We start from the raw sequence: 60,948 nt of genomic DNA on the forward strand, positions 1-60,948 counted from the left end.
CTTACAGGTACAAACAATTACAGGTACGTACTCACCTTACAGGTACAAACAATTACAGGTACACGCCCTGCTTAGGTTCACGTTTACTTATAGGCTTTTTGTTTTGTTTCCATAATTATAATAAATAGATTTTGTCAACAGTTGCATATTGTGAAGAACAGTATTCTGTTTTGATTTACGATAGGATATGGTTTTTAGTTCTTGTGTACAGCATTAGTGAGGTAAGTTTATAAACGGTCATGTGTTTTTGTGTATCCTATGTGAATTCGAGCAAATATAACCGGTATCTCTTTTATTAACGGTCCAGCGTACTTATTTCCATGGACTGACTGACTGACTGAGTTTAGTTTAACGCCGCTTTTAGCAATATTCCAGCAATATCACGGCGGGGGACACCAGAAATGGGCTTAACACATTGTGCCCATGTGGGGAATCGAACCCGAGTCTTCGGCGTGACGAGCCAACGCTTTAACCACTAGGCTACCCCACCGCCCCCTATTTCCATGGAAACAATTGTAGTTTTCAAACATTACGGAAACAGGAGGTGATCTGTAGTGAAGCGGCTGTAAGTTGAGTTGAGAAGGGACAATAACTAACGTTTCTCTTCTTTAAACTTAAATGCTGTTCTAAGTCGGGATTAACCAAATTCACTCACTCTGACAATCACGTAAACCAACTTTTTCCCATTAATTTTAATCACACGGTGTTACTTTGTGTCATGATATCATTCATTGATTCACTCACTCACTCACTCAGTTTGGACTTGACGCACCTATTTCATATTGCCCTTCGTAAAATGTATGATTTTTATAAGAACATTGTTTAATAAATGAAAATATGTTTTGTGACCACCTATGACACGACTGTTTTTAATATTCGTTTTATAGACACACAGTCTATTCGTACACAGTTCAAACAAGCGATCCAAACCCCTACAGTTAACACAACTGCAAAGCGAATTCCAGTTTACCCGGACAGTACCATAACAGTGAGATTGTACAGATAACGCGAGACTGCGGATTAACGTGTCCGCTCTCGTAAGTCTGTGTAAGTCTCGTAAGTCTGGGACTTAAAACAGTCGTTGCGATGGCCTTTTGAAACCGGCAAAGGATTTCTAGTAATGTCTTTTAACTGTATATAACGGTTCTTAACAATAATCTTCCGTTTTTCGATGTCCGCATTAACAAGGTTTGGGGCGGTGGGGTAGCCTAGTGGTTAAAGCATTGGCTCGTCACGCCGAAGACCCGGGTTCGAATCCCCACATGAGTACATTGTGTGAAGCCCATTACTGGTGTCCCCCGTCGTGATGTTGCTGGAATATTGCTAAAAGCGGCGTAACACCAAACTCAGTCAGTCAGTCATTAACAAGGTTTAAGTTTACTTTGTAAATCGATTTTATACATGAACGTCAAGTATATATACTATTTGCGGAGAACTATCTAGGTGAAGACTTGCCAATAGTCCAGTTAATTATATCTGTCCCCTAGACGTAAACCCGCTCCATGTCGCACACTCTTCTCTCCACAAATATACCACGACGTCATGTAACTATGCATGATATAGGTCATATCGGCTTACGCCCTCAGAGCTGTGGAACAATTAGCCGCGCATAGGAAAACTACACCTACGGCGTCCATTCAACCGTTTCTTACTGAATGGAAAATCTTCGAACTTGTATCCGGAATGAAAGCTATCTGTGTGTTCATGTATCGGTATTTTTCCCTCCGCGGAAGTAACTGTGTTGAAAGACCTCGTCCTTTAGGACTTGTTCACTACGTAAATGACGATAACATGCATATTTAATCTATCATCACCATGCCTCGACGGGCATAGCTACAATACTCTTAGAATGATATATATTTGTACCTAATCATCCGAAGTACTTAGTGTTAACTAGGTCAGGTGAGGTGAAATTGGGTTTAACGTCGTGCTTGAGAATATTTCGCTCATATGACGACGTGCATGCGTGTGTATGTGTGGCTGCTTGTACTAGCCCAGACTGAAGCTGGTTTTATAGTGCTAGCCCACTGAGATACCATGCCGCAGTGAAGCATGATTACCCCACTCAGACACATTATACTGACTCCAAGCCGACCAGTCCTTGTTGTACCCATTAATGCCAAGCGCCAGACAGGGACCAACAAGTACCATATTTTAATGTCTTTTGGTATAACGAGGTCGTGGATCGAACCGACGACCTTCCGCACTCCGGGCGGACGCTCTAACCACTACACCACGGAGGCGGTCAGTGTTAACGAGGTGACGTAAGGGAAACATATTACTGGACTGATCCAATGGGAGTCGGTTAAAATAGTGAGTGAGTTTAGTTTTACGCCGGTTTTAGCAATATTCCAGCAATATCACGGCGGGGGACACTAGAAATGAGCTTCGGTTAAAATCGGTTCCCATTAGCTGTGTTTTTCGTAGACTACTCGGCTCCCGAATTGTGTGTCATGGTGACCCGACCGTCTAGGCCGTTTCTCATAACATCAACCATTGTTATATATATCCCAGACTCCATTATTTACAGGTCGTCGTTATAACATATACAGGGAATATTGCGGACTGCGGCATAAAGCAACAAACGAACTTTCTTTTGCTTACTCACGAAAATAATCATCAGCTTTAGAAATGAATTAATTTTTTTTGAAAAATATATCTAGGTTTCCTATCAAGAGAAACTCCATTACTCTAGACCTCGTTACCCCGGAAAACCCTCTATTGCAGTCAATTACTGTCATCAATGTTTATACACATGCATAACTTAAAGAATATTGATGCGTAATCCGGAAACCTGTCAAAAAGGACGATTTCTTAGCTGCAGTCCATATTTACTGGGTTTTAATATACATATTATCGAATGTACGCGAAGTAGGTGTATGTTTGTCGAACCGTTCGCTCATCGATATATCGATCTACTTTCCCAGGTGGCGGTGATACCATATGACATTGAGGTCAGGGTGAGAAGTAGGTCTCCTGGGCAACGGTTAACTGCTGTGTCCAGTCGACACGACAATGTCCACTACAAGTCCTTGTACTACTGGCGACCAGGTAGCCAACAGCTGATTCAGAGATAACGACCCATTAAATCACAGTCCGGCAAAGGAAAACAACTTGTAAATACCTGTCTTAAATTATTAACTCATTTCAAGTTCATCAGCACCGGGTTGTTGTGGTACCGTCAGGTACTGGTCCTGGGTGAATTATTTAAAATAACACGACGTAATTTTTTTAAAAAACGACCTTCCGTGACTTTGCAAATCAGCATCGATTTATCTTGGTGATATATCAGTGATCAGTGGTGAGAAAAGCCTGATCGCATGAATGCGGACACGCCAGCTTGGATTCAGTAGTGCCTAGGGCGTTTCCTTATTTGGCCATCTATCCCGTATGTCAGTTCAACCTCAGAGAAAGGGAAATCCCCAAGTTGCGAAGTATTGCGCGTTGGAAATGTCGGCGAGGTTGCAACTGACAGCATCGCTAACATAAACACCCTCTGTGCAATGCAAATGAGAAGACAGGCATGCGTGATGGGAAAGTTATTATAGAAAAACAAAACATTTTCTGACACATCCAGATTAAAGACCGGTCATTTATTACATGGGTAGATCAGAGTTTTAGGATGGGATAAGTCCTATGATTGTTAGCCTTCTAGCGCCTCACAGGCAGGTTGGGCTAACCGGGATAATGCGCACAATGCTTAGATACAAGCGCTTTTTAACTGTCCATTATGATTATCATTATTATTAATAATGTACTGAAAAATATTATCCTAATGCTTGTCATATTTTTCCACGATTCTCTTCATTTTATTGTCCATTTTGTCATGTCTCCTCCCCCTCCCCGTTATAAATGACCCTTAAAGCAAACACAGTGTTGTTGTATTTCGGGGCGGCGGGGTAGCCTATTGGTTAAAGTGTTCGCCATGCCGAAGACCCGGGTTCGAATCCCCACATGGGTACACTGTGTGAAGCCCATTTCAGGTGTCCCCCGCAGTGATATTGCTGGAATATTGCTAAAAGCGGCGTAAAACCCAACTCACTCACCCCATAAAACGTGTCACGTATTTATCTTCGTCCAATCTTTGGATATTACTGAAATATTGCGTAAAACTAAACTCAATCACCCACTCACTGCTATTATTCATCACTGACATGACGTAATTAAGGAGTACCACTACTTTTATGTTTTCTGCTTCCTGGCAGTTCGCAATGATGTTGCTCAGTTTGGTGGCACCTTACGTTCACTTGTGGGTTGCATCGCAGTAGTAGGTGTCTAAAACACCATTTTGTGCCCCCCCTCCCCCCAACATCAAACTATATAACACTGTAGAGAAACGGAAACACTTCGCCATGTTATACCCAACACCCCACACAGGTATAACACAGTCATATTACCTGCATATGTTATTACGGATTGAACAGCGTCAGTCTCAACCGATATTCATGCATTAAAGTTTATTCAAAGTATCGGTGATGTAATTCTTCATTATTGACAAATTCAATCAAATAGTTAATTTTGGTAACTTCTTAGCGTCATATGTGACTGACGACAACACATTTTTTAACAGTAAAGCGTTACTGGACATAACCTGTACCAACTGGATACGTTAAGTAAGCGGCTCTGAATGTCGGCCCATCGTTGTGGTCTCTATTGATTTCTGTGGCTGCACGTGTATTCAAGCTTTGCACGGCATTGTTTACAGTGTAATCTTAGCTATTTGATATGCGGCACTTTGTCATGTGTCGCCTAGTTACCATGCCTCTACCCATTTCAAGGATTATTCCCCTCAATATGTTCTGACGTTTGTGAATACTGACGACTGAACAAACGTAGGAATGGTTTTAATGAAACTGAAAACCTAAGTTTTATCAATTTATGATAATTGTAACAAAATTATTTTCTCTCCGTGGTGTCCGCTGATATCTGCTTCATAGGATTCGAGTGGATACTGCGCGGGAGACAACCCCAAGGACAGACACAGACACAGATGCAGACGCAGACGCTGACATAAACACAGACAGACAAACACAGACAGACAGAGGCACAGACGCAGACATAGACAGACAGACAGACAGATATAGTTTATTAAGGTGTCACGTGAACGATTACATGAAATAAAATACACAATATTCATAGTAAAATATCGTTCACCCAGCCAATAAGGCTTATGAGACACCATGCACAATTTAATAACTATGTACATTTCGTTTTAGAGTAAAATATAAGAGGTAGTTTAAATGAATAACATATTTACAGGAATAGGAGTCGTCTTCTAAACATGTTACTCACAGTGGTTGATAAAATTAGCGGGTCTGACGACATTAAAATACTTAATAAATGCACATTGTTATCATACTTAAAATCTCCATATATAAGATGATATCTAAGATCCTGATACAAATAACAGTGCAAAAGAAAATGTATCTCGTCTTCCACACAATTACAGAAAGGACAAATTCTCTCACACAGAGGGATGGGGGGTTTGCTGTAACGACCTGTTTCTATACGTAATTGTAGATTACCGCAGCGTAGTTTAGTCAGGTTACTTCTCTTAGCTCTGTTGATGATTTGTAGGTATAGCTGAGGATGTCGATCTTTCTTGAATAATCTGTACGTCCGAAGCTTATTTCCATTTACTTTGTTCTTGTCGTTCCACATTTCCGCAAACGATATTTCCTCATCTAGTTTCATTAAAAAACTTTTCATTGTTAAAATAGTCATAAACACAGACAGACAAACACAGGCAGACGGACAGACAGAAAGACAGGCACAGACACAGACGCAGACGCAGACGCAGACACAGATATGAACACAGAGACAAACACACAGACACAGATAGACAGAATTGCATTCTTACATATAAGCACGATAGATTTATTAATAACGGAGATTTAAATAAACAAAGTCATATACAATCATGTCATTTCTGTTCGCGGTTATTGAAAAACTGTATAACACATGTAACCAGTACCCCATTATTTCACCAAATTACATCCTAAGTGCATGTACAGAGCCACCAAAGCGGGACAAATTAATGTATGTTTCAACTATCACGACTCCCGCAACTCCAGGACGTTTATAGGCCATGACGATTCCCGCCCGGCTATCCCTCAGATTGTTAATTGTCTAATTGTGTACTGATATAATGTCCTAGCTTCATGACAAACAAACCGCAGCTGAAATATCACGTGACTACAAATTAGGAGACATGTCGTTTCTATGTAGAGCTTGATTCACCCGCTATATTTTGTATTTGGAAGTGAACGCAAAGCCAGACACATAATGAAGTGGCGCATTAGTGCTTCATCCCATATGGAGTCAACAATAGTGGAATTCATCACAAATATGAAAAAAAGATTACTAATACGAATATTGACTGGTGTGATTGCTAATAATGGCGTTTGTTGATTGTTTTATTAAATACTTGTATGATATAGATATGAACGCACAGCTACACAACGAATGGTAGCACCTTCATCCACCGGCACCCTATGTATCCTATATACCTGCCCAAGCATGACCTCAAGTCAATATCTAACACCGAAGAACACGACCTACTATGAGGTACATGTATTGTTCATACCTACCCAAGCATGACGTGTAAGTTCATTAGATAAGATAATGTTTTATTTAAGTGTCCCACGATGTACATTTCTAAAATGTGTCACACAGATAAAAACAGTTTAAAGTATACCATCCGGCCGTGTGACCTATGAGACACAATTAGTATAACAGATAAAATCATAAATAACTGTAAAACACATTTATGCAGCACTGAAGTATCATATATAATGTATATATATATCCAAATACATACATACATTGAGCTGACGTTTGAATTGTCACATATGATTTAGGTACGGCCCCGCCCGCAGTTAGTATTTGTGACAAGGAACATGCACAACGTATGACGTATAGTTCATATCTGTGACAAGGAACATGTACACGCATGACGTATAGTTCACATCTGTGACAAGGCACATGTACACGCATGACGTATAGTTCACATCTGTGACAAGGAACATGTACACGCATGACGTATAGTTCACATCTGTGACAAGGAACATGCTACACGCATGACATATAGTTGGAATCTGTGACAAGGATGACATAGTACACGTGAAAAGAAATGACGTATAGTTCATATCTGTGACAAGGAACATGTACACGCATGACGTATAGTTCATATCTGTGACAAGGAACATGTACACGCATGACGTATAGTTCACATCTGTGACAAGGAACATGTACACGCATGTCGTATAGTTCACATCTGTGACAAGGAACATGTACATGCATGACGTATAGTTCACATCTGTGACAAGGAACATGTACACGACGTATAGTTCATGACGTATAGTTCATATCTGTGACAAGGAACATGTACACGCATGACGTATAGTTCATATCTGTGACAAGGAACATGAACATGATACATGCATGGACGCATGACGTATAGTTCATATCTGTGACAAGGAACATGTGTGACGTAAGGAACATGTACAAGGAACATGTACACGTATAGTTCACATCTGTGACAAGGAACATGTACACGCATGACGTATAGTTCATATCTGTGACAAGGAACATGTTCAACATGCATGACGTATAGTTCACATCTGTGACAAGGAACACAACATCTGCATGACGTATAGTTCGCATGACGTATACACGTGACGTATAGTTCACATCTGTGACATCTGTGACAAGGAACATGTACACGCATGACGAACATGTGACAAGGAACATGGAACATGCATGACGTATAGTTCATCTGTGATCTGTGTTCACAAGGGAACATGTACACGCATGACGTATAGTTCATCTGTGACAAGGAACATGCATGACGTATAGTTCACATCTGTGACAAACATGAACATGTACACTGCATGACGTATAGTTCACATCTGTGACAAGGAACATGTACACATGCATGACGTATAGTTCACATCTGTGACAAGGAACATGTACACGCATGACGTATAGTTCACATCTGTGACAAGGAACATGTACATGCATGACGTATAGTTCACATCTGTGACAAGGAACATGCATGACGTATAGTTCACATCTGCAAGAACATGTATAGTTCACATCTGTGACAAGGAACATGTACATGCATGACGTATAGTTCACATCTGTGACAAGGAACATGAACATGCATGACGTATAGTTCACATCTGTGACAAGGAACATGTACACGCATGACGTATAGTTCACATCTGTGACAAGGAACATGTACACGCATGACGTATAGTTCACATCTGTGACAAGGAACATGTACATGCATGACGTATAGTTCACATCTGTGACAAGGAACATGTACATGCATGACGTATAGTTCATCTGTGAACATGGCATGACGTATAGTTTACATCTGTGACATGCATGACGTATAGTTCACATCTGTGACAAGGAACATGTACACATGCATGACAAGGAACATGCATAGTTCAGTTCATCTGTGACAAGGAACATGTACATGCATGACGTATAGTTCACATCTGTGACAAGGAACATGTACACGCATGACGTATAGTTCACATCTGTGACAAGGAACATGTACACGCATGACGTATAGTTCACATCTGTGACAAGGAACATGTACATGCATGACGTATAGTTCACATCTGTGACAAGGAACATGCACATCGCATGACGTATAGTTCACATCTGTGACAAGGAACATGTACATGCATGCATGACGTATAGTTCAGTGACAAGGAACATGTACACGCATGACGTATAGTTCACATCTGTGACAAGGAAACATGTACATGCATGACGTATAGTTCACATCTGTGATCTGTGAAAGGAACATGTACACGCATGACGTATAGTTCACATCTGTGACAAGGAACATGTACACAAGGAACATGCATGACGTATAGTTCACATCTGTGACAAGGAACATGAACATGCATGACGTATAGTTCACATCTGTGACAAGGAACATGTACACGCATGACGTACACATCTGCATGACGTATAGTTCACATCATCTGTGACAAGGAACATGTAAGTATAGGCTCACATCTGAACATGTACATGCATGCATGACGTATAGTTCACATCTGTGACAAGGAACATGAATGACATGCGCATGACGTATAGTTCACATCTGTGACAATCTGTGAAAGGAGGAACATGTACACGCATGACGTATAGTTCATATCTGTGACAAGGAACATGTACATGCATGACGTATAGTTCACATCTGTGACAAGGAACATGTACATGCATGACGTATAGTTCACATCTGTGACAAGGAACATGAACACGCATGACGTATAGTTCACATCTGTGACAAGGAACATGTACACGCATGACGTATAGTTCACATCTGTGACAAGGAACATGTACATGCATGACGTATAGTTCACATCTGTGACAAGGAACATGTACACGCATGACGTATAGTTCACATCTGTGACAAGGAACATGAACATGCATGACGTATAGTTCACATCTGTGACAAGGAACATGAACATGCATGACGTATAGTTCACATCTGTGACAAGGAACATGAACATGCATGACGTATAGTTCACATCTGTGACAAGGAACATGCAGATGCATGCCTACAGAAATAGACTCACAATATTTTATTGAATTCTGAAATTATTCTGATTTATATTCCAATTTTATAGAATTATTTGACAACAGCTTCAGACAACATCAGTATTTGTTGTTTTTGACAACTTGAACAATATATTACAATGCCGCAGAACTTACAGCGGCACACACTGTAGATATAGAATACTCATCGCCTGAACTTTAACCACCTCTGTTTTCCTTTCTTCATATCTGAAATATAACACATGACACATGACTTATATTCTTTTACACGATAATAACAATTCACACGAATATTTGTTATATCAATTCTGAACAGAACCACAGATTATTATTTCACTATTCATATCGAATCATTCTTCTGTTAGTTGTTTAACGCTGCAATTAGCAATATTCCAGCTATATGGCGGCAGTCTGTAAATGATGGAGTGTGGACCAGGCGATCCAGTGATCAGCAGCACGAGCATCGATGTACACAACTGGGATATGATGACATGTGTCAGCCAAGTCTGCGAGCCTGACAACCCGATCCCGTTCGTCGCCTCTTACGACAAGCATCATGGTTGCTGAAGATCAATTCTAACCCGGATCTTCACGGGCATATAATCATGATATATACAGTGCACCCTGGCTATAATGCCCCTGGTTATAATGCCCCTGGTTATAATGCCTCTGGTTATGATGCCACCCTGTACTATAATGTACATGATCATGATATAATCGGAATCGTATGATGTAATCTATCTTTAGCAGATATTTCTCATGAGGATGGAAAAGATTTCGTTGCGTTTGTTCATAAACTGTATAAATTCAACGGCAGAAAACAGTCACGATCAGCCGCCGAAACAGGTTGAATGGCGTAAAAGTAAAAAATAGAAGTGAAAAGTGTTTGAATGAAAATCAACGATCACTAATATTCACTGGTTACACCAGGTGTGAGTGAAAAGGTCTTCCATTACCGTTAGCACCAAAATGGATAATTAGGGGAACTTGGAATTTGTGTCCTTACATTGTGAACATATAGTATGACCAGAAATTATTGAGAATTTTAGGAATATGTTTAATTGGATTTCTATTATAAACAACCTTGACCAGCTATCAAGGGCTTGGTTTCATTCAAGAGAGACAACTCCGTTAATCCTTTTTCATTAGTTTGTGAAGAGTTATCCCCTTTGTTTACTTGCTAGCAGACGATATTTTCAGTGATCCTCAGTATGGATGATTTAGAGAAGAGGAAGTTGATTTTAGAGTATTATAACAAGGACATCAGATCAGCTAAAGTGATTTCAAGTAGAACAGGCATCCCTTTGTCCACTGTTTATCGTCTTTGAAAAAAATTGCAAATGGATATGGCATTGAGCACCAGGGAGGCGCAGGTAGGCCCAGAAAATTGACTGTCGGTGAAAGGAGGCGGCTCGGTATTCTTGTTTCTAAAAACAAACGAAGGAGTTTAGAAAACTTAAGGCTGGATATGATTGATAGAGGAACTGTGGCCGTCTGTAAGGAGACAATTAGAACTGAGCTGCATGCAATGGGTTGGCAGAAAAGTCGAGGAATTCCATCACCGATCATGAAACCTGAACAAAAGGAGCGAAGGTTGAACTGGTGCTTACAGCATAAACATTTTAACTGGGACAATGTGATTTTCTCAGATGAAAGTTCTGTGTGGCTGTTTCCTAATACACTGACATTCTGGACCAAACAACTGAAAAACCTTTGTATCAGCGCCCAAAGTACAGTCCGAAATTTAACGTGTGGGGTAGCATGTCTGTGTTAGAGGCAACGCCCCTCTGTGTATTTGAAGGGAATATGAACAGTGAGCGGTACACAGATATTCTCGAGGGACATTTACTTCCATCTGCTCACATGTTCTATGGACATTTTTGGATTTTCCAGCAGGACAACGACCCAAAACATCGTTCAAAGCAGGCCTGGTTTCGGACCCAAAATATGACATTATTAGACTGGCCAAGCTATAGCCCTGACCTAAATCCAATAGAAAATATTTGGGGACTTATGAAGGAAAGTGTCAATATGAAAAATCTGACAAATATTGCTGAAATGAAAGAGTAGGTGGTCCGATATTGGGACAGCATGGACCACGACTTTCTAACTTCTTTGATCAGTAGTATGCCCCGCCGCATTGAAGCCTGCATTGCTGCCCATGGTGACTTGACAAAATACTAACTGTTCACCTGTCTTTGAATCTGGAGTTATGTTCTGCTAATATTCACATTTAATACGTGAGTAATGAGTGAAAAATTATTTTTTTTACAGTCTTTAAATTCTCAATGATTTCTGGTTGTACTGTACATACGCTCAGCGCGGTCTACACTTGGTCTTTCACGGGGATCGAATACATCCAAGCTGTATTACGTTATGTAATCTATGTAAACAAAATTCAGTATATTTGTGCATTTCCGATGATTACTGCACTATCACCGTTTGTGATTGACTGAATAGGTTCCACAGTCTAACAGTTGGTGGAATTGGATTTAAGGGAGGAGTGAGAGGAACACCTAAAATACTAGGGATAGCAAGCCATAGTGCAGTTAATCATTAATGTTTTGAACCAAAATAATAGAAACAAATAATACGATGCATAATTTTCGTAATGACGTTCTACAATTCCACGGGATATCAATAACATATGTAAAGAAATATATTGTATATATATTCGTCAGACAGAAATAACATTTTCACAGTGGGCCTCCAAGTCTAATGCGTTTCGCCTGACGAACTGGAAAACCCGGATATTGCATCTTTTGCGTGAAAGCACGACTAAAATACTTTTAATGTGATGTATTTTAGCTGTTGCGAGTCGTAACTGACATTATAGACTATTTTTTTCTCACTTGACGTCACGTGTGTGACTCGTTTATTTGTTCTGACGATAAGTACATTGAATTAGGTACATGTTGATTCCCGCAAGTGTTTGGGAGGGTCGGGAGGAGGTTTGGATGGGGTCAGTCGGGTATTGGGAGAAAGGGGGAGGGGTAAGAATATTTTTGTTACCATTGCGATTTAACAGACATACAAATGACAGAAGCATTAAAAACATCAAATGTTTTGGTCATGTTTATTTAGTTTTTTAGTCATCTTTTAGTCATGTTTATTTAGTATTTTAGTCATCTTTTAGTCATGTTTATTTAGTATTTTAGCGGTTAATTACGACAATGGCACTTAATGGTCTAAACCCTATGTCAAAGTTGACCTGTTTAACTTTGGTGTAAATCTAGGTTCTGGTTGTTGATGAAAAAAAAAATGAATTTCTGGTGAATACATTAATCGAGATGGAAGTCTCGTAGATATCGGCTTACATTTTGACTGGCATGTCGACGTTGTACACAAGTCCACCTACGTTTGTAGGCTATATAGATAAGATAGTGTAGTCTGACTATAATAAGAACTAAAGGTGAATCGGTGTTTACACAGATCATATTTCCACCTTTATCTGATACCAAATGCTAATTTACGTATAATGATCAGCTGCTGGCGTACCTGCGTTGTCGATAGATGTAGCCTACGATGACGAAAGTGATATGTTTTCAAGATAAAGATAGGTCGGTATATGTACTCGAGGTGTCTCGGGTCTACGCCAGCAGGGGCAGAATCTATACTTGCCGATGCGATGTTGAAACCCGTAACAGTTAGCGCGGTTCCAGTAAAACTACGTCAGTTATTTTCGAACCTCGTTAGACGGGACAACCTCAATCCGGAATGTCCCACGTACTTTGGACAGTTTTTATAATGAACTCTGACCCGATTAATGATACGCTAATCAATCATATTGAACGTAGCTTTTATTTCCTTAGGTATGAAATTTATGTATAATTTATATTAATTTTTATTCTTTTTATATTTTTCTATGAGAATTCCCAATTATATTAATGCTGACATCGATATCAATACGTAGTCGATAGTAAAAGTTCAATTGTAGCCTTCATTGTAAAAGTTTAATTCGTAGACTTTTGATAAAGACTTTTGGAATGCAGTTTCGCCATTTATGAAAATTATGGTTGTATGCACAAATGTACATTTCTGATAGAATTTGTCCCTTCAGATGCTAGCGATACAACAAAGGCACCGTTGTATATAGTAGCATGCGTGTGGTATTTACACCTGGACCAACGCGCATTCTTTGAATATATAAACGTTTGACATTAAAAAACGGTTCCATTTAAATTGAAAAGGAGCTCCAGTGAGATGGGGCATTCAGAACCTGAGAAATTCTAGACTTGCTTCATTTAGTTCCTTAACATGGCAAAAAGTGAATATAATTTGGTTCAGGTACTTTGAGACAGACTAATTTGGTTCCCAAAATAGTCAGAGTTTGTTTATCAGCACCCCGTGTTAACCTATGTATTATATGTCCATTTTTTATGATATCCACCCTAGACCCATTTTCTATCCAAGTTTCATCTCTTTAAGCAGCCTGAATGGCACGACGCTGAAAAATAGTTAATGGGCCAAGGGCATATATTATGACTGACTGACTGACTGAGTTTAGTTTTACGCCGCTTTTAGCAATATTCCAGCAATATCACGGCGGGGGACACCAGAAATGGGCTTAACACATTGTGCCCATGTGGGGAATCGAACCCCGGTCTTCGGCGTGACGAGCGAACGCTTTAACCACTAGGCTACCCCACCGCCCCCCATATATTATGAAGATATAATACACTGGATATTTAAATATAGTCTAACAGTAAACATTCTTCTCGGATACTGCCGCGCGGTCGTTGAAATTTTGTCCCTCGAGGCCTTGGAGAAACAGGTGGATGAAATAATGATGCAAAATGATGAAATAGTGCTGAAACAGTGCCGATTTATTTCTCGGCAATGAAACCCTTCAGCCTGTATCTCATGAGCACTCATATTTCTAATGTCCTTTAATATACCACTAGGTTCTTTCTATGTGTTATATTCTATGTAACAGCGGAACAAAGTCTTATCGCCATTACAAAAAGTTTGATGACTTGACGTCATGATGAAACATCTGCGTTTCGACATCATGCAGATGATTCATACATTGTTTCCTTTCATTGAGTAGATGTTAAGTTGCATTATAAAGGTGTGAAATGATAATGATAAAAACAACGATAGTAATACTGGGTGGGTTGGCTGCTGGGAGAAACCCATCGCTGCCTGGGCTGCGTCTGATGGGGGCAAGGGCCCTGGGCTGATGGTGAGCTTAACCAGCCTGACAGTGCCAGGATCACCCGAACCCTCTTTGCCGCATTCATACATTTTTCTCTATAAATAACTATAATCATGTTCAGATTAAAATTCATTATAATTCATTATCATTTTTATAATTCATTTTTATTGTTAATTGCAACGCAACCCAAGATTTAAGAACCATGCCAAATACGAATACTTACATGACACTCTAGATTTTTTAAATCTGTTTTTTTCATATCTACTGATGGTATGATTTTGTGGTATGTTCGCCATAACAATGACCCTCATGGTATATGATAGGTTGTATTATGTATATTGATAACTGACTTTGGTTTTACTTGTATGATTTAACAGTATACTGTCTATATATAGGCCCTCGTTTTTCCGGACAGTATTTGTTTTGTGTATGGATAAATGAGTTTGCATTGACTTATTATGTAATGTACGAATACATATTATACAGAACTTCGTCTTTTTGGCTGTTATTATATGTTAAGTCATGCGAGCATTTCTTCACTTTTATTTTACAGCAAACCCGCAAATATTTATAATCACCAAACATGAATATTTTGTTTCCATGTATTTGAACTTTACCTTTATATTCACCAGGTGTTCTTACCCTTCAGATGTGTGTTGGCCGCGTCTTCCGGCTATGAATAATTCCGCTCTGCTGGCAATCAACCCCTTTTCAGTAACATATTACCCCTGGGGCTTATATCAGATCATAGCTGGGTTTCCCCAAATGAATTGAATAAATTTCCATGTAAATTATTTCTGAAATATTTAAACATATTCTTAGAAGCGCGGTGTCGTGACCTTATACGAAGTGGTTTTGGCAGGTTTCTGATGCAAGTTTCTCCTTTTTCTGCGAACATCTGCATTAACACGAATATTTGTAACGCGGAGCAGGTTCATGCGTCGTTCCACGTGGATTGACGAGAGGTGCATTGGCCAACAAAAGTCATTTTTGCATATTTTACTTGACACTCGAACTTTAATTATCACATCCAAGGTGCAAGGTATCCTCAACACAATGTGATTATCTTTCATCTCTTTCAGGGGTAATCATTCATCCTTTTAGGTTTCGTACACTCATATGACATGTGCGTGTGTGTACCTTTTTCAGGTATCCTGGCAGGCTGAATACATGAAGGAATGGGACAAAGAGGATTAGGATTTTTCTGAAATTCCATACTAACCAAACAACAGACCAAAGTCAACATAAACAACATAAAAATAAATTCATTTCTACTGTTAATAAATTCTGCTGAAGTGAGTGAGTGAGTTTTGTTTTGTTTTACGCCGCTTTTAGCAATATTCCAGCAATATCACGGCGAGGGACACCAGAAATATGCTTCACACATTGTACCCATGTGAGGAATCGAACCCGGGTCTTCAGCGTGACGAGCGAACGCTTTAACCACTAGGCTACCCCACCACCCCTGCTGATGGAGAAGAGTGTGAACATAGTTTACAGGGTAAAGTGTTCGCCCATGGAACTACCCCGTAAGTTCGATTCCCTACTTCAGGGTAAATATACCAACTTTTACTTATAGAAAACTGGTGTTTAAGTGTACATGTTCATGGTGACTGCGTATGTATGTTATTGCTATACATAAAAGCATAAATACGAACGAAACGAACTTTCATAGGCAGTTAAGCCATTTCTTAGAAATTTACAGGTGTAAAAAGCTTATTAATTTATTGCCTGATAATATATTTATTATATACAGGGAGAGTGACAGACAGACAGACGCACACGTCACATAAACAGATAATAATAGAATCCTTGTCAACATCAACATCATCATCATCATCATCATCATCATCATCGACTTAAATGCGACAGGTCAGGTTGACCTCCGATGGCATGCCACAGAAAAACGACATATTTCATCAGCTTGGCTGGCTAAAGTTTGATGAAAAAACAACCTGATGTCTATTTCTTATATATAAATATATGTTGTTATGGAAACAAAATCAAATAGTTTACTACTATTGACAGGTCACAAACGTTCAACCCTGACCAACGGAGCCTTGACATACAAAAATCTGACAACTCACTGTCGTGAGGATTCCCTTCAATAACAACGGCACTACTTTCCGCTGACCTAGATGTAGCCTTCATTTATTTCACCGGTGTCAGATTTCAACTGATACCGACGAAATTAACACACCTTTCTCACATATATTCAGGTAAATTGAAAACAAATGTATTTTGTCTTTTATTAATTACAATAACTACTATTGACACCAACACGTTTGTTCTAAATCTTCGTTTCGGGTCATGTCGACGTTGCAATATGACTCGCCCGCCATTAAACAATCTCTTGTGAACTTTGGAACTGCGCGGCTTGTTTGGGACGGCCCGGCCCGTCTGTTCTCGACAAGGCAGTACGAGTTATCCCCCTTTAATTAGCGTCTCCTCCACAGGGGCTTGTATTGCTGAAAATAATACGTCCCGGGTCCTACTTTCGTTCACTGATATCCATATACATATCCTTCTGTATATGTATATACACAAGTCACAAGTCCCTGTGATATATCAGCTAGCACTAACTCCATATATCCTTTTTATGAAACATATTCATGTAGTATAATGTCTTTGAGAATATATGTGTCCTTACGCATTGTATGAATTACCAATCACCGATTAACAGACACGTGTTTCAGATTGACATCTGTCAAATGATAATCCTGGTAACTTGGTTCATTTTCCGTTGCTATTTCAGGACATATTATTTCATTATAAACTTTAAAATTGCACAGAAAAAGATCCATGCCTTATGTGCAATAAACAAACGAAGTAATAACATTCACTAAACCACCAACAGAGACCCATACAAGTACACTCAAACGCACACACACACATACACATTTATATTCTCTCGCACACATACACACGTACACATAAATTCACACATACACAAACACGCGCGCGCGAGTACACACACGCCCCCCCAAAAAAAACAAAACAAACAAACAAACAAAAACACCCCCAAAAACACACACGCACGCACGCACACACATACAAGGAGGCAGTAGAAGTTGCTCCCTGATTACATCTATATATTCCCCTAAAATGACTTCCTACTTGGAGACTGCCCAAGTACATGTACATCATACAGTCAGAATCTTACAATCCACTCGCATAAACGTATGATCACTTTCCATATCTCACACCCATAGAAAGCACAGTAAATCATCATTTAAACAGCACCAACGACTAAACAAAACCACTAACATATTGTTATTGTAAGTGACACACATGTAGTTTATGTTGATTCGGTTAATTTCCTATAACATTTCAAATCTACAAAAATTTCCCCTCTTCCATCCACGTGGAAAACAATTCCAGCGAAGCGTGGCCAGGATGGGTTTCTAAGAAATACTTGTTGACATCGCCACATCACCGATTCCATATTTGTCCCGTGTCCTGTCAACATATCCTGTGTAAGACGGCGCCTCGTCAGCTCGCTACACGTTGTTGAATCGCTATTGTTGCTGGGTGTAATAGCCACGGAGATGGGACGAGTTGTCAACAAGGTCAGCAGGCGTTGTGAACATCTCTAGGGCGCAATGACATGACAGTGAGGTTGAACACTTTCACATGTAAGTTGGATTTAACTCCCGCTTGTTTATAGAAGGTGCATGACGTAATATATTACCTATCGGAAGGCGCTGCAGTGTACAGAGTTACATCCCTTGGCTTTGCGAGGATATGCTGATGGAGGGTTTGAATGTCAGTCTCCTTCACACTAGACATTAATAACAGATGCAGGTGAAGTATATAATGGCTTGCATATCTTAGATTCTCTCTCCTCCAGGCTTAAATTAGGCAGTATCATGGGTTCTATGTGCACGCACGCACGTACACACGTACGTGTACCCCATTGTGTTGACACTGAAGGGACCTAACTAAATACAGGTTTACTTCGAATTATAGGGGTTCAACACAAGCGCTAAGTCTTCGAATACTTCGATACATCTGTGAGTGAGTTTAGTTTTACGCCGCACTCAGCAATATTCCAGCTATATGGCGGCGGTCTGCAAATAATCGAGTCTGGACCAGACAATCCAGTGATCAATAGCATGAGCATCGATCTGCGCAATTGGGAACCAATGACATGCCTGACCACACGATCCCGTTGAAGTATTCGAAGACATAGCGCTTGTGTTGAACCCCTATAATTCGAAGTAAACGTGTATTTAGTTAGGTCCCTTCAGTGTCAACATAATGGGTTACACGTACGTGTGTACGTGCGTGCGTGCACATAGAACCCATGATAATGCCTAATCTAAGATTGGCAAGCCATTATATACTTCACCTGCATCTGTTATTAATGTCTAGTGTGAAGGTGACTGACATTCAAACCCTCTAACGATAAGCATGGGTTACTGAAGATTCATGCTTCCCCGGATCTTCCTGGGTGCCACAAAGTAGAGCTTACGACCCGAAGAGAGAAAGCCCCCTACAACCAACGCATAACTGCACATTCCCTTTGTAGAAAAGTCACTGAAAACCATGTCTTCAGACCTATTAATGTGATCTTAAGTGGTCAAAATCAGCATGCTAAAATCATATCTACACATTCCTTGAAATGGTATCATTTTATTGAATAAATCTTTCACAACATCAGCATTTTCTCAGGTTTATTTTTCTTTTTCATATGAACTCAGTGTGGCGTGAGATTTTTGTGTTTTGTGGTCAGAACGTCACATGAGTAGTAAGAACGTGAGTCTCAAGCCAAAGGCCTGACAGTTGACAGGTATGTAGAGGCTCAACTTTGATCTCCTTGTCCGTTCAATCTTTTAATTCCAGATATTGATTATGTCACAGAAAATTAAGTTTTTTGTTTTTGGTCACCAGACTGTCATAGATCAATATCCCGTGAACTATTTCATCGTCACATTCTTCTTCACGTATGAGAAACTGACGTGGTGTTTTGGCAACACGTACCCAACATTAGTGCCTTGTAAGCCAAAAACAAAACACCTTTCCAAATATATCTATCGTTTTTCGGAAAATAATCCGAAAACATCAGGCGTGTACTTTCTTTTGTTTTGATTTAAACATATTTTATTCTGTGAAGAAAGGGATGAGGAACAAGTTATCCAACTTAGGTAACCATCTCCCGAGTATTTACATGATAAATATACAACAACATACATGTAATATAGGAAAGAAATATAGTACAGAAATTGTAGAGACCTACGTACAGAGATAGTTATTAAGACATATGAAAATATTTTCAGCATTCAAGAAAAACACTTGCTATTTAATATGTAATGCTGAACTGCTTTAAATATTGCATGATTTTGAGTATATGATAAGTTCTTGCTGCCATATGAAAATGAATCTAAATTTAAAGCATCATCATGTACTTGTAATTTTAAAAGGTTAAACATTTTCGTTCTGTGTTCGTTATATGGGGAACAAACAGACATGGAGTGGTAAACATTTTCACATAAATTCCCACATTGACATTTTGAATCTGACCTAATGCCAACATTATATAGATCGTAATTCAATTCACTTACATGATATCTTAAATGAGTATGAATATTTTTTGTTTGCGGATACCTGTAGAAATATATGCTGGTACCATGACAATAGGTTTCTTCAAATATGATTTAAACGTCTCTGTTGATGGTAACATTCGCTTTTCTAATGGGATATTATTCCATGATATTGTCGTTGATGAGATAAAAGATTGACATGAGTGTTTAAGTCTATATGATGGTCTTACACAATTTTGTAAGGAAGTTCTGAGGAAGTATATCTATCAGATTAGAAGGTACATTACCACATTTCATTTTATGATATAATGTTAACTTTCTTCTTTCCCTACGTACTGATAATGTTTCACACCCAGTTTCACAATAGAGATATTTAAGTGATGTATAGTTTGGTAAACCAGTGACAATACGGGCTGCTTCCAGTTGTAGTTGTTCTAGTCTCAATGACTGTTCAGAATTACACCCATCCCAAACCTCGCAGGCATATTCAAAATGTGGTCTGATAAACATAATATAAATCTTATTCAAAATTTGGCTACATAGTAAGAATTTTAATTTACGCGTGGAGTTTATCATCTTAGAGCTTGATATTACTATTTGGTCAATATGCTTATTCCATTTTCCATCTGCCGAAAACGTTAGACCTAAGGTTTATGCTCATTTACATTACTGACTGACTTACTGACTGACTGAGTTTGGTTTTACGCCGCTTTTAGTAATATTCCAGCAACTTCACGGCGGGGGACACCAGAAATGGGCTTCACACATTGTACCCATGTGGGGATTCGAACCCGGGTCTTCGGCGTGTCATTTACATTACTAATTTCACATCCATCAAAGTATAAAGTTATGCTATCACTTTGTTTCTAAGGGTAAAAATGATAGCTTCTGTATAATTTGGATTATATTTAACCAGCCAAAGTTTTCCCCCAAAAGCTCAGCTTCTGTAGGTTGGAGTAAAAAGTAAACTCAAACAGTCTATGATCAATTGATGCAAATCCAAGTGATGTATCATCAGCAAACATCCTTGTCAAACAATCTAATTCATCAGCAATGTCATTTATGAAAATAATAAAAAGAAATGGACCCAATACTGATCCTTGGGGAACACCAGCTATCAAATATACCGGCTTGGATAATGCTCCATTCACAAAGACAGATTGCCTACGATTGCTTACATAACTTGACAACCACTGGAGCATGCTTCCTTTTAAACCATACATTTCCAATTTACACATAAGCCCCTTGTGCCAGACACGATCGAAGGCTTTGGAAACATCACAAAACACCATACAAAATATTTCCTTATTATCCAAAGATAGACATATTTGATTATACAATTCAAGTAATTGATATACGGTTGAGTGGCCTTTTTGTAAAACCAGCTTGGTACTTATAAGGTAAATTATTACAATGAAAATAATTACACAAATGTTTATAGACTACTCTTTCAAATACTTTTCCCAGACAATTTATGAGAGATATTGGTCTGTAATTTGAAACAGTGGAATGGTCACCTTTTTTAAATAATGGCAATAGATGTGCTACTTTCCATTTATTGGGATTCGTAGAGAATTGCAGTAAGTAATTGAATAAGAGACATAAACTTTACTTATTGAATCAACTGTTTTCTTGAGTAACTTATGGCTTATTCTATCTGGACCACAAGCCTTTTTCTCAGGTAAACATTCAATAATATCAGAAATTTCCTTTTGAGTTATAACGATGTCACATAACTCCTTATCAGTGCGTTTCCCAAAGTATGGTAAAATTTTATTGCCATCTTCTAACGTAGATACAGATTTAAAATATACATTCAACTTGGTAGCTTTTTCAAAATCAGTGAATAAGGATGGCCCATCTTCATTGTCATTGTTTTTTAGAGGTGATATATCTGACGTGACCTCTGATTTTCTAACTACATGACGTAGAATTTCCCAGTATGATGATTTGTTAACTGTGTATAACTCAGTGAGTAATTCATCTACATTTCCATAAAACATTTTCTTTGGCATAATACTTCATATTGTTTACTCTGTTTCTTGTAAGCTAGGGTGTCATTTTCCTTTCCAGTTCTTTTTGCTTGCTTTCTTAACCTATCTCGACGTCTACATTCACGTCTAAGTTCTAAATCAAACCATGGTTTGTGGTTTGGTCTTGTAGAAACTACTTTTGTTGGAATACACTTTCTAATCACCTCATCTAGTCTCTCATAGAAAACAGTACTCATGTCATCTACATTATCATATCTGTTAAATAAGTCATCCCAATCTAAACCATTTATAAGACTGTTCAAAATGACGAAATCTGCCTGGTTGTAACACCATACCTCTTTTTTGTAAGACTTTTTTGTCTATAAATTTTCATTGATTGATATGAAGGTTCCCTTGTGGTCAGATATGTTTCTATCAAAGTCAATCACACCACAATCACTGACATTTACATCATCACCTACTATAAAGGGGTCCAACAGAGTACTAGTTGTTGCGGTTACTCTAGAAGGGTCTTTAATTACGTTTCTTAATTGATTTCGTTCAAAGGTATTCTTCAGCTGACAACTCTTACCTGCTTACAGATTTTCATTCAAATCGACACTTTTATTTCTTTTGTTTGTCAGTTTACTATAGCAGATATAACCTGATATACGTTTTCAGGTCACATATGACTTGTATGGAGCTAGTCTTTCATGCATTCCATGAAAAACGTTTCTAATCTTGTGAAGTCGACATTTTGTCTATCCATTCATATCTTTCAAGTCAATGTACTGTGAATTTATAAGTTGCATTATACCATTCAAAAAAGGTAGGGGATACTGTATTAACAAGACTGATAAAATGCAAATGATGAAGTCAAGGAGGAAACAGATGATGAAGAGAAATTAAGGAAAATGTGACAATTTATTCCATTCCTTTGGAAATGTTTCATCTGTATGGATAAATATTACTTTTTCTCATATGCATTGGCATTGGCATTGGCTAGTGGTATGCTCGGAAAATGGAATATCCTCTACTTTCTTTAATGGTATATTTTTCGCGGAGCCCTTATTGGGAAATATCCTTCTGTGAGAGAGATATGTTTTTTGTGAACTGAGATAATTTGTACCCCTCAGCAATGCCGAGTAGACCATGGACCACGTACTTGTCTGAGACGCTGATCCTGTCAATCACTGCGGCCTGTCAGTAGTTTGATTGACAGGTTGTTCTGATGGTATGTTTCATGGGTCTAAGAGAACAACACGACACCATGTCTGAATAGTTGTCACTGGATTTAATGCAAAACATCTCGAGGAAACACACATGGTATATCCTGTGTATATCTACATTGTATCTGTATACATGGTGCGCATGCACACACACACACGCGCGCGCGCACACACACACACACACACGCACACACACACACACACACACACACACACACACACACACACACACACACACACACACACACACACACACATACACCCACACGTGAACATATCCAAGATTCACTACTTTCACACATACAATGTACCCCCGCAGATCTGCCAAGATGTATACTATGACATTTCATTTCTTGGACTTTAAAAGGGGCACGCACCTTTAAAAGCGCTCGTAAAATCTCCTTCGTTTCTTTTATGTGAGGGGTCAACACATACGTGTTGAGGGAGAATGCGACTGAAATTCGTTACAGGTAAATAGTGTAAAGATTCCAAACACTAGCTCGTAATTATTATGAATACACACATAATATATCTTAAATCATTATATATTACACAATTTCATATACACGAAAGCAGGAAACCTAAAGGAGAGAACCGAGAAAGGAGAGGACTCCACTCCACTTTTCAATAAAAGATTACAATTAATGATCACCAAATTAACACGCTTTTTGGGAGTCAGATGTTTCATTAAAAAGTGGTTAATTGAATAGAAAATATGTTGCTTCATTAAAATGTACAAACATTGGGTAGCCGCATTAGCGCTTAGTTAATACTTTAAGCATAAACATGTTTTTATTGTACTCCACAAATCTAAGCGTTTTAAAAATTAAAAAAACCCAGAAATACATGCATGACAATCAAATGTGCCTTTTCAGCTCAAATTCATATTGTCGGCATCAAGTTGTAATAACATTCATAAACGAGTCTTAATTGAAACAGGGGCGGTGGGGTAGCCTAGTGGTTAAAGAGTTGGCTCGTCACGCCGAAGACCCGGGTTCGAATCCCCACATGGGTACAATGTGCCCATTTCTGGTGTCCCCCGCCGTGATGTTGCTGGAATATTGCTAAACGCGGCGTAAAACCACACTCAGTCAGTCAGTCAGTCTTAATTGAAACAAAATAGTTTTACACAAACGTACCCAGTCAGATTACCTGAACAAACTCTCGCAGGAATGAATTACGGTTGTTTTACACGCATAGCCAAATTTATCACAAGTTCTTTTGATTTTCAGTTACATGGAAACAACTTTCCTTTGTTTCTAAGTTTAATCAAATGTGTATTTCTAGAGAAAATGGGCTTATAGGTGAATCTCTGTGTCACGGTATCGGAGACAAGCACTCCAAAGCTGGAGGATCTTTCTGGTAGCCATGGTTACATTAACTTCAGTTAGTGACTGATGTAGTGAGTGAGTTGAGGTAAACGAAAAGAGTATTTCACACATCACTCTACTCTAAACCATGGAATAGTTTAAACGATATCATAGGCATATAATCAGATTTATATATGTACATATTTACACCTGGCTTTGACCTCTAAAGCGTACTCAAGCTTAGTCAAACGTGAACTAACAACTATCAAGTTAATCGAGAACTTCCACATCCAAAATGGACAATGTCCCTGATACGGAGCCTCCGACAAACAGGATAGCTTTTCCTGTTGGACTCTTGGACGCATGGACAAACCTGGAAACAGAATAAACAAAAGTGAGTGAGTGAGTGGGTGAGTGAGTCACGCTCACAAACAAATGCACGCACACGTACATGCACGCACGCACGCACGCATCGGGTATGCGAATGGTGATGTAAATCTTTCGAGAGGATTGCCAACATAGTGAGTGAGTGAGTATTATTTACGCCTCTTTTAGCAATATTCCAGCAATACCACGACGGGGGACACCAGAAATGGGCATCACACATTGTACGCATGTGGGGAATCGAACCCAGGTTTTCGGCGTGACGAGCGGACGCTTTAACCGCTAGGCTAACCCACCGCCCCATTACCAGCAAATGTTCAAGTGTCACTCAACGTCTTCATTACATAGACCATTTCTGGTGTCCCCCGCCGTGATATTGCTGGAATATTGCTAAAAGCGGCGTAAAACCAAACTCAGTCACTCACTCATTCATTACATAGTATAATAGCTAAACCTACGAAACATCCATCAATCGTTATCATCCATCACTTGTACTAAACCGCATGAACTTTAATACATGCTGTTTTATGCCGCATTAACCAACACAACAACGTCAAGTAAGAGTTCGAGACGGGCTCAGACAAACCAACTGTTGATACTGTAGGTATAGATCCTTGCCCTCCTGGCATGGCATACAATAAGATATGTCACATGACATGACGACCAGATTCTTTTTTCAGTTGACATGGGGTGGCAGAGCCTATTCCGTCCCACGATCCAAGCAGGTTTGGAACTTACTTCATGTCCTCGCAGTCGATCTCCGTGAGATCCCGGTCATCATACATCTGCTGCCAGGTTCTTCCTCGAGTCTCGGGGATGCCGGAATAGATGTGCTGGAACTTCGGATGACTCAGGTCATCCTTGACGGAGTATGTGAAGATGGTGCCGGGTCTCTCGTTGGCGGCGAAGAAGAGCGTGTAGCCATCTACCTCCCCTACTGCAACTGACTCAGTCTCCGGGCCCTGGGGGGATAAGGTATTGGAAAGTTATGAAGTGGAATGGGTGAGTATGGTTTTACGCCGCATTTAGCAACAATGCAGCAATATCACGCGGGGGACACCAGAAATAGCCTTCACACATTCTACCCATATCAGGAATCGTACCAGGTCTTAAGCTTGACGATCGGACGCTTTAACCATAATACTACACCACCACCCCGATATGAGCGGATTAATTCAGAAAAATAAACTGGTCTGACTGTCAAAGTCTGGTTTTGCAGGCGTTAGACTTTTATCGCTTTGACAAACCATGGATCGTAATTAGACTCATAGCGGATCCTGCAGTAAACCCGTGGAAGGTAATTACGGCCACTTCGCCGGATCAACCGTCTAACCAGGATGGAACGTCAAAGGCTTAAAAGGGCGGTGAGGTATAGCTACCGTCCGTTTGATTTCATTAGAGACCGATGAATTGCTCACTTACACAAAATCTAATAATTGCAACAGAACCAAATGTTGTACAGTCATATAAAATGGACAGACCAACTCTGATGATTTGTCTCATAATTTTGGACACCCGAATAAAAAAGTTCTTTAACAAACGATAACTATTTTGGTGTCACTTTTCGCTAATTTTTAAGGGGGAGGACCACTTGGTAGTAGAACAGCTTATACAAGCAATACAAGTAGGCGATTATCATTATTATTAAAGCGTTCACCCGTTACGCCTAAAATCCGGGTTCGATTCCGCACATTAGTCCAATGTGTAAAGCCCCTTTCTGGTGTTCCCTGGCGTAAAGATAGCTTACGGTACAGTTTGAAAGACCACATAGAAATATACAGATTTCATTGGCCACATCATAGCATACTAGTAATTCTGAACACATTCTAAAAAGTCACAAACGTGAACAGCCTACCTTGTCATCAGATCTAGTGTCAAAATCATCGACAGGTCGATTATGTACATTATCGATTTCACAATTAAAGAGGTCATGTTCTGTTCTCAGTGTTCTTTCTGCGATGTCGTTGCCGCTGTCGTAGATGAGAGACATGTCTTCCGCTCTTCTGATAGACCAGCCTCTTCCGCCAAACACATACATGTCCTTCAAGAATCCCTGACTGTCTTTTTCCGCTGGACTAACAGCAAATTTGAGGCGTCCTGTGCAATACAACACACACATCTGTAGACATGAAACTCACTTATTCCGTGGACAGTTGGGGTTTAGTTCCAACTATATGGCGGCGGGCTGTAACTTTTCGCGTGTGGACCAAACAATCAAGTGATCAACATCATGAGCATCAACCTACGTTACTGGGATACGATCACGTGTTAACCAAGTCAGCGAGCCTGACCACCCGATCCCGTTTGTCGCCTCTTACGACAAGCATGGGTTACTGAAGACCTATTCTAACTCGGATCTTCACAGGTGTAGGGTTTAGCCAAGGGATTAAATGGTTCGCTTGCCATATCGAAGGACCAGGTGTAGATGGATATTTGTTATCAGTTGAAATGTACAGCGAGTTTGTTTTGTAACTGAAATTTGAAAATTGGTGGTTAAAAGGGGTTTAACGTCGTACTTAAGAATATTTCGCCCATATGACGACTTGCATGCATGTGTATGTGTATACTAGCCCAGACTTAAGCTGGTTTTATAGTGCTAGCAGTTGAGCATGAATACCCCACTCAGACACATTATACTGACTCCGAGCCGACCAGTCCTTTTCGTACCCATTAATGCCGAGCGCCAGGCAGGGACCAACAAGTACCATATTTTAACATCTTTTGGTATGACGCGGCCGGGGATTGAACCCGCCTTCTTTCGGTCTTCGGGCGGACGCTCTAACCATTACACCACGGAGGCGGTCGAAAGAACTGTTAGATTATGTAGTGTGAGCATCACTCGTTCCGGCAACAGTTTCCAAAAGGTAAACTGTGACTGGGTAATTATGGGTGAAAATGTAATGGTTCCATGACGACTGGGGTAAGGAATGTACAGATTTTAGACAAATTATATTTTCCCTAAAACCAATGAGTCATATTCTTTATAAATAAATAAAGTTATAAATCACATATATGATAAACCTTACATAAAAATATAGTTTATTTCGTTTCTCAGACTGGTATGATATTTATTGTAGTATATTTGTAGTTTGGCTTGGTTTGGTTTGGTTTGGTGTGGTGGCGTGGCGGTATGGTAAGGGTGTGGCGTGGCGTGGCGTGGCGTGGCGTTGTGTGTGTTCTGGTTTGTTGTGATGTGGTGTGTGGTGTGGTATGGTAAGGGCGTGTGGGCGTGGTGGCGTGGCGTGGCGTGGCGTGGTTTGGTGTGTTCTGGTGTGGTGTGTGGTGTGGTATGGTACGGCGTGGCGTGGCGTGGCGTGGCGTGGCGTGGCGTGGTTTGGTGTGTTCTGGTGTGATGTGATGTGGTTTGTGGTGTGGTATGGTACGGCTTGGCGTGGCGTGGTTTGGTGTGTTCTGTCGTGATGTGGTGTGTAATACAGTACAACCTATGTTACATTTGGGTTTACATTTGCATATTACAGTACAGAATAAAGTACATATTTGGGTTTAGGTCTCATATTTCGGACCCTAATCACCAGCATATGAATCAGCCGCTCAGCCACGCAGCTTCCACAAAATGGAAGTCTGACAACGGGTCGTCTAGATATATCACGCACTTTAAGTACTACCTTGACAAGTGGAAATTGGCCCAGCTGCCATGACAGAGCCTGTGAATCACAATGCATTATAGAAAGTGGTCCAATGCAACATTTGTTATATTTGGGACTGTGTATTTGTGTAATGTATTTCTTCCCTCTGTTATGAATATAATCCCTGACTGTCTTTTCCGCTGGACTAACAGCAAATTTGAGGCGTCCTGTGCAATACAACACACACATCTGTAGACATGAAACTCACTTATTCCGTGGACAGTTGGGGTTTAGTTCCAACTATATGGCGGCGGGCTGTAACTTTTCGCGTGTGGACCAAACAATCAAGTGATCAACATCATGAGCATCAACCTACGTTACTGGGATACGATCACGTGTTAACCAAGTCAGCGAGCCTGACCACCCGATCCCGTTTGTCGCCTCTTACGACAAGCATGGGTTACTGAAGACCTATTCTAACTCGGATCTTCACAGGTGTAGGGTTTAGCCAAGGGATTAAATGGTTCGCTTGCCATATCGAAGGACCAGGTGTAGATGGATATTTGTTATCAGTTGAAATGTACAGCGAGTTTGTTTTGTAACTGAAATTTGAAAATTGGTGGTTAAAAGGGGTTTAACGTCGTACTTAAGAATATTTCGCTCATATGACGACTTGCATGCATGTGTATGTGTATACTAGCCCAGACTTAAGCTGGTTTTATAGTGCTAGCAGTTGAGCATGAATACCCCACTCAGACACATTATACTGACTCCGAGCCGACCAGTCCTTTTCGTACCCATTAATGCCGAGCGCCAGGCAGGGACCAACAAGTACCATATTTTAACATCTTTGGTATGACGCGGCCGGGGATTGAACCCGCCTTCTTTCGGTCTTCGGGCGGACGCTCTAACCATTACACCACGGAGGCGGTCGAAAGAACTGTTAGATTATGTAGTGTGAGCATCACTCGTTCCGGCAACAGTTTCCAAAAGGTAAACTGTGACTGGGTAATTATGGGTGAAAATGTAATGGTTCCATGACGACTGGGGTAAGGAATGTACAGATTTTAGACAAATTATATTTTCCCTAAAACCAATGAGTCATATTCTTTATAAATAAATAAAGTTATAAATCACATATATGATAAACCTTACATAAAAATATAGTTTATTTCGTTTCTCAGACTGGTATGATATTTATTGTAGTATATTTGTAGTTTGGCTTGGTTTGGTTTGGTTTGGTGTGGTGTGGTATGGTAAGGCGTGGCGTGGCGTGGCGTGGCGTGGCGTGGTTTTGTGTGTTCTGGTTTGTTGTGATGTGGTGTGTGGTGTGGTATGGTAAGGTGTGGCGTGGTGTGGCGTGGCGTGGCGTGGTTTGGTGTGTTCTGGTGTGGTGTGTGGTGTGGTATGGTACGGCGTGGCGTGGCGTGGCGTGGCGTGGCGTGGCGTGGTTTGGTGTGTTCTGGTGTGATGTGATGTGGTTTGTGGTGTGGTATGGTACGGCTTGGCGTGGCGTGGTTTGGTGTGTTCTGTCGTGATGTGGTGTGTAATACAGTACAACCTATGTTACATTTGGGTTTACATTTGCATATTACAGTACAGAATAAAGTACATATTTGGGTTTAGGTCTCATATTTCGGACCCTAATCACCAGCATATGAATCAGCCGCTCAGCCACGCAGCTTCCACAAAATGGAAGTCTGACAACGGGTCGTCTAGATATATCACGCACTTTAAGTACTACCTTGACAAGTGGAAATTGGCCCAGCTGCCATGACAGAGCCTGTGAATCACAATGCATTATAGAAAGTGGTCCAATGCAACATTTGTTATATTTGGGACTGTGTATTTGTGTAATGTATTTCTTCCCTCTGTTATGAATATATTACAGTAAAATGCGTTAAGTCTGTCTTGAGCAGTTAAGCCATGTCACGACTAAAGGACGCCGAGTTAAAAGTTCACTCACCAAGCACAGTATTATTCCCCAGTTGAGCCTGTGTTGTGTAGTCGATATTCCGCCACACGTCTTTAACAGAAACGTTCAATACATGGGTAACATCATGAACATGGCCTACCGGAAGGGAACCACGAGTCTTTGGTAATCTATTCCTCTTTTCCATTAAAATATAATCAAATGCCTTTCTTTCAAGTTACTCATGGCGTTGAATGAAATTATATTTAATGTTAAACAAAATATAGGAATGGTATTGATAGAATTAATTTTATTTTACGTTGTCAAAATTTTGTATGATAGACTGACTGACTAACTGAGCTTGGTTTTACGCCGCATATTGCAATATTCCAGCAACATCACGGCGGGGGACACCAGAAATGGGCATCACACAGTGTACCCATGTGGGGATTCGAACCCGGGTCTTCGGCGTGACGAGCCAAAGCTTTAACCACTAGGCTACCCCACCGCCCCTTGTATGACAGAGATATCTGTTTGCTTACATATTGTTGCATACTTTGGGAACGGATAGCTGTGTCGCCGGAGCCACGAAATGTATCTATATTATTTTTGATGGTTTGTTGTCTAACGCCACACCCTGCAGCATCCCAGCTCTATATCGACTACCTCTTAATTATCGCGTCGGAACCAGACAATCCAGTGATCAACTTCATGAGCATTGATATACACAACTGGGAGTATATATATTATATACTGTTTAAAGAAGCGTTAAACCACTCGATCAAATGTATAGTTTGTATCGATAATGTGCTCGCACAGGACGTTAAGATATTATGTGTCAGCATATCTGAGTTATTGCATACCATGTGGTGGTATATCGGAACCACGTGACTCCTCCGACCATTGATAGCCGCCATACGAATAATCCTTGGAGTCTCCCTCGTTGGCGAGCACAAGATAGTTGCCGCCTTTGAACTGGAAGTGCACGAAGGTGTCCGGCTGGTACATGCCGTAGACGTTGTAGGCGTTCATGTGGGCACCTGCAGCAGGATGAAGTATCATCAGTGAAGGGAGAGTGTGGGTTTAATGTCATCATGACAATATCAGTGAAGGCGGAGAGCCGGTTTAATGTCATCATGGCAATATCAGTTCAGAGTGAGTGTGGGTTTAATGTCATGACAATATATCAGTGAAGGCAGAGTGTGGGTTTAATGTCATCATGGCAATATCAGTGAAGGGAAAGTGTGGGTTTAATGTCATGACAATATATCAGTGAAGGCAGAGTGTGGGTTTAATGTCATCATGGCAATATCAGTGAAGGGAAAGAGTGGGTTTAATGTTATCATGGCAATATATCAGTGAAAGCAGAGTGTGGGTTTAATGTCATCATGACGATACCTGTTCATTGTGAGTGTGGGTTTAATGTCATCATGACAATATCAGTGAAGGGAGAGTGTGGGTTTAATGTCATCATGACAATATATCAGTGAAGGCAGAGTGTGGGTTTAATGTCATCATGGCAATATCAGTGAAGGGAAAGTGTGGGTTTAATGTCATGACAATATATCAGTGAAGGCAGAGTGTGGGTTTAATGTCATCATGGCAATATCAGTGAAGGGAAAGAGTGGGTTTAATGTTATCATGGCAATATATCAGTGAAAGCAGAGTGTGGGTTTAATGTCATCATGACGATACCTGTTCATTGTGAGTGTGGGTTTAATGTCATCATGACAATATCAGTGAAGGGAGAGTGTGGGTTTAATGTCATCATGGCAATGTCAGTGAAGGGAGAGTGTAGGTATAATGTCATCATGGCAATATCAGTGAAGGGAGGGTGGGTTTAATGTCATCATGACTATATCAGTTCAGAGTGAGTGTGGGTTTAATATCATCATGGCAATATATCAGTGAAGGCAGAGTGTGGGTTTGATGTCATCATGGCAATATCAGTGAAGAGTGAGTGTGGGTTTAATAGTCACCATGACGATATCAGTGAAGAGTGGGTGTAGGTTTAATGTCATCATGACTATATCAGTTCAGAGTGAGTGTGGGTTTAATATCATCATGGCAATATATCAGTGAAGGCAGAGTGTGGGTTTAATGTCATCATGGCAATATCAGTGAAGAGTGAGTGTGGGTTTAATAGTCACCATGACGATATCAGTGAAGAGTGGGTGTAGGTTTAATGTCATCATGACTATATCAGTGAAGAGTGAGTGTGGGTTTAATGTCATCATGGCAATATCAGTTCAGAGTGAGTGTGGGTTTAATGTCATCATGACAATATCAGTGAAGAGTGAGTGTTGGTTTAATGTGATCATGACAATATCAGTGAAGAGTGAGTGTAGGTTTAATGTCATCATGACGATATCAGTGAAGAGTGAGTGTGGGTTTAATGTCATCATGGCAATATCAGTGAAGAGTGAGTGTAGGTTTAATGTCATCATGGCAATATCAGTGAAGAGTGAGTGTAGGTTTAATGTCATCATGTCAATATCAGTGAAGGGTGAGTGTAGGTTTAATGTGATCATGACGATATCAGTGAAGAGTGAGTGTGTGTTTAATGTCATCATGGCAATATCAGTGAAGAGTGAGTGTGGGTTTAATGTCATCATGGCAATATCAGTGAAGAGTGAGTGTGGGTTTAATGTCATCATGGCAATATCAGTGAAGAGTGAGTGTTGGTTTAATGTCATCATGACGATATCAGTGAAGAGTGAGTGTTGGTTTAATGTCATCATGACGATATCAGTTCAGAGTGAGTGTGTGTTTAATGTCATCATGGCAATATCAGTGAAGAGCTAGCGTAGGTTTAATGTCATCATGACGATATCAGTGAAGAGTGAATGTGGGTTTAATGTCATCATGGCAATATCAGTGAAGAGTGAGTGTGGGTTTAATGTCATCATGACAATATCAGTGAAGAGTGAGTGTAGGTTTAATGTTATCATGGCATTATATCAGTGAAGGGAGAGTGTAGGTTTAATGTCATCATGGCAATATATCAGTGAAGGGAGAGTGTAGGTTTAATGTCATCATGACAATATCAGTGAAGGGAAAGTGCGGGTTTAATGTCATCATGGCAATATCAGTGAAGAGTGAGTGTGGGTTTAATGTCATCATGACAATATCAGTGAAGAGTGAGCGTGGGTTTAATGTCATCATGACAATATCAGTGAAGGCAGAGTGTGGGTTTAATGTCATCATGACAATATCAGTGAAGGCAGAGTGTGGGTTTAATGTCATCAGGGCAATATCAGCGAAGGCAGAGTGTGGGTTTAATGTCATCATGGCAATATCAGTGAAGAGTGAGTGTGGGTTTAATGTCATCATGGCAATTTCAGTTCAGAGTGAGTGTGTGTTTAATGTCATCATGGCAATATCAGTGAAGAGTGAGTGTGGGTTTAACGTCATCATGACAATATAGGTGAAGAGTGAGTGTGGGTTTAATGTCATCATGACAATATATCAGTGAAGGGAGAGTGTAGGTTTAATGTCATCCTGAAATATCAGTGAACGGTGTTATGTAGGTTAAATAACAAACATTGAGATGGCTGTGTATGGGATGTAACCTTCCCGTGTTCCTAGTTGTTTGTGTCAATTGGAAAACGCCCTGTTTCCTGCTTGATGTGTTAATGTTGTACGAAAGCTTACCGCCGTCCTTATCACTTGGATCCAGTTTTAATGAGCTCCAGTTCTTATATCCCAGCCCATACACCTCCGATATTGTCTGAGTCTCGAGGTCAACAGTCGCCACAGCATTGTTCTCCTGTCAACAATAGTTACATCTTTAGCGGAACTATACGTGAGTGAACTGACAAGAAGTGTGTTTAGCGTCGCATAGAACATGACAGGATGATGGCGGCAGGATCGTCAAGATGACGTTGATCTGATATGTTTATTAACGCAACTAATAGAACACGAATCCCAATCGTGGCAATCCAACCACGAGTAATGTCTTATTTACCATTTAACCATTAAAGTTGTTTCTCATAGTTAGGACCCCAGCTATATGATTATAACTATGTCTTAGCAGCTTGAGGATTATCATTATCATACCAGAACCACCCCACAACACATCACACATTCCCATCCTCCATCTTCCTAATATGTAAAACATAATAAAATGCAATGCAATGAAATAAAATAATTTATTAATAGGCACCACATTGTAGTATAGCTAATATATTTCGTGGCGATCTACCTAAGATATTCTGTGCATAGAGTGAAATGGTCGGAGTACTTTTGAATATTCTAAAAAGTCCTTGGTTTATAATGCCCGCGTCGTTCCAAAGCCACAACACAAATTGTCTTGGCCGATTTCGGCCAATATTTTATTTGATAAAAATGGAAATCTGTGTTTAAAATGTAAACTTCGAAATTAGAACGACGGGCAGTCTATATCGAGGGGTTAAATGAATCTTCCCCAGAAAGGTATAACTTTGCTTTTTGTTTTGTAATGTTTGCCTGACAACGCATATTAACACTAAGGACCAGAAACAAACTCGACAGGCTCTATCTTAATGGCATTATAATTTATGCAGCTATGTTCTGTATTACCCCAGCTTGCAGTACATACGCAATGATGGGGCGGACAAGGTTATCATATAAAGTATTAAATACCTCATAGGACATTCCTCTGACAGAGTTAAATGTATTAAGGAAGGTTTGGTTTCAGAGAAATATATCTATTGATTATAGTAATACATCAAGAGTATTTCCGAAGCCCAGTCCAGTTTTAATACGCTGTTTAACCATATTGCAGCACAAAGCTATTCATTTAACTGTAGTGTTGATAGTGATGACGACCCTCCAGTGTATCAACACCTTACCTGCAGCATTATGTACGCCTTGCTGTCGTCAGCGTTGATGGCGATGTATTCGGGTTCCACGTCGTGGGAGAAGGGGGTTATTGTTCGCTTGGTGCGCGTGTCGGACGCCGGAACCTGCCAGGAATGGTACTCTACGAACCAAGAAATGCATTACCCTGTCTGTGAATGTGTAGCAGGCTGAACGTAATGGATTAGGATAGGATCCTATGCTGGCCTGTACCGTGTCTGAGTGTAAGTAAGTAAGTAAGTAAGTAAGTAAGTAGGTAGGTAAATAAAAAAGGAGCACGGGCCAAGCGAACCAGTGGTTGCTGACATGAGCAAATACCTCGGATATGTGAAACGTTTACTTAGACACACGCACGCACGCCCCTAACACATTTCTTTCTTCCTTTGATGGATCCTGTCTCAGATCTATTCTATTACTCGTTTATTATACGTCGACATACACTAGTTTCGCGCTGATTGCTTTCTGCAAGGGGAACCAAACACAGATGGAAATAACTTCCAAGTTCTAAATTGTCGGTGACAGTCTATACCTATCGTTAAATCGTTCAAAATCCAGCGTGGATATTATCATGTCGGTCCCGATACCCCAGGGGAAGTTGACGATGACGACGAGTCCCGGGGGGTCAGTGATGTGGTTTGGGGGGTACTCGTACGCCTCGCCCTCCACGGCTACGACAATCTTCTTACAGTCCTTCGTCGGCTTGACCATGTCTGGAATAGCGCCCACTGGAACAGAGAGATATGATGATATGAGATATGATGCCCAAGGTCATTATATGATACGCAACATGAGTGAGTGAGGTAAACGGATTTTACAGCCCTACAGCTTAACCAAAGTGGCATTAGGTTTGTGCCTCTGAAAATGTGATATTGGGGCAATATCTAACCAGTCTCATAACGACTGATTTGAGACCTCTTGTTTGAAGTTAGTTTGACCCCAAGGCTATGTACCGTTTCTGACGTGAATAGTCTAGAATTTCATCAAATTCTAAAGCCATTTTTAAATCGCCATTATGTTGTCCTAAACGAGCCTTGCCAACAATGTCACTTTCATAGCTACTGTTGTGGTATATTTATGACTTCATCGTAGTCAGATGACCGTGATCTTTATAAGCTTTGGTCCAGAGACGAAAGAGCACTTTTCAAGACCGACCACTCACGAGGCCTCGTCTACATTGAACTTTCAACAGCTGTCAACAAACTTCAATCAGTATATCTACAAGGATCAAGACTTGGTGACTACAGACATTTAGTCAATACTTTAGATTTGTGACCCAATCGTGTTGTATTAGAAATCTGTACTGTCATTCATTGTAACCTTGCTTATATTTTATTCAATATATAATTGAATAATAAACTCGGTTGTGTTTTATTTTGCTGGTTTAAACGGGACTCACAAGCCTTTTATAGCAGTAATTTCTAAACCGTATAAAAAATTACTTCCTACTGAGCCCCGCACAGCGACCCCTTATACACAGGAAAATACAACTAGTCATCATTAACGTTACGTGTGACCGTTGTCTACACATCATACCTGTTGCTACATACACACTTTGGATAATAAATGACAAAACAAATTCGTGATAATTGACTGTTCCATTTCATTAATGCTTCTCTGACCTTGAACTTGAAGAACTTCATTGATCTGTTTGGTGGCGGGGTTGTATTTCAAGACTATCATCTTGCCATTGGCTCGGTCTGTTCTGTTGTCCATGGCCGTGAAGATGTGACCCCCGCAGAACTCCACGTCCGTGAACTCCATGCCCGGATATTCCAGGTGGGCCGCGACCTTCATATTGTTGGGGTCAGACACGTCGATAGCGTGCACGACCGTGTCACCTGGCAACAACAAGGAAATAAAAAGATGAAATCATTGATGTCAACGAGTTCAAATGGTTAAAACTGCTCTTCGGGTGTAGTAGCACATGCAAATGTTTGACCCTACACAGGACACTATAATTTCAATTGTTCTTATCAAGTTTAAGATAGATTACAGTCCTCTCACGTGTAGGCTAAATGGCCGAGGTTTAAAGCTTTGGTTTGCAACACCGAAGGCCCTGGTTCGACTACCTGCGATTTGTGAAACCCATTCTGGTGCTCCAAGTGGTGGTATGTCTAGAATATTAGTAAAACCGGCGTAAAACCATACTCACTCACTGACCCATAACTTGAAATTATCTCAAGCGGTGTCAAGGCTTAGTCAGTCAGTCACTCACTCACTTACTCACTCACTCACTCGCCAACCCATCCATGTATTCACTCTTTGAGTCAGGTATGCTTTTCTCTGTTCACACCAAGCCTAAGGGGTCAACAAGTACACAACTCTATTGACACACAGGCTATGACCTTCTAAACCACAGTGTTTTACCTGATAGTACCAAGATTAAGATAGTGCCATCAAAGACAGTGATTTGCAATTTCGGTCTGTGTATGTAAATATGAAAAGCTTTTGCTCTAGAATGGGTATTGATTTTTGTTTTATAAATCTTTTCTAAATTCTAATTCTAATGATAATCTGCGACTGTATTACATTTCAACCGTCAACTGAAACTTATTGCTAAGCAGTTCTCATTTTCTAAACACAATCAACGTGACAAAATATGTTTCGTTTTTTCAATCTCGTTTCAAATCCATTTCAAACATGAAGTTAACAGCATGCAACAGAACCTCCAATAAATGTAACCTGTAAAGAAGTCATCATGAAATCAAAATACCGTATTACCTTTGATCAATATATACAAAAACGTTCGTGAAGAATATAGAAGTTCCAAATATGAAATAATATACAGTACGAGCAAACTGACTGATTAATTTTAACATTTCTGCTATAATTAGGTTAACACACTCTTTCCAGTGATCCATGCATATATTTTTCACAGCTATTTTCCCCTTTACCTCAGACAGAATCTGATTTTGAGGATATTGAAGGTTGAATGTTGTCTGACATTCTACGTTCTACATTTAAAGAACGCTTATAAATATTGTGTTCGACAACATATTAAATGTTCACCAACTTTCCAAATATTTTAGCCGACTTATATACACCTGTTCAACAATTACATCAACTTGATATGTCTCTCGTGTTTATGTCCTGTTGTGAATAACTGATGGTTCAACCTTTCCCCGTTTATCAAACTATTCTACCACCAACATCCCTTGATGAAGTTCCGAAAAAATACCAACAACGTTGAAAGATGGCAGATGTTTATTGTGCATGAGATAGGTATTCATTATATATTACGGCACACACACACACACACACACACACACGCACGCACGCACGCACGCACGCTCGCACGAACGAACGCACGCACGCACTCACACACGCGGGCATAACTATAGAGATGTAAACCACCATTTAACCCTTAACCTTTAAACAACGTCGCAAGACAAGGGACAACAAACATAACCATATTTTCAAATGCTTACATTTTGTATCTTCTCATAGAAACGGTCTTCTTTTCAGTTTTCATGTCATTTGTGTTATCCGTTGACGTAAACATATTTAACGGCAAGGATCCTATTTTCCTAATTTCAGTAACATGCAAAGACACCGAACTCACCGACTGTGTAGAGAATCTTGTTGTCAGAATCATATGACACCTGTTCCACTGACACTTCAAAGAGATCGTATTTTGGACCATTCTGGTAGGTGTACGGCAGATATAACGTCGATCGCCGCCTTAGTCGCACGTTAATATCAGCCTGAGCTACCGTTACCGTTCCAACAGCCAGACACATCAACAGTTTCAACATCGTGGACAGCATTCGATGTCTGGCGTGTGACGTTCTGAACACGATTGTTTGGTTTGGTGTGTGTAGGAAGCCTATATATGGAAGAAGGTAGCACGAGTTACACTCTCAGAAATCACGAGTGTTAACACTGATAATTCAATGTTGGCTTTCACATGGAGCAATGCTACACATATCTGAAAAGTTCTTTTTGATAAGGTGAAGTCGGTGAAACAGTTTTAAGATGTCTACTGAACAAGTAAAATCAGGTATTAGCTGTCTAAAGACCTTCTTAGTTAACAATCTGGATTTAAAGGCGGAAAACAATACAATTTTCATTGTCCTTGATCTGATCATGAGACTTTGACCAGAACCTAGATTTTCATACAATGGACTATCAATAAATATAAGTAGTACTACATATTTCGCACAGATGTATTTTGCTTTTTACATATTTTATTTTTGAATTTGAAAAAGGCTCTGTCGCTTGTATTTCATGCACAACGAAAAAAGCTAGAATGACCAACCTCGTATTTTCTGCTCCACGTGAAAGAGCAATATGCAGCCAAGAAGTTTGTTTAATAACAAAACACTCCTTGACTGATAGTTAAACCGCCATCAGGTGTGATACAAAATAACTCGTAGATGATGTGTTAACGTGTGTTAAAAACGTCAATGGAATGATGATACGGTAAATGCATCTCAGAGAATTTCTCATTTATAAATAATCGGTCTTCTGTCAAAGCATATTCCACAGTGACTAAAAGGCAGAATTGTCAAGAAACTGATATGGACCCAGGAAAGTCCGAGTAATCTAGTGTTGCGAGGATATTCACTTCCATTTGTTGTGTTATTGGCATTGGCTAATCACAGAAGTCTTATTAAAGGTACGGCAAAGTGTGGAGTGAGTGAGTGTGGTTTTACGCCGATATTAGCAATATTCCAGCAATATCATGGCAAAAGAAACCAGAAATTGGTCATGCGGGGAATCGAACCCGATTCAGCTAAAGTGTGGATGTGACCTCCAAAAGCTTCACTATTTTCTACACTTTTGTTATGAGGATGTGTTTTAGTCAATTAACTTTTAGCTATTATGGGTCACAAAAGGTTAAAGTGCTGAGTGTAGATTTGAACTGGCATCTTGAGCTTGAGCTGTGTAATTTCACCTGTTAAGAGTGGGCTGGGGAGTTTCCTCCCCTTTGTTGTCTATTTGCTTCCGGCGGATGCTTTGGAAGCTGTCAGAATTTTTTTAAATGATTGTGTTGTGGCGTGTTTTTGTTGGAATTCTTCAAAACTATATAATATGTACATTAGGGATGGTTGTTGAGATGAGGGACAACTGCTTTGGATTTACGCTCAATAGACCTATCACTCGTCTACATTGACCTAACAACAACTGACACCAATCTTCAATCAGTCATCTGTTTTCACTGGGAATATCAAACCTTTGGTGAGTTATTATTTTAGATTTGTGACCCAATATTTTAGATTTGTGACCCAATATTTTAGATTTGTGACCCAATATATTAGATTTGTGACTCAATTGTATCTGTACTGTCATTCGTTGTAACCTTGTTTATTCAATATATTTAGGAGATAAACCTACTGTGTGGGAAAATCAGAGGTATATAACGAAATTATAATAGCTCTAAATTTCATTTAAAACCGAACGCGTAGCGTGAGGTTTTAAATGAACAATTTAGAGCTATTATAATTTCGTTATATACCTCTGATTTTCCAACACAGTAGGTTTATCTCCATTCTACCATGACAATTTTATGAACAATTTCAGATGGAGCTCTTTCTTTGGTTACGAGTCAATACGTGAAGCGGCCTCGCATTCCAATCTCAAGTGGTATCGCCCGAAACGGGGTGTTTGGTGGCAAACCGTCAATGACTAACAAACTCCAGATTCAGTAATAACAAATCACGTTTTGTTTTTTCAATGCATCAATCACCAATCATTAACTGATAAGTTGGAAAACATATATCAAATAAGTTTAAAAAGCTTGGTTCACATTTGAAAATTCCACTGTAGACCATTTCCCTACCAGAATAGTGGCAGCAACCTCATGGCCTTGACCTTTTCTCGAAGTCATTGTTTACATTTGGAAAGATGCGACAGGAGAGCCACTGACAGTTTGCGCAAGGTTAACCTGATTATATGACTGAGATAGTCTTTGATATCTAATTACTGGTACTGGTACAACATTTAAGAGTAGGGGCGCTTTTGCTGTAACGAGAAGTCCGTGTTGTACCGAATTTAGATACTGTTGAAATGTGCGCCTTGTCAACTTGACGATTTCACGCACCTCTACGTCTGCGTGCGACAGCTGTGGTGACTCTTACACACTCATGTGTGTACTTTGTGCTCAAATTCGATTCTACGGATATTATTTTCTACATTTTGGAAAGTGTTTTGTGACCTAGTGGCTTCAAAGTGTAGTGAATTCAAATTGAATCGGATTCGCTGGCATGTTCGCGAGTCTGTTGACAAAGAGCCAGATTTGTGGTGATATTTCCGAAAGGATGGATCAGGACACGAGGGTGTACCTCTGGCATAAACACGGTAAGGTAATTAATTATACTTTAATAGACTACTTTAGATCAAGCAGTGTTATGGATAAGAGGGATCATGACTAAGCTAAATAACTTTTTCAACGATATTATACATTTAGAAAAAAAAAATGTTGGGCTAAACAGAACGGTTTGCAGATTCTGTAGATCTAATTGTGTTTTACTACCGCTAAATTTGAAACAGTACACATTTCAAAATATCATTTTGTTTGAATTGATAACCCAACTGTTTATTTATGTGGACGGAAGGCATTAAAATTTCTTCGGCGTTCGATGTTAATGCATCCTCCGTTACCGGATCAAGATCAGTGGCGATATCGTTGACGAAAGCTGATAATAAATTTAACACGGAAATTTTGTAGCAGTCTATTGCTGGATCTATTCTGACATAACATAGAATCAACGTAAACATATTTGTTTTTGCTGAATTTTTATTCGGAAAGCAGACGATGTTTTGATCTTGTTCGACTGAATATTTGTTTCCATGCTTTCGAAGTACTTTTGTATGTGTAAACACCTATTGCCGTGATTTACGCAAGTAGTGAGTCGTGCCCGTCATCGCTAAATCCATCTTTAAAGACATATGTGTAATTTCCGACAGTAAAATCGCCGTAATTTATCGATGCATCGGTAGGTTGTTTGCTGTCCGCCATGTTAGTGGGCAGACAAAAATAGTGCATTACCGTAAACCATGTATGATTGCGCACGGAAAACAGAGACCTGTATAACGTGATTATATACCTCTGAATGACTTTAATTAACCAATCACAATCCAGTGTTTACTGAAGTCATGGTAGAATGTTGAATATTATAGACTTGTCTGTGTTCTATTTTGCTCGTTTAAAGAGGACTCACAAGACTTTTGTCACGCTTATTTCTAAACCATATCACATTGTTTATTGCAGTTGTTCCCCTTTAAGTGTACATTCTGGCTTACTATAAGTATCACATTGTTTATGTATGGCAGATGTGATAAATTAACTTGTAGAGTCAACTGTATGGTTCTGACCACACCACGAGTATTTGGCAATAAATCACTATCAGGTAGTAATAATACCAGGTGTTCTCCAAATGGTGAGCGTATTCTGTGCTACCAGTGGCTTACGAGCAAGTGCAAGTCGACAGTTCACCTTGAATGCCCGGGGATATATGGTATACAGTCAATTAGCGAATTACATCATTGTTTTGGCTCCTGAAGCGCCACATTTCGTCAGTGATGTAGCCAAATAGAGCATATTTCAGTCAAACAGTTCGGGTGATATTGCGCTCTTATTACACATTGTCTTATTGGACAACCGGTCTAAAAAAGGCAGAAACGCACAGTGTATGACTTATATCAATTTATTCAAGAGACAGTTTGTTCATCAATAAATCAAACTATTGGCTAAAACACTAGTTCAGACTAAATCAACGCAAAACTCAACAGTGATACACGTCCATAGCACGTGGTTTCATCTTGCTGTGTTTGCATCTCCGAGATCGATCCCGGACATTGAGGTTATCAGGTATGCTTTGGGGAGTTTGAGGTTATTAGGTATGCTTTGGGGAGTTTGGTTAGTCGACAGACAGTGGTCGGGCGGCTCGAGGCTTACAGATCTTACAGAGGACAGTTATTGCCGGCGCAACACTGTCGTCAGAGAATGATATAGGCCCAGAGTGTACGTCGTTAGCAGCGACGTGACTGACAGAGGGTCGTCTTCACTGAGTGTCTGTTCAGAGCTGACTTAAGACAATGTTTTACGAGCAAAAGGGAGACAGAACGATTTTGTTGAGATGCTGATCTGTCAATACAGTTTACTTTTTGCATCTATGCTTTGTGGGGTTTTATTCCGCAACATATTGATTTAAAACTATGGTAAAGTCAGTTGGAATAGGGGGGAGGGGGTTATTTGTGGTTGAAACGTTCATCCTGCCATATTCCTGGAGCCTCATGTCTTGATAGTGTTCGAATACTGGTAAACAATACCCAGCCTTGACTATCCTCAGAAACAAATTCCGTTGGTGTAAAGGGAAAAAGCTTTGGAAATATATGAATGGATCACTGAAAATCAGTGATGACACCAGGTGTTCGCGAAAGGGTAAACATGCCCAAAACATTGGTCATGTAATACGGCATTACGAAACCTAAGGTCAGTTAGACGTTGAGTTCCACTTCCAATATGGACACAGTTCCTGACACGGAGCCGCCGGCAAATAGGATGGGTTTTCCCGTGGGACTCTCGGACGCCGGGACAAACCTGAAAACAGAACAAATCAGAGTGAGTGAGTGGCCACAGTATTCTACTCATATGAGAAACAAACCCGATTAATGACTACTATATGATCTGTAGGAAACGTAATTCAGTATATGCAGTATTCAAGGGATGAGAAAGGGACACTCAACACAAACAGATGAGACAAGTTAAGACAAGGCGTTTAGTGATAGATACATCGGATATGCCATGATCTTAAACATACATGTACTTCTTTTATATCGTTAATTTCATTCTATATATTGATTTTGTCTTCTGAAAGCAGGGTCAATAACATTTTTCTAGAATGTGAGAACAAAATATTTTTTCAACGAGTCAGATTCCCCCAAAGGTTGCTATGTACTGTACACTGACCGTACAGTCAGAAACACCGCTTCCTCTTTGACCATCCTTCACTATAGACAAACTTTATGGACAACAACTTTTTCATTTCGTCAATCCGACGCTTCGATACAGATTCTGGTACCGTTCCTACCTGACGAAATAAAAACGTTGTCATCTATACGGTTTGCCCTCATTGTACTTCCCAACTTCAAAAAATGCCACTCAAAGAAGTTATCCTGTCATTGAGCCCTGTACGTATTTAATCTACGATGACGTATTCACGCAACGTACTTATTATCTTCACAGTCGATCTCCGTGAGATCCCAGTCATCATACATCTGCTGCCAAGTTCTTCCCCAAGTCTCGGGGATGCCGGAATAGATGTGCTGGAACTTCGGATGACTCAGGTCGTCCTTGACGGAGTACGTCATGATAGTGCCTGGTCTCTCGTTGGCGACGAAGAAGAGCGTGTAGCCATCTATCTCCCCTACTGTCACATCTTCCGTCTCAGCACCCTGGGGGAGAGGATAAAAGGCAAGTCAAGACAGTTACTTCTGGTTCTGTTTACAACTGGACACAGCGAGACCCTTCTAAACAAAACCCTTACTTTAAGCAGAAGAAAAAAGCCGAGCCTACTGTTGGAACTGTTCCAGCAAGTATTTCCGAATCATGTCAGGTAATGATGTTACCTGGAGTTGGTGAAAGAGGTAGTGTGTCCCACACCACCGACGACGATCATAAACACATGCAACAGCAAATCAATTATTAAACAAAAAAATAAAATACATTATTGCATCGAATATCATTTTGTCACTGGATGCCTCACAGTTGTAAATGCCAACCCAATATCTACCATAAAACCTCTCGGAGGCGCTGGAAACAACTATCACGCGTATTAAGATCATGCTCGATTCTGCCTCAGGACCGTTTACACCTAGGAGCAGTGCTGCATACATTGACCTACTTTGCTATGTGGCGGCGGTCTGTAAATAATCGAGTCTGGACCTGTGGACCAGACATTCCAGTGATCAACATCATGAACATCGATCTACGCAATAGGGATATGATGACATGTGTCAACCAAGTCAGCGAGCTTGACCACCCGATCCCGTTATTCGCTTCATATGACAGGCATGGGCTGCTGAAGACAAATTCTAACCCGGATGTTCACGGGTCCTACACGTGACACACACAAGGCGGTTCCATTGGTCTTTTGTAGTTTACCATGGTTGGTAAATCAGTGGAAGAGACGTGATTGTTTGATCATTATTGAACAATATCATGGCAGCAAATTCATCAATACACCAATACGTCTTGGCCACATTTAGCTCTGTACATTTTGCCAATCCGACCGGAAAGTCCGAAGATAAGCCAGACAACCTCAACAAAAAGAAAATCCATAGCTGATGACCATTGGGATCCCTTCTTCTTGCCTACCTGTCTTATCAACACATAACATTAAAGGTCAATGCAACGTAAAACACAACTTTGCAGATTCTGATACCTTTCGGTATGGACATACCGAAACAAATCGTCAAAAATGCAAATTCAACTTATAAAGTTGAAAAATAACGCGATGAAAAAAAACGCGCGACATCGGAGTTCAAACGTTTCACTAATTTTCCCCAGACTTTTCTGGGGAAAACGGGTTTCAACAGCTGGGCTGCGCTCATAGCACGTGCGCAGTGAAATAGGTTCGCGCAGCTTGGAAGCGGGTTGTCGGGTGAATACTCGGTGAAAGCTTTGGTGTGAGCTATTTTTCTAATGTTTTGTTGATATCTCACAGGCGCGAACTTTTTTATATGTTATGACAGTAAATTAACTGTTTATATAATTTCATTTGTCTTTTTCACCACACGTTCTTCTTACCGAGACGCTTTCTCAGTTCGATACTTAAAAGCAATGTCATTATTTAGCGTTGACAGAATTTCTAACTGTGATATAGATATGTCGTTGTCACAGACAAACTCAATGTCTTGTTTTATTGACACCTGTGTGTCTGCCTGCCTGTCTGCTAATGGCAATATTCAATACACAGCTGCAATCACTGACCACATGCAATTCGAACTTAACACCAATCAGGCTATACACCATAAACAAAACGCATTGATTTATGGCCCGAGTTCGGTCTCTGTCACATTATGTAATAACACAGACAGGCAGGTGTGATACTTGAACACATGACATGTTATGATGTCTGTTGATTGCAAAACGTTATACACAAAAAATGAGCATGTATTTACAAAACCCAACATCTCTCTCTATATATACACACAATTAGCCGTGAAGGCATCTGCAAATGAACCAGCCGTTACACTTGAGTGCACACCCACCCGCTCTGACTGGGTTCGGTATCCCGGCTGCTTCGTTTCGAGGGAGGTAAACCCAAGTACAAAATATTGCACTTTTGATTTGCGATTATACGCTTATAATTTTCTTTATTTGTTTTTTCATAATCAGCAATGCATAGTATATGTCATGAAGAAGTGATAATTGTGTTTTAATTATGTTTGATTTTTTGGTTGCATGTGACCTTTAAGATATCGCACATAAGAAGGATTTCACCTATTCTTACCTCAGTAAACATAAAATACCATTTGAATTCATTTTTGAAGATTTGCTCCCAATCTACGTACCTGCATCAATCGTTTCCACGTTGTCCTAAGTTTTAAAGAATGAAATTTCCCCTAAAGTTTGTCACAGAAGTGACCGCAACCCTCACCCTCGTATTGAACTGGCGACTGACGGGATGTTTGATCCGTGCCATGTCGTCCCATTTCAACTGATGATCACGAAGCCAATCACTGGTTTCTCTGGACGAGTATTTACAGATGGCCGTGGTATAGCTGGAATATTTAACAAACAACAAACACGCACACAGACCTGGAATTACACTCAGAGAAACATGAGTTACCTTGTTATCAGATCTCATGTCGAAACTGTTATACGGTCGATCATTTTCGTCATCCAGTTCGCAATTAAACAGGTCAAATTGCTGTTGAAGAGTTCTGTCTGCGACGTCGTTGCCGCTGTCGTAGATGAGAGACATGTCTTCCGCTCTTCTGATAGACCAGCCTCTTCCTCCGTACGTGAACATCGCCTTTAAGAAACCCTGGCTGTCCCTTTCAGAGGGTGATACGCCAAATTTAAGTCGCCCTGTAAAGGATCACATTCTGTACCCGCCATGCAATGTTTCTTATGAGGCTGAGACTCATCACTGTCGAATTAAAATGAATACTCAAAGACGGATGTGCAAAAATGCAGTTTGTGTAAAACGAAAACCAAATCAGCTAATTATGATTATGAATTATGTTGAAATATAACCTAATGTAGCGAACGCAGTGGATGTACCTTGTATGGAAGATGAAGGAATCCCCGTATTATGGACATATCATCAGTTTAACTGGACAAATTACTTTTATGGAAAACAACCCACCCTCCCGACAACGGTACAGGGTCTCCACCAGCTGTTAATTCTAAACACGTTAGTGAAATAATACATACTATCACTTGGCAGTGGAAATCTAGAACTCACCCAGTTTACTGTTGTCCGAAAGTTGTTGCTGAGTTGTAAAGTCTATATTATAGAGATCTGAAACACGACGTTTCACATGTAAATATGTGGTAAAGATGGATTCCCTAGACGTCATTCTGAGCATTTATCATCAGATATCTTTTGATGATGATGCATGGCGATGTTGAGGGATTTCACGGAAATAACCTGCAACATTGCTGTATCACAAAGAACCATAGTGAAACTATGTGCTAACCCTGGGAACCATGCTAAAACGATGTGCTATCACTTTGAACAATGGTAAAACAATGTGCTAACCCTGGGAACCATAGTAAAACAATGTGCTATCACTTGGAACAATGGTAAAACAATGTGCTAACCCTGGGAACCATAGTAAAACAATGTGCTATCACTTGGAACAATGGTAAAACAATGTGCTATCACTTGGAACAATGGTAAAACAATGTGCTAACCCTGGGAACCATGTTAAAACAATGTGCTATCACTTTGAACAATGGTAAAACAATGTGCTAACCCTGGGAACAATGGTAAAACAATGTGCTATCACTTTGAACAATGGTAAAACAATGTGCTAACCCTGGGAACAATGGTAAAACAATGTGCTATCACTTGGAACAATGGTAAAACAATGTGCTATCACTGGGAACCATAGTAAAACGATGTGCTATCACTTGGAACAATGGTAAAACAATGTGCTATCACTGGGAACCATAGTAAAACGATGTGCTATCACTTGGAACGATGGTAAAACGATGTGCTATCACTGGGAACCATAGTAAAACGATGTGCTATCACTTGGAACAATGGTAAAAGAATGTGCTATCACTGGGAACCATAGCAAAACGATGTCCTATCACTTGGAACAATGGTAAAAGAATGTGCTATCACTGGGAACCATAGCAAAACAATGTGCTATTACTGGGAGCCACGGCAAAATAATGCGCTATCACTAGGAGCCACTGCAAAACAATGCGCTATCACTGGGAGCCATGGCAAAACAATGCGCTATCACTGGGAGCCATGGCAAAACAATGCGCTATCACTAGGAGCCACTGCAAAACAATGCGCTATCACTGGGAGCCATGGCAAAGCAATGTGCTATGACTGGGAGCCATGGCAAAGCAATGCGCTATTACTGGGAGCCATGGCAAAGCTATGCGCTATGACTGGGAGCCATGGCAAAACAATGTGCTATTACTGGGAGCCACGGCAAAACAATGTGCTATTACTGGGAGCCACGGCAAAACAATGTGCTATTACTGGGAGCCACGGCAAAATAATGTGCTATCACTGGGAGCCATGGCAATGCAATGCGCTATCACTGGGAGCCATGGCAAAGTAATGCGCTATTACTGGGAGCCATGGCAAAGCAATGCGTTATTACTGGGAGCCATGGCAAAGCAATGCGCTATCACTGGGAGCCATGGCAAAGTAATGCGCTATCACTGGGAGCCATGGCAAAGCAATGCGCCGGGAACCGTGGTAAAACAATGCGCTATCCCTGGCAAGCATAATAAAACAAGGGGCTTTCACGGGGAACCATAGTAAAACAATATGCTATCGCGAGGAGCCACATGAAAACTGGTTAGTGCTGTCAATCATAGGAATCACAAAGGCTGCGGGTGGAAAACATCGTAAAACCATGCGTTATCGCTGGGTATCAAAGAAATGCTAGGAAACATAAGTATGAATCCAATTGTAAGTGAAACTTGAATTATTTTACATCTAAAGTTAACAATTGAAATAGAAATTACAATAAGAACGTTGATGTCTGACCTTGCGGTGCAACTTTGGAGCCCCGTTCCTCCTCTGACCACTGATATGCGCCGTACTCGTACACCTTGGCGTCCCCCTCGTTCGCCATCACCAGGTAGTTACCTCCCTTGAACTGGAAGTGCACGAACGAGTCCGGTTGGTACATCCCGTAGACGGTATAGGAGTTCATGTTGGCACCTGGAGAATATAGGAAACATAGTGAATGAAGTGAATATCGCATAACGCCAAACAGCATACTCGGTCGTTCTGATCATTGAACAGCCAAACCAATGGTATAAGCAATGGTATAAGCATTAACGTTTGCCGACAGTAGTCAAGCTCTCCCATCTGTACAAATAAACAGCTACTGTGTTGAAACGATCTCCTTTCAAAATGACTCTTACATAGTGCACTGAGGTTATGTTTTGCCCTGTGTTGGTGATTCAATAATTCTGGAATATAGCTGAGGCAAATGTCCTGGTTTAAAGACGTTAAATTGCAGACATACATTTCACCCAAACCCCATGTACCGAGCTACCCGCATGACACGGTATGGTCTAGATTATAGTATGCATCCTTTGATTTGAAGAAAGAGGATTAATGACTGTCGCAAGCTATTATGCTGCGCCAAGCCACAGTCATGTATACGAAATCATACTATACTGGACGCGTGTTCTAACAATCACCTTAATGAACAGAGGGCTTTCAGGAAGGGACATACTATCATTTCTCTCAACCTGACGATGAAGAGCGCTCTCTTTCAAATCTTTAAGCCACTTTCCATGCCTGCTAACATCCCCAGGGAAAGGGTTGATCCGAACGAATACCTTTGAATTGAGGCATGTTTGAAAATGATAAATAGAGATAATATAAAATGCCCCTCAGACTAATGATCTCCATTGACAGTGTACAATAAGCTTACCGCCGTCCCGATCACTTGGATCCAGTTTTAATGATGTCCAGTTCTTATATCCCAGCCCATACACCTCCGATATTGTCTCGGTCTCGAGGTCAACAGTCGCCACAGCATTGTTCTCCTGTCAACAATATTGACATCTTTAGTGGAACTATAACTAAGGTGAGTGAATTGTGTTTAGTGCTGCATAGAACATGACAGAATGATGGCATCATGAGGTTGGTTTGATGTGACGATGCTGTGAGAAATATGACTGGCTCTATCTTGTATAACCGAACCATTCAGACTGGTATCAACCGTCACTGTTCACAAAACGTATCTCCTCAACTGAATCACAGATCCCATTTGAAAGTGTTCATATGGGATTACACTTTCTTAGTAAAGTACAGATTCTAGTACTTTTGTTGGGTTGAGTCCCATCCGGTCAGGCACCAAATCGCCAGCACACAAAATCAGCCTTCTAACCCGCTCAGCCACCGCGACTTCCACAGATAGCTCTAGTTACTGCGTCGGTGGGATCAACCCTGCTGTGATCTTTTTATACAAATTGTCCCTTTCCTCAAGACACCTCGGTGTCAAGTGTCTGCTGAGGCATTATGAATGATTGACACATGTCATCGGTTCCCAAATGCGCAGATCGATGCTCATACTGTTGATCACTGGATTGTCTGGTCCAGACTCGATTATTTACAGACCGCCGCCATATAGATGGAATATTGCTGAGTGTGGCGTAAAACTAAACTCCTCACTCACTCATTAGAATGATTTTTAAGTGATACCAGGGATGCTTATAACCTCCCTTACCTGCAACATTATGTACGCCTTGGTGTCGTCAGCGTTGATGGCGACGTATTCAGGTTCCACGTCGTTGGAGAAGGGGTTGTTGTTCTCCCTGTACACGTGGCGGACGCCGGACTGTTCCAGGAATGGCACTCTGCGAACCGAGACATGACCATGCTTAGTGTTATATCAAAGTTTAGTCATTCACAATAAACATTCCGGTTAACATAAGAACCAGTGGTGGGCAGCATGAGCAGCAAGCCACACCGTCAGGGTGCGATGACATATCAAAATCCGTATGTAACCATGTCCATATCCAACCATGTGCGCCTTTAGGGCAGTGTCAGTGAGTGAGTGAGTGAGTTCAGTGACGAGACAATCCAGTGATTAATAGCATGAGCATTGATCTACGCAACTGATACGATGACAACTCGGATCTTCACGGGTAACGTATCTAGTCCCTGTCGGAACGGCGCAGAGCAGTTTAGAGGACTCAGGGTGGTCACAACATATCTTGAAGACAACTCTCAGCTGGAAATGGACACATTTATGAACTATACATGCCAATTGACATTTCATCTTCTATACCGCTACAACTGATTCAGAATTACGTGCGTTATCTCACTTTGAATTCCTGAAAATGCACCCATGCGTTTCTGTTTTGTAAGTGTATCAATGTCATTAGTAATAAATACCTTTCATTGAATCTCTCAAAATTCAATGTGGATATAATCGTGTTGCCCCCGACTCCCGAGGGGAAGTTGACGATGACGACGAGTCCCGGGGGGTCAATGATGTGGTTTGGGGGGTACTCGTACGCCTCGCCCTCTACCGCCACAATAATCTTGGAACAGTCCCTCGTCGGCTTGACCATGTCTGGAATAGCGCCCACTGGGAACAGAGAGTGAGTGAGTGAGTGAGAGTGAGTGAGTGAGTGGGCGAGTGAGTGAGTAGGTCTGCATGGGTGAGTGACTGAGTGTGTGAGTGAGTTCTAATTCTTACCTTGAACTTGCAGAACTTCATTGATCTGTTTTGTGGCGGGGTTGTATCTGAAAACAATCATCTTGCCATTGGCTCTCTCTGTTCTGTTGTCCAAGGCCGTGAAGATGTAACCCCCGCAGAACTCCACGTCCGTAAACTCCATACCCGGATACTCCACATGGGCCAGGATGATCATGTGGTTAGGGTTAGACACGTCGATAACGTGCACGACCGTGTCGCCTACCAACAATGAGCTATACATTAGCAGACATTAATACTTCACTTCAACTCAAGTTAAACATATTTTCTCAGCCTTCAATGTATAAATTTTTTGCCGAAAATATGTAAATGTATCCGCCAATATAAGCAGAAAAATATCTTGAGGCATTCAGCGTTCTTTATATCATACGCAACAGTCATTATATTACAGCCAACTGATTTTTTCCATAAAATTCTCTCGTCATATGAAACATCATCTGTTATCCGCGTTAGACAACTAACGTTTTATATAAGCCGAGTTTAGGGTGTGCACAGTTGTGAGTTTACTTTGACAATCCGATAATTGTCTACATCTTTGAAGGCCGTCATACGATTATCACGATACTATAGGTATGTGTGACAAGAATCACTTAATGTTTCCAATAGTGGCAATACCAGGTGTTTGCCAGCATGTGAGCGTATCCTGCCTCACCGGCGGCATTCATTACAAACACACGCAAAGGCAAGTCACACATTTTCATGATCAAACAACATATGGTGCATGTCAAATTAAGCAAAATCAATTTATCTTTTATCACAGATGCCTAACATTTAGTCACACAGTAGGTATCACCATAGAGACCAACTGCCCTATATATGCACATAATTCGGAATTTCTTCTCAGACTGGCAAATTTTTAAGAAGGTAAGTTGGCCATAAACTAAAGTTTTTAAAGCTTTAGGTATACCAATGATCTGGTATCGTTCACCAATCATATTGCCAAACCCCTTCGACAAAACTGCCCCAAATCCCAGAACTATGGGAGACCAGTGAAACCGCCTCACCTGTTTCATGTTTAGATCAAAAACAAAACTCTCCCCACAAGACGAGGACAAGATGAAGGATGACTTCAACGCTAAATAGTAAACTTTCGCTATAGTTCCACCAATAATCATGCAGCTACAGCCTTGGTGCTTTCATTTCACATTTTAGGTACGATAGAGATACTCTTTCTACAAAGCTTTAAAGAGTGTAGCCATCTAACCGTGTACCTGTTTGATTACGGTTACGCCATTGAACGCCTTAGTAAAACTTGCACCAACTTTTGTGGTAGACACGAGGAAGACATTCCTACAGGCTTCATGAAGCCCTTTTTCGATTTTGCTACTATTTTCTCTATTTTTTTCACGCCAACAATTGACCTGCCGCTGCATGTGTTTGTAACAGGTGCCAGTAATGGGGCAGGATACGCTAACCGTTTCTCTAACACCTGGTGTCATCGCTATGTTCCTGGCCCCATGCTCCTGATGTGGCCGGTGTGTTATAATGCTTTTAGTACACATGCCTTGTGAACACTGAAATAGTTTCAATCGCAAGTGTTAAAATCCCGCCCTTTAGAATAGCAGCGTGTCAGTCTTATGTGACTAGAGCGTCAACAAGAACCACATTGGTAAAGACGAGCACATGCGTGGTGGTGTCAAGTTAAGAACAAGTTAAGAACCGCATATAATATGGGATTCGAACCCACCACCGGGATCCTGGCCAAAGTTTGAGAATCCACTGACTCATTGTTGTTACTGCTATCAACGCTTATACTACAGTGCAAGTCCAAGACAGCTCTTTGAACTAATCCAGGACAACTAAATATTGATGTCATTGCATGACCTAAGTTTGGATAAACATACACCTAGCATGAGTGTAATATCCGATAAAAGAATGATTTCAGTTACAACTAGGCTCTAGTTCAGTCCGATAACAATAGTCATTTTGAAAATAGGACAATTCCCACGTGCCATGTAAAGTGCTTCATTTCTCGTGTATAGTAGCAGCTCTTTGAACGCAATGAGACAACTTTGACAAAAGTTAAAACATTGTGACATTCCGACTATATTAGTATATCATAAGCATATGTTTATGAATGACTATCAAAGAGTGATGTTGGCCTGTATTTGCGACAGGTAAATGCATGCTGTACCACCGGTAACAACCATCACAACTACATGGCAAGGCAGCTAAACACAAAGTAGAAATAGATAATCGACATCAGGTCTGTCACTGATGCTTGAAATTTGAAAATATTCTCTGCATGTCTGCAAAAATACACTTTGAAAACGTTACTAAGGCCATTAGGAGTGTAACCCGGATCAAACAACATTGCCAAGTTGGTGCTGTTTGATTTTTGCTTTGGAAGAGTCTGTTCGAATATATCTCCGAAGTTACATTACTAAAGTCTGATTCTGTTGGATGATTATACATATCAGGTTCTTATCAGTTTTTATGCAATACAAATTCACATTCAAAGGAAACCTCAAACATTACACATATAAAACTCAACGCCATATTTTTTTTCTGCTAACACAGATTCCATAAACGCATAATACTAGTACTGATTCAAATTTTCTTGACCTTGCATAAAAATATGTGTATTATCTATATGAACCAGTTGTGCTTAAGAATAAAGGTATAACAGTGTGATTCTTAATATGCTATGGATACTCGTTTTTACACATGGACATTTTACCGATCGAATAGATATTGTTTTCGCCACTGTCAACAAAGGTCTAGCGACAATGCAAAGGACACAAAGAGATTGCACTCTGGCTGAGACAGAACTTCTGCATTTGATAAGACGTTCATGTAATTGAATAGCCGGTCCAGCGTTCGAAATTAACGTCGGTCCTTTAGGCTCGTGGCCGACTGAAAACCACTCGGACCCACAACACTGAACCGGTCTTCACGATGACTAGAACAGATTCATTTGACTGTCATAAGGGGTAAAATAGCTATGAAAGTTGTTTGAATTGACCGCTGAAATTGAGTAATGACACCGGGTGTTTGCATGTCCCGCCCTACAGGTAGCACCCACCATTCACACAATTTGTCCGGGAAAAGTAACATGTGCCTGAAGCTGCTCAGCTGAACAAACCACATAATCAAATCATCGACGGACCAGACAATCCAGTGATAGTGCATTTGCTGTCTTGAAATTGCAGATATTCTTTAAGAATGATGAAGTAACTTTGTTGATCTAAAGTCGATTAAAACAATTTAGTTCAAGTAAAGATATACAAAATTCTATTTTAACTTACATTTCTTTTGGTTGGTTTGCTTATAAAATGATGAGTTGAACATATAACGCAAAGGACAGAAAATAACCAGTTTCCACTTTCACCGAAACACATTTCATTGGAAGTAAAAGGCAAAGGCAAAAGAAAAGGCGTTGAGTGGATAACTGAAAACGGTGAGAAACGCATGTTCTAATGTCTTGATCTCAACTCACCAACTGTGTAAAGAATTTTGTTGTCCGAATCATACGTAAGTTGTTCCACAGCCACTTCCGACAGTGAGTATTGTGGACCATTTTGGTAGGTGTACGGCAGAAATATAGACGAGATTCTCCTCAATTGCACAGTCTCCCCAAGAGCTGCCGTCACAAGCGCCAGACAAATAATAAGTCTGAAGACCATCATGCAGCTCTAGACGTGGCCAGGGACGGTCCGGGTGTGACTGTCGGATGTGGCACTTGCAGCGCTATATAAAGGAGGCAGGCACGAGTTACATTCTTAGAAACCACGAGTGATAACAATGAATTGTTAACTCTCATGTTTTTTTATATTCTAGCCCGCTTTAGACACATATGCACTTTGATAACAGATAGTCTGTTACAATCGTACACTACACTGGTATAGTTGATATAGTTGATACATGAGTTGATCGAGTATGACACTGTTGGCTTGTTTCCACGACACTTGAAAGCTGCCATGTTGATCTTTCGTCCTCTGTTTCAAATCTGCACATAACTATAGGATGTAAATATCATGCCATACGAGTTACTCCTTGGGGAATTCGGTTCAAAAGCGTGTTCTGCTGATTGTCAGATGCTACTAAACTGCACTAGGTGGTCAGACTCGGTTGTATGGGGTGGTTTCACCTGGGTGTCATCATGACTTAACGGCATTCATCGTTGTTCATAATGTCAACCAATGGTCGGCCGTCTCCAGTTGGGTATAACACGCAATATTCGCAAGGTCAAATATAATGTCTGAAGAACGTTACATTTTCTGCCCAAACCAGTGAAAAGATATAAAGTCACGGTTTGATTTTGAAATATTTTTAAGGTCTTTTTTGAAGTATATATGCAAAATCAATCGGGTAGGGACATTGAGGGTTGTTTGTTATTGTATCAAGGCCATTGTCCTTTTTTGTATCTAGTGCTGAATAGAATAGCTAAAACCATATGCTATTTACCTTGAATAGGTATTGACAGATAACATACAGTCCAAGGATTCCTAATATGTGCTCAGCCCAGAATACTGGAGGGTCCGCCCAGTTGTACACACTGGTAATCACAAGTGTAACCAATATGTAACCCCCTATACTCGGTGCAGTAAATACCATAGATTATACAACGTGACATAACGCTTCACTAATGACTCTCCCCCTGTGGCCGTGTGCGGTCCAAACGTTCATATTTACAACTTAATGACGAGGACTAAATACGGTATATTTTATACATGTAATAAAACACTTAAGTTTTCTAAGGTTATGATTTAATATGTCAAATGCGTATGAAGTAACTATCATTGACTGGTATAAAAAGAAACTATTCAGTGTGTATATCCTATCTTAAATTTTGAAATTGTATTTACGATTCTAGTGGGGGAAAAGTAAATGGAGACTGTAGATGACAATGATGTAGCATATGTTATATTTGGGATAACACTTTCTCAGTAAAGTACAGATTCTAGTTAGGTCGAGTCCTATCCAGGATTCGAAACCACACTCTCAGAGTCAGGCACCAACACCATCAATAAAATTATTGCTACGCTCTTATGATGTTAGTTTTAAAAGTATTGTATTTTTAACAAGACTGTAAGGATTTCATACCTCAAGTTCAATTTGGATCAGGGATATTACGTGGAATAATATAACATTTCACCACTTCATCAACAATCCACTTACAGAAAAACGACAAGTAAACAGATTCAGCATTCTGTACACACATTTCTTTGATGAGCGCTCAACAGCTTATTTCAAATAATCACTTCTCAACCCCCTATGAAGATACAGATAAGAAATGGTCTTCAGCAACATATGCGTGTTGGAAGTTGTGACCTACAGGATCAGGTGGTCAGGCTCACTAATTTGTTTGACGCATGTCATCGAATCCCAGTAACGTACATCATGTTCATTATGTCTTTGAATTGCTTGGTCAAGTGATTATAGTTTTATGTATTGCAGTAATAAAACACATCAGGGAATCGAACCCGGGTCTTTGGCGTGACGAACGACAACTCCGTCCTGGTCAAGACTCAGTTAGTTACAGATCGCGACCAAATTACTAGAATGTTGCTGATTGTTGTGTTGAAAAACAAACAAACAGATCACTACGCGTCAATGATAAATGTGTTTTAAAAATACTTTGGCTGAGCGGATTGCTGAGAAAGTGTATGGTTCACAAGCATAATGATGAAAGTGTAGCCAGTACTACCATTAAAAGAGGCATAGTCATGCATTAAAACATTCATTTGTTCTTAAATGAAGTAGATAGTGTTCAAACAATCGCTATATTTCAAATGAATATTTTTATTTGTAAGGATCAAAACATGCACAAGTGTTCTTCAAATGTCAGCGTTATGCAATTTGTCTGAACATTTTACCGCGATAATCGCTCTCCCATATGTTATGAGAGTGTGTTTTTGTTCATTAAGATGTCACATTGATTTTATATACATTATATACGGAAAAGAATGTAATGAAAACTTCGTTCCTAAGTAAAACGCAATCTCAAAAGTCAAGAAATGTAGAGGCTGGAATCCCTGGAATATTGCTCGACATAAAGTTGATTGTTGAAAATGGATGCTGGATTCAGAACGTCCAGCAAATAATGATCAATATATGTTACCTGCCGAAACACATTCCTCTCGGTGCACCAGGCACAGTTGTCATCAAAGTTATATAATGAAGAGATAAGTGCAAATTAGTGATCTCTCTAGTTCTTCTTGGAAAAGGGCAACCATGGTCAACACATGGATACATCGTACACTATTCTCGACAAGAAATCAATATGGGTGTATAGGCGTGTATATTCCAATCTCACTAAAATTAAACAGAACTCATGTTTATAACGTTTTTGTTGTTATCAATATAAACTCTGTCAAAAAAGAAACGCAACCCCTGTATTTTAGAGATTTTGATCTGAAGTTTTAAGACGACACAGCATTTTTATTATTTAAGACAGAAGTCTGAAATTTGGCAGAATAATAACCAAGATGGGCATGTTTAAAATTGTCATTTCAAAAGTCATCTCACAGACACCAGTTTGTCACCAGGGGGGCGTCTTTCTCAGTATCTCGTATGAGCACCACGAGCTGCAATCACTGCACGGCGTCTCCTTGGACAAGAACGGATAAGACGCCGGATTCTTTCCTGGGGAATGGCTCTCCACTCCTCCTGCAGTGCAACGCCGAGCTGTTGCAGCGTCTGTGGCGGCGGCTGACGTTGACGTACGCGTCGACCCAGAGTATCCAACAGGTGTTCAATAGGGTTGAGGTCTGGTGATTTAGAGGGCTATGGCAAGACATTGACGTCGGAATTCTGCAGAAAGTTCATTGTTGCACGTGCAGTATGAGGCCGGGCGTTGTCTGGTTGAAAAATCTGTGTCTGTTGGTCAATAATCGGGAGAAGGTGAGGCTGTAATACGTGGTTGATGTAACGTTGGGCTGTCAGGTTCCCTTCAACGATCACCAAGTCTGATTTCTGGTTGTATGAGATGGATCCCCAAACCATAACGCTTTCTCCGCCAAATCTGTCCCCCTGTCGGACGCAGATGGGCGCAAAACGTTCATGACGTCTCCTATACACACGTTTTCTTCCGTCGTGATGTTGCAAAAGAAAACGGGATTCATCAGAAAACCAGATGCGCCTCCAGTTTTGTAAAGTCCATATCCTTACGTTGTTGCACCACCTGAGTCGTCGGCGGAGATGTAGGGGGCGTAGTACAGGTCCAACAACTGGTCTACAGGCACGTAAACCCGCTTCTTTCAGACGGTTCCTAATCGTTTGAGCTGACACTCTCCTCAAACCTGGTATTTGTGTGGCAGTCACGGTTGGTAGGGCATGCCGATTACGCAGGTGATGGACCCGGATGTACCGATCTTGAAGGGGGGTCGTGATTCTTGGCCTTCCACTTCTCGGGCGATCGTTGGTCAAATTGAAGTTGTTGTAGCGGCTCCAAAGTCGGGATATCGTTGTTTTGTGAACATTTAGGTGCCGTGCAACAGTTCCAAAACTTTCTCCGGCTTGAACACGACCAATGGCGATATTTCGGTCGGCAGCACTCAATCGTGGCCTTTTTTTACACAGCTTTTCATGCGACAAATGAATGAATATAATACGAAAGCACATGGGCTTTTATACACCCCTACATTAACTGCCATTTTCATGATTTGCATGTGTTTTTTTTGTGCGAAGTCACCATGAGGGTCATTTCATGCGTTGTGACGGAATAAGCAATAAAATACACTTATGCGTACAAATGCAGTTGTTTGGATGGTAATCTTCATTAATTACGTGTATAATTTCAATACATTCGAATAACATTTAGTTTGGAAGCAATAACTTCATTCAAACGAATTTTTCATATCTGAGGACAGGGGTTGCGTTTCTTTTTTGACAGAGTTTAATTTTATTTCCTAGTCCCTGTTACATACAAAACCTAACACCCAGGGTAGTGCTCGGCCCAATTCAGATGAGAAAAAGTAGGCAACGTTAGAAGACACAAGCTAGATGATACAAGTACCTGAGTTCAATTTTTTCAATATTTATTCATACATATTCTGTTAGTGAGGTTCATATTAGAAGCATGAATGATATTCTGGACTCAGATATTTTTTTAAATTTAAATTGACATGTACACCCATTCACATTCTACACTAAACTAAAATCGGTTTAACATACATTTATATCATCAAGAATTGTTGTACTCATTAAAGCAAGTTCACTGAGCTTCAGAAATCGACATATCCATATTAGCTAGTTCATAGTACAAAGATAAAAATAACTCTTATGTCTAAACCTGTGAAGGATGGTGATCTTGATAAGGTTGAAGATTTTTCCTATGTAAATTCATTGGAGCTATCTTGGATAAGAAAGCTGATGGACATTACAATTGAATCTAAATGGGAAACATTGTTTTTTTCTTCTTTTCCTCACTGTCAAAATCTAGCCATATTTGGCAATTCTTTCCCAGTCAAAACATTAAAAAAATCAATAATGTTGTTTGCTGCACGCTATCTTTGACTTTGACAAGTTTTCAACGAAAACAGCCTGAATCATTTCATGATTTTATAACAGAGACATCACCAGATTATCTTTTATTCT

General features: G+C 40.2%; 2 protein-coding genes across 2 annotated transcripts; both read right to left on the reverse strand.

Moving 5' to 3' along the window:
- Window positions 1–25,065: 25,065 nt before the first annotated feature.
- On the reverse strand, window positions 25,066–39,272 carry LOC124259373 (mesenchyme-specific cell surface glycoprotein-like). The gene is given in 12 exon segments (XM_046693500.1): window positions 25,066–25,168; window positions 25,918–26,141; window positions 27,035–27,298; window positions 28,956–28,993; window positions 30,733–30,792; window positions 31,542–31,718; window positions 34,333–34,447; window positions 35,511–35,579; window positions 35,581–35,641; window positions 36,047–36,242; window positions 37,137–37,355; window positions 39,080–39,272. Coding segments are annotated over 12 exon segments (1,719 nt in total).
- Window positions 39,273–43,959: 4,687 nt separating this feature from the next.
- LOC124259376 (mesenchyme-specific cell surface glycoprotein-like) lies at window positions 43,960–52,564 on the reverse strand. Its single transcript, XM_046693501.1, has 9 exons — window positions 52,390–52,564; window positions 52,083–52,278; window positions 51,412–51,541; window positions 50,614–50,728; window positions 49,713–49,889; window positions 47,937–47,993; window positions 47,316–47,557; window positions 44,693–44,916; window positions 43,960–44,062 (listed from the first exon to the last, which is right to left on the reverse strand). The coding sequence occupies exons 1-9, from the start codon at window positions 52,562–52,564 to the stop codon at window positions 43,960–43,962; spliced, it is 1,419 nt and encodes a 472-aa protein (XP_046549457.1).
- Between the last annotated feature and the right edge of the window lie 8,384 nt (window positions 52,565–60,948).

Source organism: Haliotis rubra, unplaced genomic scaffold (genome assembly GCF_003918875.1).
Source record: "Haliotis rubra isolate DU_JTF1 unplaced genomic scaffold, ASM391887v1 Scf72, whole genome shotgun sequence".
Taxonomy (NCBI): Eukaryota; Metazoa; Mollusca; class Gastropoda; order Lepetellida; family Haliotidae; genus Haliotis; species Haliotis rubra.

Coding starts and splice junctions, on each gene's coding strand:
- LOC124259376 (XM_046693501.1), bottom strand. CDS start 52,564: ATGATCATCCTGGCCCATGTGGAGTATCCGGGTATGGAGTTTACGGAC. Junction 47,558..47,936: donor TTCGGACAACAGTAAACTGG/GTGAGTTCTAGA, acceptor GATCCTTTACAG/GGCGACTTAAATTTGGCGTA. Junction 44,063..44,692: donor ATCGACTGTGAAGATAATAA/GTACGTTGCGTG, acceptor TTCTGTTTTCAG/GTTTGTCCCGGCGTCCGAGA.